This window comes from Centruroides vittatus, unplaced genomic scaffold (assembly GCF_030686945.1).
Source record: "Centruroides vittatus isolate TY-2023 unplaced genomic scaffold, ASM3068694v2 contig_1168, whole genome shotgun sequence".
In the NCBI taxonomy this organism is placed as follows: domain Eukaryota; kingdom Metazoa; phylum Arthropoda; class Arachnida; order Scorpiones; family Buthidae; genus Centruroides; species Centruroides vittatus.
The window spans coordinates 4,290,727-4,362,815 of record NW_027120749.1 but is presented as its reverse complement, the minus strand read 5'-3'; the positions used below and the strand labels follow the sequence as shown (position 1 = coordinate 4,362,815).

General features: G+C 26.2%; 1 protein-coding gene across 2 annotated transcripts; it reads right to left on the bottom strand.

Annotated features, from left to right (window-relative positions):
- Positions 1-17,796: 17,796 nt before the first annotated feature.
- LOC136981392 (T-cell leukemia homeobox protein 3-like) lies at positions 17,797-46,973 on the bottom strand. 2 transcript variants are annotated; one of them, XM_067277709.1, is made up of 3 exons: positions 46,393-46,973; positions 36,196-36,448; positions 17,797-18,325 (listed from the first exon to the last, which is right to left on the bottom strand). In XM_067277709.1, exons 1-3 carry the CDS (start codon positions 46,862-46,864, stop codon positions 18,052-18,054), a joined length of 999 nt encoding a protein of 332 aa, XP_067133810.1. In that variant the 5' UTR covers positions 46,865-46,973; the 3' UTR covers positions 17,797-18,051. The 2 variants fall into 2 exon arrangements, with proteins under 2 accessions (XP_067133810.1, XP_067133815.1); XM_067277714.1 differs by having other exon boundaries at positions 36,196-36,427.
- Between the last annotated feature and the right edge of the window lie 25,116 nt (positions 46,974-72,089).

The following is a 72,089-nucleotide window of genomic DNA, read 5'->3' as shown; positions in this document are numbered from 1 at the left end:
ACTTATATAGGACATAGAGAATTAAACTCAAGTTTACTTGTATGACTAGTTAAAAAACTCTCATATCATGACTAATATATTCATAACGTTAAAGTAATTAATGTTACATCGAGATCAATATAATTAAATCTCTTTTTTTATAAGATAAGTATAAGAGATTTTAATAACTATTTTGAATACAAGAATATGCTTAATTTTAAATCTAAATGTACTAATAAATAATACAAAATAATGTTATTTATATATTTATTCAAGTTAAATACTGCCTATACTTAATAAAACTAATGTAGGCCTGTGTTATATCTCAATTAATTTATTTTAAAATGTTCCTAAAAACATGTCATTATAATATAGAAAAAATAACATTTTTTTAATGATTAACTTGAGTGACAAGAGCTTCCGAATCTTTTAACACAGTTAGGTAATAAAATAATGACTATATCAATGATTTACAGAGAGAAGCGATGACAGACAACTTGACAGGCTCAATTTTCGTATAGACCGAAAACTAAGTTTATTTCAATCAACTCCTATTTATTCTCTTATAAAAATGTTTGTTTATATTAGAGTTATATACGTTTACATAATTTTTTTTCCCTCTTTAGTTTTTTACTTATTACATTTAAATAACACTTTAGCACCCCCGAAACATAATTATGTCTTTTTGGAACGTTCAAAGAAGGACTTCTGAAGATGATATATGGCGGTAACATAAACCCAGTCTCGCTACCACTGCTCGAGGTTAATGACATAAGTCTAATTAGTCCTGTGTAGTATTATATCGGTAAAACCATCAGTAAACTCGACACTTTTTCTTTTACTTTAGCTCAAATGTCTTCTTTTCTCCATTGCTCTTCAACGAAATCTTAACGCTATCACATCCACATACATAAATGAAGATATATGATATCTTAGAGATAATTAGTAGCAAAATTATGATGCTAAAATGGTGTTACATATTATTTTTGCTCATTTTTTTTTTCCTTGCACAATGTCCGTTTGTGATTATAGAAGCAATATGGAGTATTATGACTACCAGTTATTTAAAAAAAAGGAAAAAATATTTAAAAATTTCGCTAAAATTCTCAATTACTGTTAAAATTAATTTGCCATGTTCTAGGAATGTTTCCATAAAAATATATTTTGTAATTGTTTAATATTTAAAAAGATATTTGAAATTTTAAATGGGTAATATCAAGAATATCAATTTTCAATTGAAATATCTAAATAATAATAATTGTAATAATTAATATTTTTAAAAATTAACTTATAAAATTAATTATAATTATTAATTTAAAATATTAAAACATTTATATATTATAAAACTTTTTTCTTTACTTTTAATTTTAATTTTAATTTTTCTTATTTCAGTGTTTTACTGTTCCTTTTGTAACAGATATTCTGCCATCTGTCGAGCTAAGTTAGAAACAAATATTTTGATATTTTTATTTTATTATAAATAAATAAATAATAAATTTGTTTCATATTTAAATATTTGTCGTGATAATAAAAGAAAATTATTTTAATATAAATCTAGATTAATTATAAATTATATCAACTTACTGCTTTATAATTTAATTTTAATTAGTTCCATTTCATTTGTGCTAATAATAATTTAAACAAATTATAAGTTTAAATAATTTTAAATTGATTACTTAAATAAATTTTTTATAATTATAAATAAAATTGACAAAAAAATAATATTGACTTATAGCGTCATCTGGTAGACAAAATATTAATTAAATTTACAAAAAAAAGGAAGTGTATAAATTAATTGGTTCTTTTTATTTTTAAAAAGCAAAAAATGTGAAAACCTCATTATTACATTTAAATATGACTTAAAAATTAATTTATTTCATTTTATTTTTATAAGATATATATATATATATATATATATATATTTTATAACACGGAAAAGAATTCATACTTACTATTTAGGTCAAAAGATGGCAGCACATAAACGCCAAATTCTTATTTTTAATTTTTCAAATATCTTATAATAAACATTACTACGTATTAAACAAAAGTTAAATCATATGTATGTATATATATATATGTATATAAGTAACGTATATAAAAGATAATTAAAAGATTTTATAAATTTGAAAATATTAATTCATTTTAATAAAAGAAAAAAATATTATCAAATATAATATAATGTAAAAAAAATTCACGAATATGAATTTTAAAAAAAATTAAGCAAAACTTTAAAATTACTAATTTTATTCTTACAAAAATTTCATTAGTAATTTCTTCGTGGCGCCATCTGTTGACGAAATTATTAAACTTCTTCTTTGTATTTTATCAAATTAATTCTGTCAATACATTACATAACTTTTGATTTTTAAGCAAGAAAATAAGAAAATTTTAATCATTAAATTAATATACAAAAACATTAAAAACTCTTTGATATTGTATCTTCAGATATGTATACAGTATATATATTTTTTACCTTTTCATAATCGTTTCCATTTGCCCAAGGCTTATTTATAATCACGATGATGCCAAGTCAAGTCACGTTTTTCTCAATATGACATTCTATGTCGTCAAATGTCAATGTTTCTTATCCAACTCGTAAAGGAAAGCTATTTTCGATATGCTAATTAATACTTAGATAAGAACCTGAAGCCATTTAACAGAAAGAAAAAATATATATATGTATGTATATATATATATATATATATATGATTATTTATTTATTTATAGATGATTAAAATAGCTCTCAATATTTTATCTTAAATGCTCACTAAATTTAAACAAGTGTAAAGATAAGTATTGATGACATTAGCATATTAAACAGTCGTAAAAAAATTTAGCACTTTAATAGGCAATTTAAACATTGAATAATTGAGTTTTTGGATATTTAAAATATAATCGACGTTATACATTTAGTTATATTTTAGTTGGAATGCTCATTCTCTATCTGAAGTTTGGGTCGTGTAGACTTGGTTTTCCTTTTAACAGGTACCTCAACCTGCTCTTATCATCTTCCCACAGAAGCTTAATTTATTCTTTAAGGGACGTGATAAATTGGATAAATCGTATCATATACATTAGCAAAATTATCCGTCCTTAATTCTGACAGTTTTGCATTTAAATATAGGCTTGAGATGGTTTATTAAGGGATCTTATCCTTCTGATAGTGATAGTTTATAAGTGTTTTGGATGAATTTAAATGGCTTTCTTCGGGTTTTTAGATTAGAAAACATTCGCAGGTTTGAGTTCTCTAAGAGTGCCTAAAGTTAAACGTGAATTTGGCTTTATGGAACTCGTTCAATTTGTTAAATGTGAACTCGTTCAATTTGGCTCAAATTATAAAAAAAACTGTTCAACAGAACTAGATTCTTACTAAACAAATGAAACTTATAATCAAACTAGACTCATAAATTCATCTAAATTGAAAATTAAATCGTAAGCTTAACAAAATTTATATATGTATGTATTTATGTATGTTTATATGTATGTATGTTTATATATGTATGTTTATATATGTATTTAGACTCATCTAGAGTTATAATAGACTCATGTCCTAAACGCCAATTAAATTAGAACCAATAAGACGTAATTAAATCCTGCAAAGATCTAGACTTACACTAGATTCTCAGGCTAGACTAAGATAAACTAAAGTGTTACTAGACTCAACAAGACTTAACTGAATTTATATCAACTCGGTAAATTTGTACTAGACTCAATTAAACTCATGCTAGACTCATAGTACGCTCTAGACTCATGCTAAGTTCGGCAAGACTTAACTAGATATTGATAGTAGAATACGACTTAATTACGTCTAATTATATCGTATAGACTATGACTTAATTGAAGACAAGCTACATTTACATAAAGCCGCGATTCGACTAGATTTATAAATTACAAGAAGTCATTGAATTAAGTTTAAAAAATGCTTTTTAAAAACGTAATTATCATCTTTAAAATCTACAATTACTCGATATCGATTTATGTTCGAAGACGAAGCCAATTTGTGAGTGTATCCTGCACAAACTCATTCAACTAGACAGGCAGCAGTGCTTTGCTGTAGTCCATGTGATATTTGGTGAAGAATACCCACTCGTTAATCAGGTCATTTATCATCCTTTATAAAATTAATTCACAATTAGTGCAGATGGAGAATTAAGATTACGAATTAAAACGCCATGCAGCAAACATTTCCGACCCAAGATGTCCGCTTAAGTTAATGTACTGCTAGGAAAGGTTTTAATTAATGAGTGATTTTAATTACCGCTTTATATATTAAACTGGTATGAGCCATGTATTGATATAGCCGCTAGACTTGACCAGATTCTCTTCGATTCTCCTGAGATTTAACGTTACCAAATCTTGATTCGTGAGAAGAATAGGTCCTACAAGGTTCTGCATATTTCCAAATTTGTATTCTGATAAACCTTTCTAGTTTATTTTATATTAAATTGCTATCGATTGAATTTAAATAGTTTTATTTAATGAGTCTACTTAGGCTTTAACTAATAATACTAAATGCGTGTTTGTAACTTCTAACTTCTATTTCGTTGAGTTTATTCCTGCAAATTTCTAATTTATTTGCCTCAAAATTATACATTTAAATGATTAATTGAAGATTTTCTTCTTAAATATCTTCATTAATTTTAGCAAAATTTTCTAAATTCTTCCTATAATCTGAGATCGGAATAGGCATTCCGATGTCGTTTTAACATTTATTTCTCTCAATTAATTAGCCTAACGACGTGATTAATTTTTTTAAAAATGAATAATCTACAATTAATAAATTATAAATTTGTTATTCCAATTTCCGTATAAATAGTAATTAAATTTATTTTTAAAATTTTGACATAAATTTTTTGCATGTTATCTATAAGCCTATTTTATATGACAAATATATTAATTAATACAATATTTATTTAAAATGTTAGGAATAAAATGAAAATGGTTATATTGTACTTAAAAGAAAGAAAGAAAAATGGTTCATTCTTAGAAATCGCGAATAAAATGATCGTTACTTAAGAGCTCCAGGTACTGTGCGTACCAATCCCGAGTGTTCAGGATGAAAGATTTGCTTCTGATAGAAGCCGACAGATGACATAATGAACTGTACCAAGAACTTAAACATGTCACTAATCCCTCGTCACTCCTGCTACACATAATGCACTACATTGGAAGAAAGCATTTGTGTGGTCAACCACTGAATTCGAGGTATATTTTCTTCCCCCAAACTTTCCAAACAACTCACAAATTGACTCGTTCTTCTCTCCTCCGTCTGCATCACTATTTTATCCTTTTCTATACTTTTTAATCAAAATATTTTTCTACTCTTTTCTTAAACAAATTGTTATACTTTTCTAATAATTTGAAGGGGTTTATTTCCCCCTCCTTTTCTTCTTTTTTTAATCATATAAGAAATTACTTTTTCTGCTATCATTCTACATTTTGGGTTATTTAGACTTATTTTTTGTTAGTTTTATAAGGGATTATTTTAATGAATTTTGAATGATTTACTTAGTATTTTCGTGTTTAAAAATGATTAAAAATTATCTAAATTTTAAAAAAATCTACACGTTTTTAATTATTTTCATTTTATTTAATAAAATGTAGAAAAGTGATTTTAGATAAATTCGCTAAATATATTAAAATATTTGACCAAATTTTTGATGTTTTCTGATCTAGAATATTCTATTTTTTCTAATTTTCTGTGCTAGAATATGCACTTAAAATTGCACCAGAATTACGCATTAAACCCTGTAATTTTTCTAATTTTCTACACAAAAATATACGCATTAAATGTGTCAGAATATTGGCACGAATTCTGCACTTTTTCTGCTTTTATACATCAAAATTAATTAGAGATAAATCGATTATTTTAGCATGTGATCTCTGTATTAAGTATAGATAAATGTTATTCATTAATATTGATCAGATTATAAGTCGATGCGTTTTAATATAACAAATGAGGTTCATTCGAATTAATCAAAGATTAATGAATAAATTAAATGTCGTTTCAAAATTTAATCTATTGAAATAATTAAATTTTTAATAATCAATCAATTAATTTATAGGCCTATCCATTTATAATGTTAGATAAGCCATCAAAAATTATAGAAAAAGTTATTTCTTATTATTTTATTAAATTCAATATATTAAAAAACAACGCTTTAAAAGATTAAAGATTAATTAATTTTTTTAGTACATATATTTAATAAATCGATTAATTTGAATTTTTTCTCTTCTAAAGTCGACGAATGTTGACGATATTCTCATAAACTTTAGGTTAAAAATTAGTTTTATGAATTATTATGATGTGAAAATTCTATAAAATTTTCATTTTAATAAATATTAGATAATTTAATTATAATTTTAATTTTAAAAAGCATACATTTTATAGTTTACAATTTGTCAAAACGCGAATGGATTTGAAAGGAGTGTATGAAGTTGTAATGCAATCGAACGTTCAATAATGGCCACCTCTCAACAACGGCCACCTCTAAACAGGGGGACATTTTTTTAGGAAATTTTCTTTTTAACAAAAAATGCACACGAAATATTCACCAATCAAAGGCCACCTCCGAACAACGGCCATTTTTATGTTTTTGTTAGCAACCGCTGTTTGGAGGTTTGACTGTATTTTACCGTTGAAAATACAGTCAAACCTTCCGTTGAGTCTATTTTTCCGTTGAAAATATGTTTAAAATGCTGTTTAAGCGTTGGCTATAATATCATTTTTATGATATAATTTTAAAAAATTTCCCATTTAAATTTCATTAAGTAATGATTAGCTTAAATTAATTGTTTATGAAGAAAATCGAATGCGGAATCTTATGGAATTTTTTTAATTTCGCAATTGTTTAACACGTAAGACAATTCAAGTAAGCAATTAACAAATTCGAGGAAGTAAGTAATTCATTTTCACGAGTTCGGGAAGAAAAGCAATGAATAAAATAAGTTTTTTTTATTTACAGTAAATTAAAAAATAATTACAATTATACAAACAAATATAATTAATACAAATAAAATTAATTAAAAAAATTAATTAATTTAAAATTTAACCCATTTAACTCTACGTTTAAAACAATATTTGTTAATTAAAATTTTATTTTATTTTTTTAACAGGAATTATTATTGGTTATTAATAATTAAATCGTCTTTAGTAATAATTAATTAATCTTTGCGCTTAATTAAGATTTTTGAAATTATTTTATATTTTAATTTATAAAATAAACTAAAGTATTATTCTATATTTTTAAAGCTTTATTTTCTATTAAGACAGTAGGCCTTGTGTGTTTTTGTACGTAACTTTCATACAAAAGTAGAGATTTTAAATTAATATAGAAAAAAAATGAGTTTCGAGATTTTTTAATACTTCTAAAAAAAATAAAAGTCCTTGAAGGAAGAACAGAGATTTTACATTTATTTTCAATTCCAAGTAAGTGTGTAGAGATCCCACCCAAGAGGCCTCCAAAGTTAAAATTTATCATTTTCTGAAGCAATTCCGTCACATTTTTCTATAAGGATTTTTAAGGGGAAAAAATGGCAAAAATTGTGATATTTTTTTACGATTTCAATCAATACAATTAAGGTAAATATATACATAAAAAAAGCTAATCTCCCGAGCAAAAGTTAAAAAGAAATGGAGAAAACAAACATGAATTTTCTACAGAAGTCGGTAACTTTACTGAGCTACAGTATAATTTTACGCGGGAAAAACTGCGTTAACTACACCCCCGATTGTCGCCCGAAGCTATGCTACAAGCATTTGAAACTACTAACTGCAACACTTCGACATGTATTTAGTTTCAATCAGCACAGATGACACCGCAGCTCTGTAATTATCAGGACATTTGCCGCTGCTTAACTGCCTCAAGTCGACAGGTGAGTTGTAGGAAATTGGGCTATTTTTTCTACTTTCTGACTTTATTTTATATTTACTGCTGACATTAAGGTGTTAGTAATGAAGACGTGAATTACTTCAAACGTAAGTAATGAAACAGAATAAAGCTTTTTCCGTTTTTAAAAAGAAACAAAAAAACACATTTTTCTAATCTTAAAACTCAATAGTTTACCTTTAAAGTATGTAAATACTTTCAAAGATTTTTCATAAATTACACTCTTAAAATATAAATAAGTGGGGCCTTGGCCTTATTTAAAAACCTTAAACTTAGTTCGGGAAGTTGTCTGGATTTTCTAAATTAACACTATATTTTTAAACGCTGTAAGGCTTTAGTTTATATTTCCTTAAGCTTTTTACAGTCTTGAAAGCTTGAATTTTAAACTAATTATGCTTAAATTATTTATGCATTCAAACTGTATAATAATTCTTAAAATTCAAATTAAAAAACATAATAATTTATGCCTAGTTAAGTGGGCATAACGAGATGCACTTCGCTGATTAACATAATCTTCCAAACCGTTAATTTTCTGTATTGATTTTTAACTTTATAATAAAGCATTGAATTAATGTAGCCTACAGGCTGTTTTTTTTCTTCTTTCTTACATTTGTTATCAAGCAAAACTATGTTAATTCTGGGGTCATGTTTCTTAATTTCTCTGCCCCAAGGGAGTCAAACTTGACCTGAGTGTCTTCTTGCAAACACGTCAACGAGCTATCAGGTTTTAAGATAGTCGTTAAAGCAAGACTGTTTACAGACGTTTTACCGTCTGTTATTCTCTCTTCTGCTATGTTGTAAACCGCTTCCTACAACAAATTTAACGGGAAACGTTCGTTTTTTTAATGTCATAGATCGTAAAGTAACTATTGTTTACAATAAAATGTACAATTTCTCACAATAATGAAACGAATTTAAGCTGGAAATATTTGAATTTTAGGAGTTCATAATTAAAATTCTAAATAAAATTTACAATTTATTGGCGTAAAATAAGCGTAAATACACACTATAGACAAGTTTTGTCTTGAAAATATTAAGAGAAAAAGAAAAAATTTACATGAAACAATACGAATCTTTCAGTTTCATTGTGCTAGAAATGAACTAAAAAGGGCATGAAATGCACAAATTCTATTGATTCTGTTCAATTTCAACTGTTTCCTTGAAAAATCTGGAGGGAAATTTATCCAAAAAACCCGCTTTTTTGAAGAAATTTCAAAAAAGAGTATGGTTTTTTATGTGCTATTTTCTATTAAGCGAGATTAACTTATCGACAGATTTGAATGAAATTTAAGGCCTATTGGCCATATATAACAATCGAATTGATGCGGAACCGTTAGAGATGATCGTGATAATCTTTTATGAGCAAATGGCGACAATCAATGAACGAGACACCGTGCAAATGAATCACCTGGTTAATTAGATGAGGTGACACTGTTTTATATCATGTGGCACAGTTGATGGGAGGTTTGAGTGTACACTAAATTATTGCAAATTTCTTGGTCTACCGACCATACAGAAAGTTCGTGACAACTGTTTGATCATTTACTTTTTGAGAAAGTCAAAATAAAAATAAAAAATAAAAAAAATGGAACTGTTTTGGATTAATCGTAGTAGCATTTCGTCGATGATTGATCGCAGCAGAAACGCCTCGATGTAGGTTATTTGATGTAGTTCTACGTTTAAAGTTCTCATAATTCTATCACAGTTTACAGGAATAAAGATTCTTCTAGAAAAATAACGTCTAGATTTTTAGATTATATAGAATTGTATTATATTACATACCCACAAATTAGCCTTACTTTTTAAGAATTTTTATATAAAAGCATATATAGAGAATGGCTTTATAAATTTTAAATTAATTAAAAAGCATAAAAATTTAATGTTTAATTTATCGACATAATTATTACTCAAATCTTAAGATGCTACTCAAAATTTATATGCATTTAAGCAATTTATCTTGAAAAAATCTTAATATGTCTTGGAAAAAAATATAAAAATGTCTTAAAATATAATATATAATTTATATTTTTTAAAAAAGAAAGTCATATTTTATAGAATTTTTCAAAAAATATCCATTCAAACTTTCAAGAAAATGATGGTTGTCGATAAATACAAAAACTAGCTTAAGGCTAAATGCCTAAAGGCTTACTTCTGTACATCGATATGCCTATTTTTAGAAAGACTTTCTAGGTGTGGTCCCGACAGTACACAGACGAATTTAACGACAATTATACGTCTGCATTTACTCTGACAATTTCCGTAGTAGAGTGCCGGAGGTTACTGAACTGTCTCATTATTGGGACTACCTCTTCGGTTGGGCATGCACCTTATAGTTATAAGTGACTGTCGGTAAAAGTACAAACTACAGACAGTATATATCTACAGTAGGGATGACAGGTTACAAGCCGCATGTAGGTAAATTTCAACCGGCACGTTTTTCCTTGCTTTCTTTTCTTTAATATAACAATATTCTTCACCAGTTGCTAATCGCAATTTAACTTTTTCATCACACTTTCGGATCTATTTTAAAATTTAAAACCTATATAACTCCATATCTTGTGTAAAATGTCGTCGGACCCTACACTTATACACACAATTATTCATTACGACGCCCTATAAATATACACAAAATTAATTAAGTAAGTAAAGAATTAACTTTAATTTTCAGTAATTAAGATATACGTTTAATTTCGATTAAAAACATTAATTTTTCTGTCAAAATTTTAATTTCTGATGCACGGAACCGATATAAATTGATGAATTGGTGTTAAAAAGAGGGGATAAACTGCTTATATTACACATAATTATGAAGCATTGAAACGTTTTAATCAATTAAATTGAAGAATTGATAATTTATCTGACATATTTCATTCATAATTTAGATGTTTTTCTAATATTAAAATGATATCAGATTCGATTATCATCATTAGAAATTTAAGGTCATATCTATTGCGAGTGATTTCGATATCTTTTTCCGTCTGTCACCATCATCATCTTTAATTATTATTATTGTTTGAGCGATTATGATATGTAAACATGTCTATAAATTAATTATACGTCTATAGAGAACATTAAAAGATTAATTTCGAAACTCGTGTGAATGGAGAAAGATCATTTTTCACATCGAAGCTAATTTGTTATCTTTTTAAATGACGTCAAATTTTAGGATAAGAAAAATAAACATAGAAAACGTTAATCATAGTCGTTGTAATTATATTTCAGCAATGTGTTATGTTGAAAACTTATTACTTCATTTAGGACAATAATATCCTTTAGGCAAATGGGACATTAGGCGTTAATGGAACAGTATGCTTTATATGTTATTCCTGAGCTTAAACAGGACAATTTAACACATTAAATGTTAAAATATAGCTTAATATAAGTTATAGAGACGTCACATTTATGAAAATATATAATAATACGTCAGAAAATAGAAGAAATTATGTGTTATAAGTATGCAATTGAGCGTTAATAAGCGTTCAAAAAATGATGATAATATCTCAACATAAACAACTCCAAGTTAGAAAAAAGAGGAAAACTCATCGATTCTAACACCTTTCTTATCAGAGATCTCTTTGACCCATCAACACCCCTGCGGCTTGTGTGGTCTAAAGGCTTCAGGATTGGACAACAGGCGGTGTGTTTTGCTCTACCGCAGCTAGATGTGGGTGGCCTAACTTAGGTCTTTTATATATATACCGTTGTCTAAACATGGCAACTTCTTCAGCACATTTAATAGCGAATATCGACGATCGATCGGCCTCTAAAAATCGATAAAGTCCCTTTCTGGATGTCGTAAATAATGGTCAAGGTTGATAACTAATACCTATAGGCCAAGTGAGTTGCTGCAGGAAGATAAAAAGTCTTTTAAAGCTCTAACATCACTTAGCTTTCAACGTCCCATAAGATGGAAAAAGTTTGCCTCAAATTGTTTATAAATAATGATTAGACCACGTCTTTTTTGTCTAACAATTTGATATATCCACGTGCCCAATGTCTAAATATTTTCAAATGGCATATAATTACTTCCTGATATCCAGTCAATTAAACGATACTTATAATTACAAGTTACAAATTTCCTATCGATATTTTTAAGGTTTTTAAGTTCAAAGTTCAATTATTAATCTATAAATTTTTGAATTATTTTTTAAAACATTTATTTTGAATAATTTTACTTACAAATCTTACATTTCTAATATCTATCAGTTCAAATTTTATCTACGCATTAAACTATCATTTTTATATAATTTTATTGACAATTTTTAAATTTAATTTTCAATTCATATCCATAAATTCAATTTACACCTTTAATTCTATTTTTTATGAATATTTTACACGTTAAAATGTGTAAATTTTCGTCTGTAACTCGCTAATCAAGCTAAACAATTAGCTATGAGCCATATGAGAAGAAATTACAAATTAATCCTCCTCACTTCTTCCCATGATTTCCATAGGGAGATAGTTTTTTTATGATGATAATCCGTTGTGTAACGATCAAATAACACCTGGTGTTACGTACGTATCGGTTTTATTTTTTTAATTTCTGTTCAAGCTAAACAATGAAGCATTGTTTTTTGTCCACCCTCCCTTAGCTTATCGATGCAATTATTTTGATTGCCACAAACTATAGGTTGACTTTTTGGAGCAATGGTGCAGAAAATTGACAAGGGCATAATTATAGACCATCTGACGATTATTATTTAGTGACTTTTGCTGACTTTTGACTGTAAACACTTCTCTTTCTCGCTACAATGTTCGTGCAATTATTTTATAAATAATTAAAGTGTTTCACGAACCGACTTCACTACTAGACTATGCGTTTTATTATTTAATGAGCTCATAAATATGCGCTTTATTCCGCATATTTATTATGTTTTAAACGTGTAGAAACCAAATATATCAATTAAATTTATGGTATGTTTAGTATATAAATAACTATTATATAGCCTATATATGTAGTTGTTATGGTGAGTTACATGTTCTAGTAGCACAATTATTAATAAACATTTTAAAATATAAACGAAATAATAATAAAATAACTAATTTAATAATTTTAAGTAATATTTTTATATATTTTACTTAAAACATTTTTAAAAAACTTCATTTCTTATGAGATAATAAAGCCTTTTATTTAAAAAATTGATTTTTTTTATTTATTTATTATGAAATGAAATGTTGAAATGAATAAAATTAGAAAATTTTTAATGAAAAAATAACTTAATTAAAAGCTGGCGTGTTTATATTGATTTTTAAGTTATCAGGAAACATGATAAGAAAAGTGTACACGAAATATTATATGATGTGTAATTTAATTTTAAATAATTAAAACTTTTTATAATTATTATATATATTTATGTGCAAATTTTTACTTTATAATAAATATAAACGCTCGCAAGATTGGAAAAGTAGTTGAAATATTTCCATTGCCGCTATAAGCTAAACAACGTTGAAAGATTAACCTTTAATTGTTTTTATGTAGACAGTCAAAGAAAAGTCCTTACTTGCATGAGACAGATATTAAACGGAATTATTGCCTTTAGTAAACATTGTCATCTTTACTATGCCGTTGTTGGACAAATTACAAACGTCACAGAGCAGATTTCTTCTGACAAATACTATGTTTATCCTTTTATACAATTTAAATATGCAGTTTTCGACATTAATTACCGTGACTTCTCTAAGGGGACCGTCAAACATCGTAGACCTAATAATAGTAATCCCTGCTCACCAAAATGGCGCCTTATGCTCAGACAAAAGTTGGCGTCTGACATTGTACCTGTTGTTACTATCTTTCCTTTAATGACAATGCACAGCACAGACTTAAGTACCCCCTGCCTATGTCTTTCTACATCTGTTCCTATTTAGATTTGTATTTAAAAAAGTGCTTTAAAATGCCGTAAATTAGTACTTTCGCATGCATAAAGTTTAATATTAAACAATGTTAAAATTTAATTCGTGAATGCCTACTTTGTGCGTTAGAAAAGTGTAATTTTGCAGCGTTTTCTCTAATATGATTTTAATTTATGTGATAAACATTAAATTTTTAATAAATTCCTATAATTTTAAAGCATATTTTGTAATAAATAAGAAAAAAAAGCCGAAATTACACCAGTTTTTACACAGCTTCAATAGTGTAAGTTAGCACTAACGAAACATATTTCTCATTAAAAATAATCAAAATTATTTTATTTATTTAAAAAAATATACGACATAAAATGTTTTTCAGACTTCTTTTTTTATATTAAGAAATCAAAAAATCTTTAAATCTACTTTAAGTTGATTTATGAATTGCATATGGCATCTTTATAAATGGTAAAACTCTACGCTTTAATCCTGACTAACTGCCTTTATACCAGAGAATAGTCATTAAATTGAATAACCACTATCTAAAGAAACAACTTATGTCTAAATCTTATCTAGAAATAGCAATCATGATATTTCATATTTGGATTTTTCCAAAAAATACTTCTTTAGTTTTCGAAGCCTGGAGTTTGTTTCCTCTTTAACAACACACACATAAATATAACACATAAAATACAATTTATGAACAAATGTCTTTGATTTATTAGTTTTTAAAGCAAACTGCATTGAAACTTCTATAATTATTTTGTATATTTTTCGTTAAAATATCAGAAAATCGTGTATAAACTTTGTAACTTGCTCCTCTTTATTCCTGTTTAACGTACGGTCAATCAGCTGTATATACAACAGTTAAAATTTGTCTTTATCACTTAAAGAATCGCAATTGAACCTCGAGTCTTATCTATCATTAAAATATGAATTTATAAACATAGTATTTATAACCAATGAAAAATTTGTAAGGTATAGAAAGTGCGATGAACTAAGATCTCATAACAGGTACTACACCGTTTCAACTAGTCGCAGCTATAAGAGAAGTTTTTATCTATCTTCAAATCTCAAATGTGTTTTTATATTATTAGAGGACCCGCTTTGGCAAATGTAACATGTAATTATATTTATTAAGGATATCAAATCTATTCGGAGAAAAGAACATTAGATATTCAAAATGTATCCACGAGTTGTACAACTGGTTTTGCTTTCACTTTTGTTGTCATTTCACTTTCTGTATCACATGTTTGATTTCAATCTTTCCTAATTTTTCTATCCATTGTTTTCGCCAATTTAAACTAATTAATCCTTAAATATTTAAGAAAAACGATTAATTAATTTTATAAAATATTTAAATTCTAATTACTGTGGGACATCATCGACATTAATCCTCACTTCTATTTTAATTATTGTAAAAATATTTATTATGAATCTTAAAAAAGTTAAGGCAAATTTTAATTAAATTTATTTAATGTCTTGTTATCCTTCTTTATATTTATGTTAAGCAAACATTCCAAATGTATCACTTTAAATCACTCTTTTTAATTAAATTAACTAATTAAAAATAAAATTTTAAGAATAAAAATCTAATAAATTTCTATTAATTATTGATTTATTATCCAAATTATTACATATTTAAGTCTTGTAGAATTTTAAGTAGACATGCGCTACATGAAAGATATTAATCAAAATAATTCCGAAATTTTATTAAAGACGATCTTTAGCTAAGAAAAATTAAGATTTTTCTTACTGAGTAAGAGTGAAATTATTACAGCCACGCCATAGTTAACGGCTGGCTTAATTACTCTGCATATCTTACTTGACCTTTGACGTCTAATGGAGCACGACCTTCATAAGTTACTCGGGAGATGCAGCATTTGGTAAAGTTGCTATGACAACGATACAGAATCGTTCCCAGACAAAATATAGAAGAGACAACCGCATGACATGGAATGTACTTTGATATTATTAATATTAATTAAAATAATTAATTAGTTATTAAGTAAAGATCGATGTATTATTATTAAAATAATTTTAAGGTAATTAATTTATGAAAATATTATTAAAAATTTTGTACTATTATTATTATTATTTTTTTTGTTAATAAAAGAAATGACAAAAATCATTTGAGTTCTTCCTCCTCTTTTAGAAAAAGTCTGGATAACAATACAATAAAGATAAGTTATTTTTTATTGTTGACAAAAAGGAAAATAAGTCATTTAATAGTAGGAAGTCAAATTAGATAATATCATTAATAGATAGCCTTTCTGAACATTGTAAAGAGAAAAAGCTCTGTACTTATCTGGAGAGATGCCACTACAAAAACATTAGAAAAGATGTCTTTTTTTAATATATTTTTTTTCTATCGAATCTTTTTTTTATTTCTACGTCTGACTCAAAATTATAAAAATTAAAGCATTAATAGACATTTGCTCGGAACATTATCCTTAATGACCCGGGCCGTATGCCATGTTAGATAAGGTCTAATTGACATAACATTTGAGTGTTGGTTATTGTCAAAATTACATCTGTTATACGTGATTCATTATGTCCTAATGATTCCTACAATTATTCTATTGAAAATAACGTCGTCTTACATCAATTTTATCTTTTTTCTCCTATAAAATAAACACATGTAAAAAAAATGTTCATGTTTTCAAAGTGTATTTTAGAATCGTTATAATTTGCTTTATATCAAAATATTTCTTAATAAAACCCGTTAACACGTATAAATTTAGGTACTAAAATAAATTCAAATGTAAAAATCCTAAATTTAATATATTTTTTAACGAAAATTTGATTATATTTAGCTTAAATTTGATTTTATCAACGAAATTGCTAATTAATTGAACGAATACTCTATTTTAGCATCAATTCGTGTTCAATTTAAACATAAAAACTCAAAAATCTATTCTAAAAAAGTAATAATTAGTAAATTTAAAAACCATTCTTAATTAAAATTCATTAATTAAACGTAATTAAAACTTTTTAAATTATTTAAAACACGTGTAAATTAATAATAGTAGTATACTCGAGTTAAAAAATTTATCTTTAATAAACTCTTACAACATTATCTAACTGAAGAAAACATTTATGATTTATTAAATAAAACCTTTATATCTAATAAAGGTTGAAGTGAGTAAAAAATTCCTTACAAAAAAAAAATTTAAATCTTATAAACATCACAGCAAACTTTACAATCAACAAAGACTTTATGAGATTTTGAAAGTTTAAGTAATAAACTTTTTTTTTAGTGTGTTAGAATTTTTTTTTTTAAGAAAAAAAGCCCCCAACGAGTGGAGAAAATTTTGTATAAATAACTCAATTTAAACATGTAAAAGAATGACGAAACAGGTCTAAACTAATTTACAATAATTTCTTGTGGATTTAATCAAGAAAAAAGAAGCGATTCGAGTGACAATGCGATCATAGGCCTATGTCACTCCTATCTTCATTGATTTTAATGACGTAATGTAAAAATAGCTGTGTCTTAATCCACTTATGTTGTTGTACTTTAACAAAGAGGAGAGTTTTCTTTGCTTTGAGCTGCTAAACTCACTTAAGATATCTGTCGATGTTATCTTTCTAATGAATGTTTAATGAACCTTCAAAGCTTGGATGCCTATTAAGTATCATAGTGCTTTTTCTATTGACTTTTTTTCTTCTTCCTCTTCTTCTTTACTTAAAAATAGTAAGAAAAATTAATCCTCTCGATTTGATTTATTAAAAAGACAATAAAATGATTTATTATAGTTTTAAGATGATTATTATTTGTTAAATATTATTTTTTTTTTTTTCATTTATAAGTTATCATTACGACGTTGTCGAAGATAAGTTAGCTATTTCTTTTTAAACTTTAATTAATTTTGATTTGTTTTTAAGACTTTAATACATAATTCTATCTTGTTTCTAGATCGAGTTAATATTTTAATTTGTTTATAAATTAAGTTATTAATTTAAAATTTATATAATTTATTGCTGAAAAAACATTGTTACGAATCGTTTTGTAAGGTGCGTAAAATATATTCCTGTTACTTAATAATTATATTTAAAATTTTTTAAATAAAAATAAAAAAAACTCGTTCGAAAAATTTTTTATTGCAAAAATCTTCATAGCTGGCAATAATTTACAGCATTTCGGTGGTAGTTTTTTTATTTTATTTTTTTTGCTTTTTTTGTTTTTTTTAGCTTTATAACTCTTCGGAAGTCACCTCATTATGAACTATTCTTCAACAATCCTAAATTAATCGGACTCCATTCGTAAAGAATCCTTTCAAGTCCTCTATTCATCTAAGTCCTACAGTCTATATAATATATGTACATTAAAAAGGAATCAACAAATAGGGGATGTGAGTGACGGTGGAGGAAGATAAGTTCCCGATCTCTCCTGATGATGAGAATTAACTGATGCAGCAGCAGCAGCCGCAGCAGCACTGTCATTAGCCCACGGTTGAAGATTCTGCAGGGCATGAAGAGAAGCGTTGCTGATGCACAATGGATCCCTAGTGGAATCGTAGATGGATTTGCTGACTACTTCTGCCTGAAGAGACATCATCAGTCGATTGGCCGCTTGTCTTTCAGCTTCCCTCTCCTCTGCAGTTTGTCTCCTAAACATAAAAAATAATAAAAAAAAATTCAAAAAATCATTTCAGAAGTGTCACTTGTCTATCAAATGACAGCCAAGTTTTGTCAACCTGAAAATTACCGTTTCCTAACCGATTACGTGGCCCTGGTATACGTCACATCTCATTTACTCTTCGTATCCATGGTAACTTATCGAGATTACATGAATTTTTTTTCCCCTCCACTTTCCTTTTTCCCGTCGCGGCAATTAAATTAAATCCAATCAAGTGGATTGGCGACCGATGCAGAAATTGGGCAGTGGGTGGTTTAAATAGATTAACGGGCCGAAACATTGGCGTCCATTCGTCCCGGATTGTCGTTTCCCTATACTGTTTTACTAGTCGACTGCATTAAATTTAAAAATTTTCATCTCTTGGGATGTAAGACGTTACTTCTCTCTAGATTTGTTTGAATGTACACGTCAGCAACCATTCCCTATTATGTGTGATGCTTCTAACGTTTGATAAATGAATGCAGTCGACGAATTAGCACCTAACTATTTTACAATGCTTTGCTTAATTCGATCGTGAATAAAAACTAGCGGTTTTGAAATTATATTTTAAGAAAATTCTCATGTTTTTATAGCTCGAATTTCTTATTAAACTACTCATGTTATTCCAAGAAAAAATCGGGAATCTTCATATAATAAACACTTAACTCTGATTATAATTCAAAAATATAGATTGTATTTATCATTTATTTTGGCGGAAATTAATTTTTACAGCAATATAATCTAAATTAAATCCGTGATATCTGATTAAAAAAGTTATTTTATAACAAAATTTGAACGAAACTGTAACAAATAATTTAGATTTTTACACATATAATTCTCTTATAAATACCAAAGACATATGTTTCTCTTCTTATTAGACTAATAATGATTAAAATATGAGCTTAAATATCTTAATTTTTCGATTAAAATGGATTAGACCGCTATTGAAAACATCCTTTCTCACTAGATCATAAAATAAAAAATAATTAATAATTTAAAATATTATATACCAATTCTTTAATTTTAATAATTAAACCTTTAAAATCAAAAACCTTTCTTAATATTAAATTTAATTGTTTTTGCTTTTAATTTATGACGACTTAACAAATAGGCCTAGTCTACTGTTCAGTTCTGCTAACGCGTAAGATTAAATTTAAAATATAAAAATATTTTAGCATATTAAATGACCCAAACAAAATGATAAAATAAAAATATAATTAATGAAAATTAAACTAAAAATATTGGACAAATTCAAACATAATGAATCATTATATCCCGCGGGATAGAGGTAAAATCGTTATTGTAGGCCTATGTGTTGTATGCGATTCAGTAAATGCAAAATAGCTAGAAAATATGAGATTTATTTAAAGTTTAAGTTAGTCTAGTTTAAGTTGTTATCTATGTAGCTGATATAATTGACATTTTAACATAATTGCAATGGTCCTATTGGACATTTGTCCTATTAAAGTTATTTTGTTAATGATAGATTCTGGGCGGAGTCGACTGACATAAACCTTCGGCGTGCCAAGTGTACCTAATCTATCCATTCAAGGTCGGCCACACCTTTCATTAAATAACGTGAAATTCTATCCAATTACAACATATTGTGCTCTACACTCTATAGGATAGGTTAATACCGTTCCACTTTGTTTTAAGTCCCAAGTTGACGGTTTTGAACATCATTAACTGAATACATCAAAAACCACTAGATTAATGGGGTAACTTATGATATTCTATGAGACATAACGTTCTCATATGTGATTTGCATATATGATTAAAGCCTACACTTATTCGTGTGGTTTTTGCCAGGATTTTGTTTAATTTTGTATTAGTCTCTAGTCTATATTTTTATTTTGACACTATTTAGTTAGCATATCTATCGGAATTTTTTAAACTAATTTCTTTAGATAAACTTATAAAATAGTAATTTGCATTATTTTAACACATTTTAGAATGTTCAAAAGCGTAAAATTTCGCATGTTTCGACGGAAAAAATTAAAAATTTCTGTTTACTTCCCCATATATAAACTTCCGATCTTCGTTTTCTCAACATTTCTTACATTCTTTAACTCATATTTATAATTTTAACATTAAATTTAATCTTCGATAATAATATAAATCAAATTTACTTGTGCCTACGAAACAATGTAACTCATATTTATAGTTTTAACATTAAATTTAATCTTCGATAATAATGTAAATCAAACTTACTTGTGCCTACGAAACAATGTAACTTATGTTTATAGAGATACAATTTTATAAAAAATAAATTTTAGAACTTATAAGAAAATTTTCAGCAAGTTTTATTAAAAATAATCAAAAATCTTACAAATGTTTCAAGTCTCAAATTCTATCCCTTAAGGCGATATAGTGTTAATAATTAAGTAGGTAGAGACCATACAGTAGTTAAAAGATGTATCAACACACTGGAAATTATTGAATATCAATATCTTATTATGATATTAAAAAAAACAGACTCTTAACAAGTATCGTAAAAAATGCTATTTAGGAATATTAATCTGAAATAGCTATAATTATAAGAGAGAAAGTCACATTCGTGCAAAGATACATCAATAGAGATCTAAGATGAAGTCTTTCATCTTTTTAAGAAAAGAAAAAAGCTCGATAATGATGGTATTTGGCATTATATTGTTATCTACAGACTGTCTATCTTTTTAGTCAAAGGAATGTGGCTTGTTCTCTTTGTAAAAGGTAACAATTTACTCTACCTTATGATTATTACCTATAAAACGTCTTCCTGACACAGCTTAAAACTTACTTCTTTAACGTTAAAACAGCAATAAAACTTATTACCAAATATCTGTCTGACATTTATTAGTTAAAAACTAATTAATATATTTATTTTACTTCGATGAAAAAACACTACGCTTGTTAACAATTAGAAACAATTTCTTTACTTTGTTATTCGTCTATGTGTGTTATGTTAAGAAATTTTACGAACATTTTTGATGTTAAAAAATTATTTCTATACTTTTATAAATAAGGATGAGAAGTGTAAGAATGTCTCTTCAGCGACAGGGCGGAAGATAGCGAAGATTAGACAATAACCCTGGCGCCTACTGATTACAACCCTGAGTCTGTCAAACGAGCCAAGAGGCACTACAGGTTGTGTAAAGGTGTCGTTCTGACGTTATACCAAAACTATCTGCTAACAATGACAGCTTTTATGGCTTCGGTCATCTCCATAAACTTATAAATTATGATTTTCACAATAAAAAATTGCAATTTTTTGATCACAAAAACAACGGAATTTCCCAATGTTTCGACTTTCTCAAACATATATTCGAGTATAAAATATCCATTCGATTATAATCCTTACTTTAATAAATGTACAATTTATTCTAGTCAAAAATGGAATAATATTTTTTTCTATTCACGTAAGATAGTGTAGAGATTTTACTTTTCCTTTAATAGAAATAAAGGCGTAGACTTAAAAGTCCGACACTAATCTGACAAGATTATAAAAGCCTGTTTAAAAACGAAATGAGGCTAATATCTTACAACAATTTATATGTTCAAACCTATAATATTTATTAAATTAGATTAATCATAGCATAATAATTAACCTCTTTTTACATTTGGACAATATTTTTGCAATGCTTTAGCTGCTTAGCACATTTAAAACAATTTGATGTGGCCTAATTGTTTACTACAGAAAAATTATAGAATAAAATTCTACAGATAATCAGTTTAAAATATCCAATATAATTTGAATTTCTAATTGATGGAAAGTAGAAATTGTGTACAATTTTAAGTATTTTCAATTAAATTTAAAATATATCAAATTATTTTCTTATTACCGAATATAAAATTTTAGGAGTGTAAGCCTATTGATAGGGATTATTGAATAAAATTCATCTATAAATACATTAAAATGTAAATTTTAATTTATAACACTCATATTTTTGACATTTATATTTTATAAAACTATAAAGTTAATTAACTCAATTCCTATATTAGAATAAATATGAGATAAATTCCTCTGAAGGAAGGCCTATAGGTATATTTATAGAAGTTAGAAGAAATGTATTGATTATACTTTCTAAAGGAAAAGAAAATAGGATTCATATAATAATAATAATAATAATAATACGCCTATTTCGTATGTTAATATTAAAATTTTCGTAAAATTTAGACATAAATCTATAACTAAAATATATTTTCATTACATATCACACGAGTTTAGATATCATCGACATTCAACACAGCACGCGTTAAAAATCAAGAACAGAAAAAATCTTTGTTAACCTACTTTTTTGTCGACTTTATATATTTTAAATATCAAAAAATAGGTGTGCCTATTATAAATTTTCAGAATTATGCTATTTTATCACGATAAAAAATATTTACATAACATAGGTAAGTCATTCATCAAGTGACAAGCATGCTACTTCGACACCGCCTAATGTATTGACAGTTGTGCGGTGGTGTGAGATCCACCTTATGAAGTCAGGGCGGTTGTCGAGGTCGACAAAGACACGACCGAATGGGTGGAGTGGCACAAAAGTCACGAGCCTCTTACTTGATATTCGAATTGTATTGTATGAAAGAAGTAAAAGTCGTGTAGACAGAAATGATTATGCGGTATTCTCTTTCTCACCTCGCTCTTTCATCCTTCCGATTGCTGTTTTTTTTATAAACAATTTTGTACTGTAAATCTACTAAAATATTTAGGTTTACATTTTCTAAAGTTTCAAAACTTTAACATATAAAAATTAAAATTATGGTATAGAATTAGGGAGTGTAGATTATAAACGAGTGACATATTTGCAATAAAAATATAACTGCTTACGGAAATAAAAGTTAAAGTGCTAATCTTTAGAATAAACTTTAATTTGTTTTTTAAATAAAAGTTGTAAAAATTAAAAATTTTAATTAATTTAAACATTTAATTTTTGACAAATTAGCTTTGGTTTAATTAAGAATATGTAAGTAATGGGCTACATTAAACTCAAGGATTGGAAATTTCATAGTCGAAAAGTATATTTTATCGACATTATCGAAAGCGATAATGTATGTTATTTATCAGTTTACTAAAAAAACTAGAAATGGAATAATTATTTCTTAAAGGAAATTTATTGCAACTCCAACTAAAAATGTGCTAATTTGAGACAATAAAATTATAATAAATGGAAATTACATATGTATTCGCTGTAAGCAGAATTAATAATGCACGATTATTAAATCGCTTCATCGAAGGCACATGGTAGCCAATGGCTGCAACGATGCGAATGATACTGTCATTCCTGGACTTGGCAAAAGCTAGTTGTTAAACAGATTTCCACGACTACCATGCAGATTAGTAATTGCCATTGGGGAGCAGGTGCTTCCGTGAATAATGAGTTGTAATATGCAATAATATTTGAGTTCTGTAGAACCATTTCCACACTTGCTTTCTCGGAGAATGTGATGAGTGCTCATACCTATATCATCAATGTAATAATATTCTATCACAAAATCCAATTACTTAGCACAAAATGATACCCATTGGTACCAGAGAACATTAACTTCTGGGCCTAATGTTCCATTCTTTATGAGTTGCCTCAATCTGGCCACAAAATGGTCCTTCGGGGAGTCCGGTCGAGGCCTTAACGAACAATTCGCGTGGGAGGTGCGATGCTCCCTCCCAACAGCAGAGTATGAGCCATTAAGATTGCGTGAGTCAATTTTGCTTCAACTAATCCTTTTGATATTTTTTATGAAGGAACCATTTCGGTCTTCTGTGATGTAAGTGGGGCGGACATTAAGATGGCGACTATGGACTTTCTCGTGCCTGACTCCACCTAGAACTAAATGATTGTCTGCTGAAATGTCACCGCCTCGTATGGGTTCGCGTGGCACTGCCGCCCTAATGCCTTCTAATCGTAGGGTGTCTAGAAATTTAGATGTTATACACGCCTCGAACGAAGAATATTAACCATACTAGATCACTTTTATAATTAAAAATCTAACAGAAAACTTTTGAAGATCAAATTAAATCGAACAGAAATCCACTAACCTAGTTTCCTAGTTCAGGAGATGAAGTCCATATGCAACGTTAAGATTCTGGTTGGCAGAATTCTCTTTTCTAAATTGGCAAAAGGAAAAAACACCCACTTAGACAGTGAGACATACTCTGAAACAATTGAACACCTGAGTAGCACAGCACCCTACACAATCATAAGTGAGAGTTATTCCTGGCCAATTCAGGTTTTCAATTAGTGCATATAAATCAGAATTTATATATAATACATATTTTAAAATCATAAACAACTTAGAATGCACGTAAGGTTCGAAAACTACATTTGAAAACAGAGGCGGAGCCTTGTTTAGTGATATAAAGATAATGCGAATAAAAAGAAACGAGAAGGCAGAACCTAATGTATATAATGCGGTATAATAAATTAGAAGGCTACTGTTCTGATTTATCAATTCATATCACGAATGAGTAGAACGGTAAATCTAGTTTTCAGGTGTAGTTTCAATACGCCCATCTGGAAAAGTTGCTAATGCTTGATTATCGCATCACTAAGTATTTTAGTCGTTTTACAAAATTTTAATTTATATATATTAGTAAAATGACTTAATTTTAATTACATCCAATAAAAGGTTTTATAAGTTTAATTAAACTAACGGGTTTTTCCCCTATTCGCTACGCATATATATGTGCCAATTTTGGTCTACTCGTGTTTAGGTGTAGGCTATTAATTCATATTTTAATTAAAACATAAATTATATCTCTCAGATTAAGTATTAAGGAGTTATAGACTTAAGGCCAAATCATCTTCCCTTAATAATTCCTTAATAAATCCATCAACCGTCGTTTAATTGAGCAATATATTTAGGCCTATTAACTACAATCTATTGAATTAATTATAATATATAGAATTACTATAAACTAAAGACAATTTTCTTAAACTAAATTATGAGTTATATCAGCCTTTATAATAATTTTTAACTTGCAAATCGACTAAGGTCGTTGCAATGAACGAAAATTTTTCCTTCAGTCTAGAATGAATAAAATTAATCCAGTTTTATGTTTATAAATATTAAATGTTTGAAATCTGTATGTGGTTTTCTATTTCTAATGTAAAATCTGTTTCTGTGTGAGATCTACATTAGAGAGAACGAAGTCTACTTTTTATAAGATAAAAAATACGATTCTTAGATACCAAATTTCAACTGCTTACTATACATCTTTCAGGATATTCAATTGGAGTTAGTAAAAATAGCTTAAAGGCTTAAATAGGTATTCATTAGTAATTTGCTTTTGCAGATGAATAAGGAATGAATGGCTTTAGGCAAATATGCGAGGCCACTCCTCATTTCCCTAGTGAGATCGATACGGGGCAACGATCCAATCGTCGATCTGATAGCCTAAAGACTTGCCTACAAGCCATATAAAATTCATTGCCGTTACTGCCTATTTAATACCATTTTCAGTTCATTTTGAAAATTTCGCTAAATCAGTTATATAAAACTAGATATAATGAAAAGAAATCTTATCACTTAATTTCAAGTATATATTGATAATTAAAGTAGGTAATCTGTATGTTTAAAGGTCCTATCTGATTTTAGAAATTGAGAGCACACAACTGTAGATCTAATGGTAAAAACTAATAAGATTTTGACCAATTTTAAGAATAGAGTTTATGTTTTTATTTAAATACATCCCAAATTTTGTCCCCTTTTTGCTATTTGAAATGTCGATGATTAAGAATCATTTATAATACATTATGTGACATCTTTAGAATCATTAATTAGAACTATGGAATTAAGCTTAAATGTTATTAGAATCATTTTACTCAAATCCAGCTAGTTTAGCTAAAGTTTACATTAAATAATAGATCTACTGTATAACAAAAGTATTTAATATACTGCAATTAAACATAATGTAATTACAGTTAAACGATAAAAGAATGATTTTTACAAATATAATAGCAATTAAATAAAATTTGTAGACTACAAGTTAAAAGACATTTTCATAAATTCCTTTCACGTAGACAGTAGTAAACCACCGCTTTAAAATCACCACCCAAGTACTGCTATAGCAACAATAGTTTACGAATAGCCAATCTGAGTGACCTTTGAGGTTGGTGCAAAGTAAACGATTCCTATGAGCATTTTTTTTTATTTTTTATTTTTTTGATGGGCTAGACACGTGAACGTTTCTCTTAAGTTCTTCCTGTATCTATTAAAATTCATCAAAGGTTTTCAACAACCTCTCTTAGATGGGTTGAAGAAAGATTTATGTAGACATATATGAATTTTGCATGGTTGTCGTTCACCATTCGAGATTTTTTCTGTTTACAGGTTCGCATATAGAAGTACTTTTAGAGATTATTGGAGCGCTTGGAGGGAGGTTCTTTTCCAGTAAAATTATACTGAAGTTAAATTATGTTGACAAGATAATAAATTTTATCTTTCTTGAAGATAGCGAAAATATATATGCATAATAATTTAACGGAAAAAAAGCAAAACATGATATGGGAATATAGTTAAGCTACTTATGCTACATATAGAAGTTCGTTGATTCTGTAGAGTTATTTTAATTTCATATTAATTAAATTGTTAAAAGTATTACATTCATATTTTGGCTCTTATAAAGGTACAGTACTTAAATTCTAAGGAGGTCTTATAATCTGTCGGACTGTCGTTCTTTGGTCTAATAATGCTACTGATACAACCTCACAAACAAAAAGTACTCAAAGTACAAATTATAATAACTAAACCACCCAAAAGAACTCAAAATCATGTCAAACTCCGGATGAGAACCGAACCCACGTCTTCCGGTTAGCTAGTTACATTACACAAGTAAAACAATAGACTAACGAATCCTTCTTGCTCAGAATTATCAGTTTGAACATTATAATATATAAATTAAATAAAGGTTTTAAGTAAAATAAGCTTATTACAAAGATCAAAACACATTCTTTTATTTTTTATTTATTTAAAGAAGAAAAATAGCCAATTTCCTTTAGAAAATGCAACAAAACTTTTCATTTATACAAAACATCTGTTAATAGGAAAAATAATATTTATAAAAATGATATACTGTATATAAGTTTAAATAAAGTAGTAAAAGAAATGATAGCATTCAACTTATTAGGCGTACAACAGGTTCTGTTGACCTTGAATGGCCTATGACAGGTAATGTGACAGGTCTACTGTGCGATCCTTTAAAAGCAAACATCGTTTCCCATATTAGATCTTCATGCTCCTTAATTATTACTCACTCTGTCATATATAAATATAGGGTTAAAAGACGGATTTATTAATATCGCCTATAGGTTTGAATGTTTGTTGAATCTATCATTTTTTTAAATTACACTTTTCTATTTTCTAGAATATCTTACATAAGGATATTAATCTACGTGTAAAGAGAGTAGAATCTACTCAATATAGAGTAACAAGTTGACGCTCGACAGTATAAATAAATAAATTACAGTATATGTTCTACTATTAGCTTACTTAAGCTTAATTATTCTTATGTTTTAAACGTCAGAAAAATAAAAATAATGAGATAGTTTAGTCTAAACTGTATTTCCTTATCTAATTTCCCATCAACTAAATTATGTAGGCCTCTTCTGCATCAAGAATTGGTCAAATCATCGCAGTTAACATGATATTTGGCTTGATGTTTATAAATAGCTGTCATCGTTCTACAAATTATGCGGGTGGTCTTATTAGCAATCGTATAAATACATAACACATCAAATAAACGGTGGCTTTGATAGTAAAGAATCAAGGCTGGGCCACACACAAAGCAATCTGTGTAGCCTTGACAGTAACTCGGTAGTAAGTTTAATGTTAACGCAATCTATTTGCAAATGTTTAGACTTATAATAAAGATCGCGGTAAATGGCATATCGCTTGAACTTTAAAGATCTTTTAGAGTTAAATTTTTATCATTTCAATATAGGATTTGTTTCTTTACACATCAGAATTATATAGACTTAGCGGATACCTTAGTTCGGCAAAAAATAATGTTTACTATGGAAAACTGTAAGAATTTTTATCGTTAGACTCTTGTAAGCCGGGTTCATTACTAAAATATGATCCTTAGATCGTAAATAAAGTCACATGACATTTTTCTTAAATAATAAATCTTGATTCGAGAGGGGTGATCGCACCTCTTAAGAGTTCGATTGACGAAGAGTACGGTTTAAAAGTAGAAATAACTTTCTGTGTTTCTATGTTTAGGATGTTTTTAATATCGAAGAAGTAAAATAAAATGTTTTTAAAGCTATTTTATTTTAGAAAATATATATATCTACTTTTGTTCTGCCGTGAATTTTGAGAAAAAGATTTCGAAGTGCGGTTGAAGTAGTTTATGCTAAAAGACTTTTTTATATATAGAAGAAATAGTTGCATCGTTAAGCAATAAGAAGTTAAATAAAAAGGCAATAAAAAAGTCATTTAAGTTAAGAAATATATTCTATAATCTTATAATAAACTTATAGATTATTTTACTCGAAAATTTCTCAATTACAAGTTAGAACTTTATACAATTGTGAATAATTAATCAATATAATATATTGATTACATATATTTAATTTACGTTATAAAAATCTTTATACATATTGCTAAACAAAGGATAAAGGAAAGGAAATTTGACAATGATAAAGTGGACACGCGTCAAGAGCTACGTATGCTCTCTACAAAAGTTGCATGACAAGTTGAAAGAAAGGAAAAAGTAACAGTTAGAAGCGCGCAATTTGAAGTCGTAAACTTTTACAACCTGTAATGGGGTAGACGGCAGAGTGTTGCAAGCAATTAATGTCTCGACATGTAATGGCCATGATTAGTATCAAACTAGCCCGGGGTATCGATGATGTAGTATTGAGCGGCTATGTAAACAAAAGATTTTCTCGGAATTCCTCCCTTATTTTTTTTTTCTTTCTAACTAATTCGAGTTTTTCGTGAAGTTTTTTTATGAAGTAAATTTCTTAGAAAAAATATAAATTTTACATCTGTTCTAACTTAATATATCGTGACAAATGGTGAGCTTTATATGATACGTCCTTGTTGTAATACACGATAAGATTACCTTGAAGGATAATATCAGATAAAAGTACAATTCGATTGTATTCGTAATTTTTGATTTAACGCTTATAAAACTTGTAATATATAATTTATTATTATTGAAAATTTTAAAGATAATAAATGAATAAAATAGGTCAAATGTGAACGTATTAATTATACATTTATGTTCTTATTTATTGCTTTGTTTTCATAAGAATTTGACATACATATTTATTAATTTTGGTTTAAAAATAAATTACATTTTAATTCTGAATTATTGTTTAATTTTAATCTATTTTAGAACATAATCAAAATTTAATTTTATTTGAATGAATTTATGCTGTAAAAGTTAATATAAGTTACATTAATAAAAATTCTTTTATTAAATTATTTTACATAAATTTAAAAAAATTGTTCTAAAATATAATTTCGACCTAAATAATTCATTTAATATCTAAATTTTTATGTATTATTCATTTAAAAATCATATTTAAATGTATAAATAAAATATCTCATCGATTTTTCGTGATTGTAATTTTAAAAGATTATTAGGCCTAATTTTCAAACGTAAAGAATAGATTTTAAAAATTTATTTATGCTATTAAAGTGATAAAAATATAATAGTTTGTTAATTTTAATTTAATAAAAAGTTAAAATAAGTTATATTTATCAAAAAATATGTTAATTGAATTATTATATTTTCATGGCTACTTGAGGATGAATCTATCGAAAAGAATGATAAATTACATTATATAAAACGCAATATTGATCTTAATAACTTAAATAATATCTAAATTTTTAAAATTTTTTATTAAGAAAAAAAATATATAAAGATTTTTATAACACTATAAAAATTTCGAACAGAATAAACGATATAATTGTAAAATTGCCAGACTATAAAATAAACTTTTCAAATATAAATAAAAATAATTTTTAATATAAGTTACTCTAAATTGATTATATTAGTTCCGCTTTGCTTATTTCTATTGTAGCAGTAGCATCCCTTCTGTAATTGGACTAAATGTGATTTAGTTGATAACCAAAGTAACAATTATAAGATCGCAGGAGTTATTTTAAAGTGTTAAAGAGCTAATCTGTAAGTCACGTAGAACTTAAACTGCATTTCTGAAAGCTAATTTCTAAAAGCTTTATAATTATTAAAATTCTCACCTGTGAGAATTAAAATATGCAAAGAATATACGTAAATCTATAAATATATATAATTAATCAGCATTTTGAACAATCAATTTTATATTTAAAATACTCTTAAATGCTTATTCTTATGCATTATATTAAAATATATATATATATTTTTTTTTTAATTTTTAAAAATTATGTTTAGAATTCTATTTGATTATATTGAAGGGGAAAATGGCTTAAACTTGTAAATTTTTTATTTATCACAATTATTAAATTCTTTAATCTAATAACTTTTATTTTATAATTATTTTAAGAAAGACGAAGTAAATTTTTAAAAATGTATTCAGAATTTTTGACATTTTATGAGTATAATCTGTATTTTTCAGTTTTTATACAGGTCTAAATTTAGTTTAAAATAATAAACTGTAAATTTAATTTGTACATCAGGCGATATTTTATAAATTTGTTAATAAATTATACATAAATTCTAGAATATTTCTGTGAGTATCTTTAATGATGGTCAGATTTGAAACATCCTAAATGCAAGGTAGACAGATCTATTTTAAACCTCGTTTGTTAGACTGTTTGAACTATAATACAGTGGAAATTTAGTGTATACAGCATGAATCAAAAATAAGGCAGAAGTTTCCTGCGATAACGAAGTAAATACCTGTATTAAGCTTTAATATTGATATTGTAAAGGGTGTTAGACATATTGACTAGTTGCGGAAACTTGTGGTTTGTGTTAAAAACTAACAGTTTAACATCCGATACAAATCCTTTTGTAGTATAATATAATGTAGGATGAGAAAATCATTCTTCTGTATGTTTCCTTCGATGTTTACACCTTACTATTCTAAGAACTATTATTACTTTGTGCTCTAAACGTATTGCATCTCTTTAAAATAATAGGCCTAAGTAGAGATTATTTCCTTCTACTTAGAAAAATTTTCTATTTTAACATTATTTTCTCCAAAAATATATCGAAAAACAGCTTTCAAACTTAATAAATCATTAGCTAAACCGAGCTTGATTAGTGACAATATATTATAAATTCGAACAGAGATAATTAGATAGGCCTATAATGTTTAATTTAAACAGTAAAATATATAAAATACTAAGTAAATATTTTCCCACTTCGCCAATTCGCTAGAATATATCAGTAAAATTTGATATTTCTGACTTATTCAAGAAGGTGAATCATAACATGGATAACGTGACAATACGAAGGAAAAACTTTCTTGTATTTGATTGATCTTAGCCGGTAAATAAATAATATAAACTATGACACACGAAACATTTGGGGAAACTTCTAATAATATAATATAAATGTAATGAAATCTGCTAATGATATTTATTATATAAAGAATTTTAATGGAAATGTCGTGATGTCGTAACAACAGTTTAAAAGATATTTAGCCCAATCGAAATATGTACATAAAAACATTTTTAAAGTACTTCTTGGAGTGGTAGGAAGCAAGTATTTTTAGCGTGGGCAGACATCAAAAGGAACCGAATTTTTAACTTCGAAGTTCGTGACTTTATACCCAAACCAAGGATGCGGTCTCAACGCCTTTAGACATAAAGAAGTTGAGAGCACATCCTTGATTTTTATTGAGTGAATTTATTAACTCGGCCTTTTTACGTGTTAATTTTATTGTCTTTTTATATATTAATATAAAATTTTACAAATAAATTTCTGATTAAAATTAATTAAATTAGGCAAATCTTATAATTTACATTTATAAAAAATTTAAGAATGAATGACATTTAAAAAGTTTTCTTAATTACTTTTTTGTTTTAAAAATATTTAAAATTATCCTTTCTAAAAATATTAAAAAAGCTAATTATTTCAGTTAAGCCTTATTAACTTAATTATATTTAAAAACAATTGTTTAAAATGAAGAAATCGTGATATGTCTAATGCTCGTATTCATAGAATAATATAAATATAATACTCCTTTAGCACGCTATTTTGATAAAAATGAGACAAAATTAAAATTTTAAATTATAAAATATTCTTCATACTATTTAGACGAATCAAAACTTGAATATAAACTTTTAAAAATAAAAATAATGCCTTGTTTTCCAAGTATTATAATCATAAAGAAATGTCTGAACAAGATTAATTGTAAATTAAGTCTGCTTATTATAGGTTCCTATAAAAAAAAAGTACTTAAACAATCATTTAGAAAGTCTGTAGACAACAATTTAAATGATAATCAATATTTTTAACAATTAAATTAATAGTTCTATCATTAACGAGCTTCTAAAGAGCATGTCGTATATAAACCACACGATTTGTTAAAGATTAAGACTTTACAACTTAATAGAGTTCTAAATATCCATTTAAGATATAAGAAAGATTTTCGTATCTACAAATGTAGCAAAGAGAAAATACTATTTACTGTAAATCTCGATTACAGTTAAGGCAAAAAATATTTAGACTTAGAGGAAAACTCGGACTTGTTAGCTACACTAAATTCTGTTCACATGATCCAAATGGCCAACGTTTAATTTTATAGAATGGATCTCAAACACTTTTATAGATTAGAGTTTAGCAATTTTTTATCTTTAGATTTTCTAAATTGCTAAGAATTTTTCGTAAAAAATTTCGAATGTTGTTTTGTAGAATTTGTCAAGATAAATCTTAGCGAACAACACGTGCAATTCCCTATAGACTAAATATCAGAAGTAAGCTTTCTAAATAAAGGAATAAGTGACGACCAGTGGACACTTTAACGCTTTTTTACCAAATAATATCTCCTGAGAGGATGTAGGATCAAGAAGGTTACCGTTTTCTCCCTCCCTACATCAAATATTTAACCAAATAGAAGGTAGTTGTAAAGAAGGGCAGATTTTCGATCGTTTTTCACTGAAGACGTTTACAAGGGGAAAGGAAAAAATGAAAATAGGGACAGTAAGGGAGAGACCAAATCGAATCACATGATCCTAAATTGACCGAAAACCGCCTATAAATATTTAAAATGACTTTAAGGAGGGGAAGACAGAATATCAAAAATCTCCCAGAGCTATTCCATTAGTTGAAGAAGTGAAAGCAATTAGCTTAGCCGTAGCTATAATTAAAAAAACAGTACTTCGTGATACGTGAGATGCTTCTGCCTACGGAATTTAATATTAAAATGTATAGCTATTAGGAGATGTTAAGTAAATAAAGAGAGAATCCGTCGTAAATCGTGACTGCTCTTTTAAAAAAAAAAAAATTCTCCTGCCTCGTTTCTTCACTTTTTTTTTTAATTTACAAAAGAATATTTTTAGATAAGTATATTAATTTAGACGTGACTAGATTTGAAAATTATAATTTCATCTCGTAATAGGCCTGTAGGCTTTATTTTTAATAGTTTATTAATAAAGTTTTAAATATTTAATAGGTCTATGTCAGCTATAGAAAATTTTATGTTAGGCTGAGTTTAATTCCTGTATTTAGTTTTATTAGATTTAGAATAAATGTCGAACAAATTCAAGATTATAGACCTACTTAAATCATTTATTTTATATTCCTTCTTTTAATTTTTTTAATAAAATAATTTTAATCTTAAAGCGCGTTATCTTAAAAATGAACGATTTAGTATATCAAAAATCTTTAAAAATATTGTTATAAATTTCTAAATATTTTGAATGTATTTTTAAAATGCTTAGATATAAAATAATAATGTATTTTAATTTATTGTTAAAAGCTTTATTAAATTATTTTTCTTTGAAACGATCGCTGATTGCTGATTAGTTTTAGGCCTATAAAGATCTATTTGAGTTGTTTTATAACTTTAAACATAAAAGTAAGAAAATGTTAGAATCTATTTAAATTTTAAAAGCATCGTGGGTAGAATTTAAATGATTCAAAATAATAAAATAATAATAAATTTTAATTTGTAAGTTATACATTAACAGGCCTATAAGTTCGATCTGAGCAAACGTTTTCATGTAATTAAGATAAATCTACGCCTTTTCAGTCCAGTAATAAGCTGGATTTAAAAAGTTCAATCTGAATAATATATATGAAGATATATTAATTCATATCTAAAACTAGAACTTGTCACAAAATCAAAACATTTAAATGTTACGCATCAAGAGAACTCTAAATCGTTTTGCTCTTATTAACATCGCTGATCCCCAGACAACTCTAAAAATTAACTTTTCACCTAGCAAATGCTTTCCAAAATTAAAAATTTAAATAAAAAATAACGAAAAACCTTTAAAAAATTTAACTTTGATGCATTTAGAAAGCACAGAAATGAACAGCATGGGTTCAATGCCGCGGATGATATCAGGTTGAAGCTAGTATTGCTAGACACGATATAATTAGGCAATGTTTATGACTAACATAGGTTGCCGCTAATATGTGTTACATCTTATTAATTACAAGCCACTAATCAACGTCCAGATGAGCATATTAATTAATTATAAGCCGACTCAACGAGACCCAATGCACTAAAACATTGTTAAGTCCCGTATAAATCTAAAGGATTTTATTAATTAGAATGTAGCTCTTAAATCTCTTCCTACAACCACAAAACATTTCACGTATAATAAATTTGTAATACTTAACGAAAACAAAAGTCTGTTTTATGAATTATGAAAGGATTAGACTATTTTTCTTATGTGCCAAAAACCTTCGGACGGAATGGAATATACGGAAAATAACGGCTAATTATACATTTATAAATATTAAAATACACAATTTAGAATATAAATCTTTAGGAAAATAGATCTAAATTTGTTTTATCTTATTTAAAATGTAATTTACGGGAAAATTAGATTTTAATAAATCGCTTTGCTCTGTTTATAGTAGTTTTATATAGGCCTAAATTTAAAACTAGGTATATTATATAATTTAATTTATAATAATTTATTTTCAGACAGTTTTTAAACTTAAAACTTTTTAAATTGTACAATACATATACATTAGGCTACGATCTATCTAAATTTCTAACTCAAATAATTCAAAAGTAATCTAAAAATATGTAGTGAAAATAACAGAAATTTATCATTATAGATTATCTATGTATTTATCTTACTTATTATAGGAATAAGCTATATGATAGGTTAATTTATTATTTTTCTCCGTAAATACAGCAAGATGAGCTATCATCTCATGTTTCTTATCACATGTCCAACACTAATAATGTTTTGTAGACATCGGAGAAAAGACAGTTTGTGTTTGTGGACAGCATTACTATCGTTTCTGACAAACACAACTTGTAAACTTACATTCGATTGGAAACATTTCTGATTTAAAGATATAATCCAGTAAGAGGTGATCTTTCATCAACTTATTTTATTTAGCTTTGATAAACTTAGAAACTGCAATACTCTTTACTGTAATTTGATTTTCCTTTCGGATTCAAAATGTAATTGACTTATTTCAGTTCTTAATTGTTTTGTTTTATTTTATAGAATAATTAAACACTTTTAGCATAATTTTGGTTATCTTAAAATTTTGGTTTAATCCGATAAAATGAAAATTTAAAGTAACATTTAATTAATCTAGAATAGCCTGCACGCAATACGTTCTACGGTATTAGAATTGTATAAGAGAGCAACGTATAAAATCCATTTAAATCCCATGAAATAAACTTTCCGTATATTGATTTAATTTATTCTATTTTTAAATCTTAAAAAGATATTCTCTACTTAAAATTAAAGCAAAAAAGTAAATTATTTTAAGATAATACTAACCTCCATTTCGTTCTTCTATTTTGGAACCACGTCTTAACCTGAGCATCTGTCATTTTTAGCTGTTTCGCTAAAGCTGCTCTTTCTGCAGATGCTAAATATTTCTGTTTATGAAAACGTTTCTCCAATTCGCATATTTGCATTCTTGTGAACGACGTTCTGGGTTTCTTTCTTTTGGGAGGTGTCCTGTTTTGGTAAGGATGCCCGATCCTTCTGGGAGCGACGGGTGGAAGAGCTGTAGGTAAAGAAAACGGAACTGCGAGAATGTTATTGGATAGTTTTAATAAAATAAAATAATATAATTTTATATTAAAATTATAAATATATAAATATAAATCTTAAGTATTATATCTACTAATTTTTTTGCACTTCAAAACTAACAGATCTAATATCTTCCCGCTTTATGTAGCTCTTTCATTCTCATTATCAATTTATCTTAACCCGTTATTATGATAGTATAAATGTTTATTATGCTAAAGAAGTTGGGATATTTATATTAAAATTATTCATTTTATTCTTTAGAAACAATATACTTTCATCTATACCACTTTAAAAACTTGGCAAAGCAGCTCACAATTCATAAAAAAACAGTAAAAATAAAGCTTACTCTTTAACTGACAAGCCAAATCAAGACTTCAGATTGAAAATATTTTAATTATATAAATAGAAACAATTGAGTTTTAGAACAAAGAAACAACCAAGAAACAAACAAACCTATAATTTGTAACTAAATAAACATTACACAGGATATAAACCGAGATAAAAAGATCGAAAGATATAATATTAATGCAACTCTATACATTATCATTACAGAAGGAAAATCTATGTTCCGAGTCTAGGCTACTATATTCAATAGATATGCAAAATAGATAAACAATGAATATTCGTTGCGGCTAGAATTCATTTACATATTAATGCAATTAGAAAGACCTGAAGAAAGATTCAATACAACTTATCAAAATCTATACTGTAGGCTTCTATATAAACAAGTTAGGTTTAGATGAAAATAAATCAAAATTAGTTATATTCTAACTCGAATTTTAAATAAATCTCTTTAAGAATTTTTATGAAATTCATTTTATGTTTGATTTTTAATACAAATAAAATAGATAAAACTAAGTTAAGATTACGATAAATGTTAAGAGATAGAAATCTAAGAATTTGCTAAAAATAATAATAAAATATTACTTTATACTTAATTTCATAATTTAAATTATGATTTTTAGGATTATTATTAAGCTATTTTTATAAAAATTATTATAATTAAAAAAATAATAACAAATTTACAGCATAAATATCATTTCATGAGAGTACTGTTAAGAAAAATGTGTTGTTGTAGGTTATTCTGTTATAGTGACAAATAAGATTTCAACAATAACTTTCACTAATTTTCTAGATATTAACATACGCTAAATTTAAGTTTTCTAGAGTTATCTACATCAAATATACATTTTCTACTGTCTTAGAATTGAATATTTGATGACCGTTTTAATTCTTTCTACATAATTTTTTATTTAGCTATTCTATAACACTTAGGCCTGTTATAATCTCACTCTTAAACAATCTCAAGCTTTTCGTTCTAAAGCAACTCAATAAATTAATATGTAGACGTATATTTTTATATATTTTTTCAATGTTTTTAAATCATGAATTTCGCAATGAATAATAATATGTTCTATTAGAAAAATTATCATTGTTTTTACACCCTTAATTGAATAACCATTTAAATTAAATAGTTTCTGCTTTAATGTACAGTACATTTTTAAATTAAGTTTAAATATATTTAAATTATAAACAATAGTGTCATAAAAATTCTCAAAGGCCTATAATTTAATGGAGATTTTTTAGTTAATATATATTTAATGTTTTATTTACAATTTTTCTTTACGTTATACTCTTAATTAGATCTATTATAACTTGTATGACTGTAAGGAATACATTAGCATAGAGCAGTATAACGGAAAATTTTTTTAGTTATATTTTAATATTTCTTGAATTTTTAGAACATACTTTGGGCTTATAATTAAAAAAATTAAACAGTTATTTTTACAAAAATTTATCAGTGAATAGCTTTAAAAATTGAAATATAGGCCTAAGTTGTAAATATATAATAAGATTTATACTTTTTTAAAAGTAAATTTATTATAAATGATCTTTCTATTATTGTGAATAAAGTAACACTTTCTATAAAGAATTCAATAGTAAAATATGAACAATAATTCTTTATAAACTAATTAACGGCTACCTTATCTAAACTGTTGTGAACTTTATATTTTTGTAGAAACAATAAATTTTATCATTTTAATCTTTTTCTAAAATTAAACTGTTATTGTAATTCAAATCTAAAAGATTTCTCCGTTACATTGATCCATTATAATATATTTCTATAACAGATATATAAAAGTTATAACAGATTTATATTGAATAATATAGGTTACGGTTAGCATCTTAAATATTTCTTAAAAATTAGGAAATAATTGTAAATAAAATGTTAAAATATATGTTAAATTCAATTATTTAGCGTTAAAATTAATAGTGAAATTTTATCATTCAAGTTACAGACCATTGAATATTTTTCTTTTATATTATTGTTTATGGTTTACAGATCGTTAAACTTTCGGCTATTTAAAACAATGATATAAAGAAGAACAAAATTTAACATTGAACTATTTAAAATAATTTTAATAAACCTTCAAAACATTAATTATAGGTTTTCAAAATTTCATAAATATGGAAAAATAGTGACCTCATTTCTAAACGGCTATCATGCTAACATCTAATTAAGAATACTTGGCACCGATGGTGTCAAGATAGACAATAAGATAGATCGAAGGATAAATAAGGTGAGAAATAGGACAGTTCTGTATTAAAAAAATAAATAAATGAAAAAAAAATATCGCATAGCCTGAAGCTGAATGAATTCTTGAGAGACTTATAGGCCCTATTGATTTTGACTGTATGAACAATAATGTCATGGTCAATCTCGTTTTGGCTCAACCCCCAAAGTAAAGAATCTATGTAACCGTTTAAATAGAATGTCAGGTGAATAATTCAATGCTCTTTCAAGTAGAAAAACATGTCCGGTTTCTAAAAGGACCACTTATTGAATATGTTAAATATTTTCACCCCGATTTTCATTTTCATAAATGAAGGATCTATTTAGGTTTTTTTTTTTTCTTTTTTAAATTCTCACGATTGATTCGATTTTTTATTTTTTATACATATTAATTTAAATTTTTAAAAAATTATATTATTTAGCGATTAATCAATAACTGAATTCAATTGAATTTTAATTATTAGATTGTTTAAAGATAATGTTGTTTAATTTATCTTCGAATGTATTCAGTTATAAACCTTTAAGCTTACATAAAATAGATAAAACTGATAAAATTTAAATAAATGAACTAAAAAAATTAATTTATTAAAAAAACATTTATTTAATTTAAATAACTGATAGACGATGAAGAATTTTATAGATATTAAATCTTGTATAGAATTTTTTTAATTTAAACAAAAACAAATTATCTCACATTTGATTATTGCTTTTATCGTTTAGCTTTTTAAGAATTTTAAATATAATTTAATAAAATATAATTAATTAATTAAATAAAAATTAAATTCACCATTAAACGAAAGCAACAAATAAAATATTTTAAAATATTTTACTAAGAAATTATTAAGTATAAAACTAATTTTTTCGTGGAAAGTAATATTATCAATAATATATAGATAAATAGTTATATAAATTTAATATCTGATTCATTTATAAGGAATATTTTTCTTGTTTAAGAATTGCTACAATATATTTAACGCTTCTTTAATTCGTTTATTATATAAAAGGATTATTATTTCTATATAGAATAATTTCAAGCATTTGTACAGCAAAATTAAAGCTTTTTAAACTTATCTTGGCATACATCGTGTTAAAATTTATGAAAACATTATTCTAAATAAGCATAGATTATATTCATTGTTAATCTTTTAACCTTTATTAATTCGTTGTCTTTAAGATAAACCAACAAAAACATTTCGTTTAGCATTGCTCTCATCTGTATCAATTCTACAGGTACTGGATAGAATTAATATAGATTCGTTCATAATAAATCTCCACAATCAAGCAAGAAAATTAATTATGTCCATACCAGGAAATAATTCAACAATTAATTTATGATCAATGAGAAAGTAAAAGACCCATTTACAGAGGTTTGGTGGTAAATTAATACCTTAGCAATAGTAGGGCCTCTACAAAACCATCCGATGGACCCAGAGGCATATAAATCCCCTTCTCGTGTTTGTCACGAGACAATGTACTCATTGTCCCACAAGGTCACAGTTATGAGATGTTGTAAAATCTCAACTTTAGCCTTTTCTTAGATAAGTCCCTATTATAAGGTTATCTGCGAAAACCAAACTCATGCTTATTCAGTGTATACACACAACAATAAACGAGATTCCGTTGAAATTGCCTTGAAAAATTTTTACATATTAAGACCTTAATAAAAAGCTATTGTAAATAACTATTTTTCATCAAATATTACTATAATAATAGGCTCAAAGGAAAAAAAAAAGAATTACTAGAATATCAGTCCTTGAATAATTGGTTGTTTGTAAAACAATAAATCTAAAACAATTTTGTTGTCCAATAGAGCGAATCAAATCGTCTAAAGATTGAGCTTAAAGATACTTATTGTGGGTTATTGACCATGTGAAGTCCAAAAACTGCATTTTCTATTTTCTAACTCTCAATTAAATGGCGTCGACTGTCTTTGTTAAAATGTCTATTGTAAATCGTAAAATATACGATATATTTGAAAAAAATTAACTAATAAATATTTTTATTTAATAACCTTAAATTTCCTTTTTATTTACGTCAAAGATAATAAAATTATATATAGGATTCGACTGAATATAATGAATTTCAAAATATCTTAGATTAAAATGTATTTTATGGACCTTTGAAGATGTTCTTAATAATTTTCTTTAATTTATTTATGATTTTTGATAATTTTTCACCAAATAGTTAAAAGACAAAATAAATAATACTTTATTTTTTAATGAAAAATTACGAAATCAAAAACTTAAATTCTCTATTCCAATATTAAATATTTAAATCAAAATTTAAATCGATGAGTTGCAGTTAAATTTTAAATATTTATTTAATTAGTTTTAAAGTTATTAATTATTCAGTTTTTAAATTATTATTCTAATTTTTTTTTTCTGATATTTAACGTTCCGTTTACGTTTAATTATTTAAAAACGTCCGAAATTAAAATTATATTTTAAACTTTAATGGTATTTAAGTAAAGTGTAATCAAATTTATTAAAATATTTTAAAAAATAAAAATTTTACAAATCGCCTTTACATGAAAAAATCCTTTTATAAATATCTTTAATTATGTTCAAAGACTTAGACTTGCGCTTATAAGAATCATAATGAAACTAATTATCCACGAAGAACTCAATTAAATATCGTAGTCTGTAACCTTTTAATTATCGAAATCACCTTTTTTACTTTTATTATTTCTTTATTAGAATATTATCTTTAGGAATTTTTAACACGAAAGAAAATAAATTAAATGTAACTTAATCAACGAGAACAGCCAGAAAATGAAGCAATAATGAAATGTAAACAGCCATCGACGGGTGAAAAATTCTTGAATTTCAAATAGTATAATTTTTAATTATTACCAATAAAATTTTGTTCCTCACGGAAGCTCATGCGTAAAATGACAATAACGATAAAATAAAAAGCACAAAAACATCTGCTTGACTTTCGTTGTTATAGCTTTAGTTTAACTGCAATTAACTTACAAAATAATCTACAGAACTATTAGTAGCAAGAGACAGATGAATAATTTAAATCTGGGTATAAAATAAAATAAATTTCTCCATCATAAAGGTTTAAATAGAAGGATAAACTTAGAAAAAAATCTTAGAAATAACCATTATGTCTAGAAACAGGCATCAAAAAGCAGATAGTATAAAGTAAAACAGATTATCAGGTTATGTTATTAAGATATAGATCTACCCATTAAACAATTTTCATTTTTATGTATATATTAAGAAAAAAATAGAGAAAAATATTTTCAAGCTTACATAATTTTTCGAATTTTGCATCAAAAGCCGAATTCAATATAGATTTTATATAGATTGACTTTATACAGATTTCCAATTGGAAGCCATTTAAAATATCTCATCTAAAGATCAATCAGTAAAAGAAACATCCAGGCAACGCTAAGAATAAAAAAATATGTATAGAATATCTTAGAAATTTTGTAAGGAGGCAAAAAGAAAAACGAACAGCACATCCATCATTCGTTGAATGGGATATGTGAAGTAGAAAGAAGCGACGTAGGAGCGCAGTATTGCGAATCTGTTTCTCATCAGATCGTATAACATGGTTCTTCAAAAGGAAATCAACTTCCCATATATGTCTCATGATTCTTCATCTGGTGTGAAATAAACGATGTGTTTAAGAAAAATAACGGTTACTCTGCATTTCCAACGCCAATATTTTATCACATTCAGCAATTCGGTAATATTTTACGTGCTACCATTCTGTTAGATGAACCACTTAAATGCAAAGAAAGTGGATGGTTGCAGTCAATGCAAAATAACTCAGAGCTTCTTTCGCTGATCGTTGCCGATATAAAAAGACTGTAATATATAATGGTGTAGTAGAGTAATAAACTTCTGATGCATCCAAACTCTCGTAAACATCAAAATTGTATATGGTATGGCCAATCGATTATGGGGTCTGTATTATGCAGCGATTCGCCACTTACTTCAATTTTCTCTACTGCTCAATACAATAATGTAAATCTTGTAAATTAATTGTAAAAAAAAACTATAATTACAACATAAAATAGGATATAATAAAGACTATACGAACGGATCAAAAACATTTTATTAACTTATTAAGCATTCTTCATTTTTTACACTTTAATTCTAATGATAATCGTCAAAATATCTGATTTAAAATGTAGGATTTACACATTTTTAAAAATAATTTTCAAGTTTTTTTAAATATAATTTACGATTTGAAACTAGATTAAAATATGTAATTAAGAAGACCTGTTTCAGTTTAATTACGAGTATTTTATATAATTATTAATATAAATTAAAATATAGATAATAGGTAAATAAGGTGTTTTTATAATTATTTATATTAATTTTTTTAAAAAAATCATATATAATTTTATAAAAATATAGGTTAAATTCTACTTGTTTTATTAAGAAATTTTAAGTTTTGTATCCGGTCCATAATAACAAATCTATATAATTTTTTTAAAATAATTTTTTAAAACTTTTATTATATTCAGATAAGTTATTATTAATTATAAAAACATGTTTTAAAATAATATAATTTTCATAATTTGTAAGCGTTTTTTAGCAGGTCGACTAGGTGTGGTTGAAATTTATTAGAATTAGAACAGTAGTACACTAATTGAATTGTATATTGCATAAATTAAAACTTTTTTCTTGTTTATTGTAATAAATATTTTATTAATTTAAATAATAAAAAATAATAATTCATATTTAAATAATCGTCATGATTTCTGAATCGAATTCAATGCTAGTCAGGCTAATAGATATAAAGAATTTGAAACATGATTTATAATTATATTGATTTTAATATAAAAATTGATTTTATAAAATTTATTGGTATAAAATATAAACTAATTTCTTCTTTATTTAGAAAAATATTTTGCCGCCGAGACAGCAAGAGAGCACGAGAAATCATTACGTGTTGAGAAAGTGGATTAAGAGTGATGATGGGAAGACATTAATCACGTATTTTTTTAGTGTTTTAGGTGAAGTTTCACGAGATTGTTCGGCATTAATTTTTTTGATCGATATCTAAATAAAAAAAGTAGTAAAAAATCAGCTAAAATGTAGTGTAAAAATATAGAATCTTAGATAAAACGAATCTAAGACGATTTTTTAAAATCCAATTTGAACATCTATTATCTAGAAATTTATTTAGAAATTAATTCTTCAATTTTAGTATTAATAAATGTAAAAATATATGAAATTTGATATTTAATTAATAATTAATAATATATAAGGTTTATTTATAAAAGCTTTTAGATATTTGTAGAGTAATATTTAACCAGTAAGAAGCTTACTTTATGTAGACTATTTTGTTATAAGAAAAATTCTTAGTTTCTTTTGGATAAACTAAAGAAAATATTTTTAATATTATTTATATAATATTTTTTCCGATATTACAATATAATTGCTTCTTCAAAAAAGATGATTTATTTCAAAAATTTTAGATTTAAATCTGAGATTTTCAGGCATTAATACTTGAACGTTTAAATATTTTAGACTGTGCAATGACTATTTTTTAAAGCTAAATATTGAGAAATTTTAATGAAATCTGAAAAGAAAATATTATTACGAAGGAAAAATGTATATAAATAACATGTTTAAAACATACAAATTTGTCACGAAACTCGTAGGCATCCCTAGAATAATTGTATAAGCATTTATAAAAAATGCATTCGCATTTACAGATTTGTGTTTTTGTATAATTTCTTATCTAAAATTTACAAGAGATGCTTTTACAAGCAAATACTCGGAGGGGTGTAGAAGCATATCTTATCCAAGAAGATTTACTTTAGCAAATGGTGTTGTTAGTGTCACCACAGGTATCTGTTATATTTTATTTTATCCGTTAGTGAATCGATTATTCAAACATTCTCCCTCCCAGCTAAATAGGCATCTTCTAAAGCTAAGGCCAACTTGTCTGCAGTCAATATTTGAACAAAAATATTCTTAATAGTTTCTTAAATAATTTTAATGCTGAAATGATAAGATTATAGATTAAATCCTTAACAAATTAATAACAATTAACATAAATATGTTTACCCATTATTAATTTTTTTTATATTTAAAAGATGCGATTTATTATAAATTAATTAATAAAAACGTCTTAGAATATTATTTTTATAATCGATATGTAATTTGGCTAATAATTAAAGCAATTTTTTAAAGATTTTCTTCATTTATATCTTCAAAATTTTGACTTTTTAAGAAAAATATTATATATACATTATCTTTTAATGGTTCTTTCTCAACTCTTTAAGATATAAAACCTTTAAAAGCTTTATTGAAGTTCTTTAAAACTGTTCGACTAAAAAGAGAATATACAGTAAATACGCGTAATATATGCTTAAACATGAACTAAAATGTAAATGTTTTGTAAAAATGTTTACAAATAATTTAATATTTATATAGTCTAACACATTTAAAACTCAATATTCTTTCTCTAATTTTTATAAGATTAATTAATATTAATCTCTTCTATTATTTAATACTTTTATAATTTAAATTTAAATATTTTAAACAAAATATAAACCATTTAAAGTATTGTTTAAAATATAGGCTATATTTTATACTTGATTTATTCTACATAAAGCTACTTTATAAGTCTTCAATCATATATTTTGTCTATAATTATGAATTAAGCTTATAAAAAATAAACTAAAAGGTTTTACATCAAGGGGAATTATGAGTTACATAAGTATTTAATTTCTAATTTTATGTATCTTTAATGTAAATTAGAATTGAAAATTAAGCGAAAGTTTCTTCTTAACAAAATTATTATCGATAATAATTATTATAAGTTAATTAGCTGATAAAGATTTAAGTATTTTGTTGTTGAAAATGAGGATATTTTTCATACTAAAGAGAAAATTAATTCATATTATTTTTTTAATTGCTGGCAAAGATATGTTAATTGTATTCAAGCTGGTAATTAAAATATATTTAGCACCTTTAAGTGAATGGTGCTTTTTTTAATAGGACCTAAGTTCGGGAAATTAAACGCCTACACTTCATTTCTCTCTCTTAATTTGCTATTAGGATTAATATACATCGTGTTTTGCGTAAGGATGAGTTGATTTAGCTTTAATTAAACAGAAAAAAATGCGACTCTAATATTCATCATTGTAATCGTTTTTAAATGCTAATTGATAATTTTATTGCATCAACATTTCGGGAAAAATTCTATAAATCAAAATTCTATCAGGGACCCTATCAAGTTACACCTATAGGTCTAAATTAGATCCGATTAGTTAAGATATGCAGAAAATGAAAATATTACCCTGTTGAAAGTTAATATGAGAAAATTTACGAAAATCTTATATATTTAGAATAAATTTGACTTAAATTATCTTGAAAAATTAGACTTACCTGGAACTCTATCCTTTACCAGACCTTGAGTAGCGTGGCCCATCCATGGAAAAGCCGAAGCGTACGATAATGGAGTAGGCCTGTGGGCCGGCACGCGAATGACAGTCCCATTTCCACCACCTTGAAGAGGATCGTAGGTGGTCGCATTTAATACAAACTTGTCCCCCAAGTACGTTTGTCCCAATCTAGTAACTGGAGAAGAGGTGCTAGTAGTGATAGGAGGCGAAAGACCCCCGTAACAACCACCCCTATACGTTTCACATTGAGTACACGAATCGTCAAACGAAGAAGACGAAGAATCATCCTTCTTATCGTCTCTGTCTTTACCTAATAATCTACTAATGCTAAAAGAAAGCTTAGGTTTCGAACATTGTTGAGGCGAAGAAGGTGAAGAAGTGCCGTCGGGCGACTTACTACCAGTCAGATCGAGACTCGACGCCGACACGGGTCTCTGTTCAACAGTTTCGTCCATCGTCAGTGGTCCAACATCTCCGAAAGGACACACCAGAACTTCCTACACTTGCGACAAAAACAAAGTGGCGTAATATAATCCCGTCTACAGGCCGAACAACCTGACTTGCCGAACCTCTCCGTTGCTTTGGGATAGATCTGACGGATCTTTGCTGCTATTGGATGACACCGACTGAACTGGATCCGGTAAGCAATTACGGAGGAAGTAGTTGACTCCGCCCAAAATTGTGATTGTACAGCGGGAATACCGAGAATTCGTTGGCTTTACTCAATTGATTATTACAATAAGGAAAGAACCGTCTTTACTTGTATAACGTGGCATCGAAACTGGTCATGAAGTGACTACGACAAATTTGTTTGTCTCCTTTTTCTTTTTTCTTACTTTTTCCTGCGGCTACTCACACTTAGGTTAAGGGAAAAGATAATCGGTTCCTCTTAATCTAGGTAGGTAGGTCGGAATTTGTCAGGAAAATAAAATGAAAATTAATCATCAGCGTTTTAAAGTTAATTTGTTTGTTTATTTCATTTTTCTTGTAAATAAATAATTTTTTTATAATGTTTGTAGAATGTAAGAATGTAGTTTAACTTTTAATTAATAATTTTATAAATCAATTTATATTTTTAAATTTATTTTTATAATAAGACATTTTTTATTGTTGGTCTCAACTTTTCTATTTATCTTAATTGGTTAAAAGCAAAAAATATAATCGATGTTTATTTATTATTTATATAAATAACTTACTTTTTTAGTTAAGATATAAAATAAGCCGTATTAATATCACTAATATCATACTTTAAGAAATTTTAAGTTTAAGAAAAAAATCTAGTTTTAAGAATAAAAAATTAACTATTTTCATTTATTAAGAATTGCTCTTACTAAAAAACTCTACATTAATTAATATTGATTTTTGTTATATAATAATCATAATTAATAAGGGAATTATTATAAAAAATCGGAAATTTAGATTCGAGAGATGAATCAAGAAAAATATCCTTTTTCTAGTCAACTCTTCTCATCCATCAACTTCCATTTCTTATAAATATTTGAGAATGTACGACTAAAAATTGTTGAAAGATTTCAAACTGTCGTCCTGCTTTGCTGACGTAAATTTACATTTCAACTATCATAAATTATTAAAAGATGAGCGGAACGAATTATAAGATAGTACTTTATCCTAACTATTGTTTTAGTAAGAGCAAAAAACATATTATACAATCTTTTAATAGGGCTTACATATTTTAGAATTTTGTAAATAGCTTTAGTTATTAATTTTTTAAAATTAGATAAGTGCAGGAGTAAAATATTGTTCATGTAAAGTTTTTAAAAAATTAATTGGTTCGGTACTAGATGTGTTCCAGTAAAGAAAAATTTATAGATTGCAAGGAGAATAAAAATAAATAGCTTTATTTTAAAATTTAAAACGTGAATTGCAATTGCTTAGATAATTTATAGAATGCACTTTAAGGGTTAATAATGACGAAGTTACTGTTTAAATGTTGATCAGGTACTCAAAGAAGCAATTAGTGTCATCGTTATTGGTAGAGTACGCCGTTCACCCAAAACTGTCATGCTTTGTTTCATCCCTAATCCAACAACCAGGTGGAGGCGGGAGGATCCAGATGGTGCTTCTCCATCACGACACGTGCTGCACGTGGCTTATAATGGGGCACGATAGGACTTTTCGACGTTTCATGTGGCGACAACTCGGTGTACAAACATTATCTACCTCTCGTGAAAACAGCAGTTAATATTGTGTCGTGCTTTGATGATTTTTGTATTTGCTTCGGAGATTTTTAGGATTTATGAGCTTCTACGAGATTTAATGGTTTTTAGTGTTATTTTTTATTATTTATGTTATTTACTTTTTATTGTTTGTTGTGTAAATGTGTAATGTTTATATTTAAGCAAGTATATGTTGCGTGTTTGTACATAAATCATCGATTCGAACGACATGCTAATTTTTATTATTTATATATTAATTAATTTACTTTTTTTATCTTTAAAAAATCTTGCTTAAATGAGATAAGTTTTTAGCAAGCGATTAAATAGGGAAAGTTACGCGTAAGATTTGTTAACTGTTCTCTCTATTGTAGGCCCTATATGAAAATAATGGAAAAATTGGGTAATTAACTTTTGAATCCATTATCGAATCAATTTTAATGTAAATTCATTTTAAAAAGATTAGCCTATATATTCTAATTTTTCATTTTTTTTATGTGAAGTAAGAGGTGGATTTTAGGCTATTGCTTCGAAGAGGAGTGCCTAAAATGGATCTCGAATTTTGTTAGGTGCGGCTTGTGTAGGTTTAATCACTAAAGAGAAAAATGAACATGTAATTTTTATTTCATTTTATTTTATTTTTTAAAATCAAGTACAACATTACAACAATTTACAATTAATATTTAGACACTTTAATGAAAAAGTTGCATTTATCTGTTATTTTCTATACATTATGAGATAATAAACGAGTCAAAGAGTATTCATTCACTTCGTCTCGTTATCATCTAATAATGTAAGATGATGTTCTTTCGTTTAAGGTTGTCTATTTTATTTAACTTATTTAAAATGTATACAGATTATTATATAAAATTAAAAAGAAAATTGACTTTTTAAAATCTTTCAGGAGTCCATACAATAAAAAGTAAATCAATTTTCTTAATTTTTAAGATAAAAAAAAAATTTTTTTGATTGCGTTTCCTATAATATAATGGCATTTGATCGCTTATACTATATAAAAAATGATCATTTCCAAATCGTTCTATTAATCGATTATATAAAAATATCACAAGTCAGTAACTTAAGTTTAAAAAATTACAAAGGTGATAGACCAATTATTTATATATATCGATATAAAGAAAGTGCTTTTAATACTCGATCAAAACTGAATATTTCGATTATTTTCCATTAATATTATCTAAGTGACTGAGAAGTGCACAGGATTTGGGGACAGATTAAAGGGCGTGAATTAATTTTGTTGCAATGTCACTAGGGAGTAGCGTGATCAAGACTGGAACAGTCCCGCCCTCTGGTTGAAAGTCGTTCACTTAACACTTTGGTTGAGCAGTTTAGATCTAGGCAAGTTATAAATTGGCTTTTTCTTCCAATTTCTCTTATTTTATTATTATTTTTATTTTTTTCTCGTGAAATTTTTTTAAAATATATATTAATATATTATAATTATCAAATTATAATTGTTGTAAATTCGATAGAATTTATAAAACACTCCATTTAAATTCCTTAACATCTCATAAATCTATGAGACTTTATAGAATGAAGATTTGTTTCTTCTTATTATTCTCATCCTGATGTAACAGTTACAACATGTCCTCAATTAGTTCTCATCACTCTATTTTAGCGCATTTATCTAGGGAGCGAGCCCCTTGGCCATTTGTTTGTGTCTGAATCAAATTAATGATTGTTTCGTCTTCATACATCTCTCTTGATGATTCCAACTAGTATGAGCATCGAAGGACATGACAAGTTTACGGATGCATCAGATAACTGCTGTCATTAATGGAAAAAATAATGTTATCGTTAAAAGAATCGTTTTTCCAATTCACTACCTCTAATGCCAAAACTCTTTAACTCTATGATTTGATACCTTTCTAATTTTTTTTCTTTAAATATATTATGAAATATACTTTTTTTAAAGTTTAATTGACATATATGATTTTCGTTGATGCTCCGGGCAGTTTATTAATCGCTTATAATTATATGTTTCATTATTTATTGCTTCGTAGAATAATTTTTCGGTTAATTTTAAAGTTATAAATTCAGCTTTCGAAAGTTTTTATAATAATTTTAAATTAATTTATTCGTTTAAATTTCAGATTATTCACTGTTTGTACTGAAATAAAAAGGTTTTTTAAATTATTTTTTTAAACGAAAATTAAAATCTAAAATCTAACATCTGGAACTTTTAATAATTAGAAAATTGTGTGACTTGACTAAAAATATATTATTGATAAACAGATTTTAAAAACTAAAATATTTATTTAGCTATTTCTTACCTTAAAAAATATGAAACGAACCAAAAAACAACAACATCAACAACAAAAAATCTTAATGTTTCCAGAAAAACATTTTCGTTAAATTAATTAAAATTAGCATCACTGTAAAAACTATTTTCTAAATTATATACCTATAAAATTAAAAAGTCTTATTAATAAATTCCCTAAACTAAAACGTAATTTTTTTTTTTGTTCTCCAGATCGTCGATTCGAATCCTAGTTAAGGGTTCGAACCTGTACTTCAGTAAAAGTACTGTACACTACGTGTTAATTGATTTTTAGATTTTATTACAATCGAGAAAGCTAAACTTAAATAATAATTAATATAAAAATAAAATAATTATCCGCTAATTTACGGTTAAAAAGTAGCTTATATACCTATTCATTTATACAAAAACTTTATCTTATATTATCTTAATTTTAAAAAAATTTATGAGATTAGCAACATCTCAGTTAAAATATAATTCATTATTTATGTTTGTTGATTTCAATCTACAAGAAAAATTCTGATAAAGATTTGTATAGACTTAACTAGCAAGTCACGACAACGCCCTAGAAAAGTTTCATCCAAACAGAAACAAGAAGGAAAAAAAAAAAAAAAGAAATTATCTAAATTAGACTTTCAGATTATATCTTTATTTACTCTTGTTCCAAAACAATTTGAAGGGATGTAAATTATTTTGAATCCATTCATACCTCAACTTGTAAATCATTTAACATCTTACAAACTTGGAAATAATCATTTCTTGCCAGACTAATTTGTAAAGCTAAAAAAAGACATTTAAAAATTTATAATTCTCAAACGCCTATTTGCATTACTGTACAAAGAAGAGAAAAGTTCCGAAAAGAAAGTCATTAATCGTGAAAACTGCTGAGAAAACAACCAACCACGCTCGATGGAGCATATAAGTAGTCCATTGTAAAACAAATCCACTTGTACCACCTACAACTAACATTTATCTTGTGCAGTTGTCTCGGAGGTAATTTCCTTGCGGTTCTTTCTCTCTCCGCTTCGTTTCTGGACGGAGAACATTCGTTAAAAGAGCAGGAAGGGGGAAAAAACCATTGCCAGATTACAATGTTGTGTCAAAAGCATCGCCACAGATAATTTTTCCCAACCTAGTCATATTTTAAGGAGAAACGATATTCTGTCACCTTTATTGTGAAATATGTTAACATTTATGTAAAACGAGGAAAAAAGGGGGAGAAGGAATCGTAACTCGTCGAGAATACCGATTGGATACTCCGATAGAAAATAAACAGTAGATACGCTACCCCCGCATTCCTACAGTCTGTGATAATTAAATGAGGCGAAGAGAAAGAGTACTTCTAAGCCTGACGACCTGGACTGCCTGGCAACCACATTAATTCAGGCGTAAATATTTGATAGAAGGAATCGGTTTGCAGTCGAAGAGCTGTTGGTCTTAATTTGCCTTAATCTCTAGACTGCTGGGTACCATGACGGCCGACAAAGAAGAGTTTTGGCGAGCAAGACGTGGCCTACAGCAAGATGGGCGTAATTGAATGATGATGTAGGACCAGGAGAGCTGTAATCTGATTTGGAGCCATCAACATCCATTACATGGTACTCTCACGGTGTAAGTGTTCGAGAACTAACTTCTGCTAATGGATATTGCCCCACTGTAAGTCAGAGATGAGAAGATCGCTGATGTTCATTCCACTTCGCACAGAACAGTGAGTTGTTTATAACTGGATATATTCGGGACGGTATAAAGATAGAAGGATAATAGTCTCTCGACTACGTCGCAACTCGTTGATACTGTCGCATTTTTTAAACATTGCTTTTAAGTGGTTCGCCTATTCTCAAAGACAAAAAAGTCTCGCAGTTTAAGCTAAGATACATCCGTTTTCAAAAGCTTTACTCGATCAAAACAACTCTTAAGAGAATGGAAATTAAATCTACTCGAAGATTACTTTAGTTTCCCTTCTCTTTAATTAATCATTTTTATTTTAGCTATGTTAGATAAAAATCGATTTTTGCTGATTTGTAATAGCATTAATTAAATAATTTATTGGATTCGTTATTTTGTCTTTCCAGCTTTGTGCACGATAAATAAATTGAGGCATTTATATATAACAAATTAAATTATTCAGACTAAGTGGAATTAACTTAATTATTTTTTTTATTTTTAAATCGTAAAATATTTTCATTTAAAAACAAACACCAAACTTGAGATATTCAAGTTGTTATCATGACATTTACAAGAAAAAAATTATTTTCATTTATCTTACAATTAAGTTAAATTAGCTTCTTTTAAGAAATAATCGAAGCTTTTTCTATTCTTTACAAAAATAGCTATAAAAATTGAAATTTATAATAATACAATATCAAAAACTTGATTCTGTTTTTAAAAGTAAGTCATTAAAAGAAAGAGCATTCCAAAATTTTGACTTATAAATTCTAATTTTTACAAGGGCTTGTAGTGAAATGAAATAGGAACAATCCAACTTTTTGTCTTTTCTTTCTTTTAATAGGTATTTTAAAGAACGTTTCAAGTTCTTATCATTAAGCAATTCAAATTAAAAAACTAGACTGCTCTTAAGAATGCATCTCTGTCGTTTCATCATAGTCCATACCAATAATTATGTTTCAAACTATAAAAGACCAGTTCAACTTCAAAATAATTTAAATAGTTATACCTAAATGCAATAATCGAAACTAGTTTAGGCAATACATAAAATTAAGATTTAACATACAACACTGTAATTAATCAAATAAATTCAAAAACTTCATTCATGAAATGTTAAAGTGACTTATATACACACAACCATAAATAAAGAGTTATCATTTTAATAATAAATTATGTTATTGTCTAGAAAATTCAAGCTAATATTATATATTTTTTCCTTCTTTATATAGATCTATAATGATATGATTTAGAAAGGAGAAACATATATTTTACCTATTAGAATGCCAAATTAATTTGACAAGACATTTCATCCTTTCTAAATCACGCAAGTTAAATGTCTTGTATACAGTCGTATGAAGTAATAGCAAGTTGTAGCTTTGCTGAAAAACAGAGGTATGTCTTGAGTAAGACGTTATTGTAGCTAACCTATCATTTTCTTCTATCAAACAACATGGCTACACAGTACGATCAGTAGGCATATCATTAGAACTAAGTGTTTTAGAATAATTAGGCATTGCACACAACCGACAAATGGATTGTTTGCTTAAGTTAATATAGGTACAACAAAGGTTTGTTTAGTTTTTTCTATTCTCATTTCCCAGAAAGAAAAAAAAAACGTAATTGATATCTTTAGCGTTGACGACTTGTTCTCAAAACTAAGATTTAATTGTAAATTATCTTTCTTTTTTTTTGTTAGTTCTTTTGTACTTTTATTAGTAAAAGATAACTAAGTTTGATAATAACTTATAAACAGTTAAAGTTAACAAAGAAACATAAATCATAATTACAATTAAACTTTGAGAAGGCTAAAGTATATTTCTCTTCTATAATTTTAGTTTATTTTGATTAGAAGTATAGATTCTTTCTTTAATTTGAATTTAAACGCTTATCGATCTGTATAAAGACATCCATTGAATATCACTAAGTTAATTCTCAATTTATGTATCTTTTTTTATCTGAATTAGAAATCTAATTACATTATACTGATATAGAATGATTTTTCACTTATTATATCAGTAAAATTATATAAAAATTCTTATAAAGTGAAGCTAAAAGCGAACATATCCAGATATGATATTGATTAACGATAGAAAAAATTAAGAATTGTTAACAATGGTATAAAAAAATAAACGGTTTCAAACATTTCTATTTTTAGCATCTAATAATACTAAAATCCCTTTAAGTGTGCTTTTCTATGAAAAACATCCGTTTTGTGTTGAGTGTATCCTTAATGATCGTGTTGAGAGTGGCAATACAGAATGGTCTAAGTTATTTAATGTTGGTCTATACGTTTGCCAGATCACGAAGGGCGTCATTCAGTTCTTCGCATTCTCGTAATGGAGACATCAAAAATTGTTCTCTTTTTTATGTTCAATTCCATTAACTTAATACATTCTCTAGAATAAAAATATTCGTGAGAACTGTCGATTAGCTTTCTATTAAGATCCGTTTAAAATTTCCCGATTAAAAAAAAAAAAAAAAAAAAAAAAAATACGACTTTAAAATCGAAGTTTTGGTCCCTTGTTTTAGAATAAATTTTAAAATCTATTTTAATGATATATTCATGTCTAAATATCTTAATTAAAATTAATTAATTTTCATAAATTTTTTTTATAATATTGGATCAGAATATGACTTTCTGATGGAATTAATTTTTAAAGAATTGTATAAATTGTCAAATTAAAATTTCAAATATTTTTATTAAAATATATTTTATATTAAATGTAATTCATTATCTTGAGTGGTTTTTTATGTATTTCACTTTTTCTAATGTTAATCAGGTCATTCATTTATACTAAATCTGTTAAATTTAAATTTAAAAAATCAAAATTTAAAATTTTTATATAAATAATTTTATAGCTTTTTAATTCAAAAATCATTAAATAAACTGAATAAAATTAAATTTTTATGCGAATTTAAATAGTATAGATACGAGAAACGTGTATCGATTCGATTACGAATTAACGAAACCAGAACAAATTATATAATCAAGGTTAATATATATCCAAAACCGAAAATACATAGTCCATTTATTAAGATAGATTTTTTTCTTATCTTCTATTTCAGTAATCACGAGTTAATGATGCTAAATTCGTCGTTTCTACAATATGTCCGTGTTGTGAGAGAGATAAAGTGAATGATAAATCTTGTTTCGGTGATTGTTCTTTTGTGTAAGAGAATATAATGGAAGAGTAAAGAAAAATAATCACTAATTTTGTTTAGAACGATCTACTTCTTCTACATTAATATTTGCTACCCTTTCCCAACAGCATTAATAGGTTACTTCCTTTTATAATTATCGTTAAATTAGCAGACAATTACATTAATGGAACCTATTGTAAGAGTTTATATCAAAATCCATTAATATAGTCGTTCGAAATTTTTAATAATGAGGGATATTAGAGAATATATCTAAACTATAGAAAATGATAAATATTTTAACGCTTATATTCTTTTATTATTCGATTTTTCAACAATATTCGACATTTCTCATTAAGTTATAACGTTAATGTTCCTATACAACTTGTATAAAATGCAAACTATCCTGCTATGAAAATGTATAACGAATCTAGAAATGTGTTAAATTTAAATTGACAGTCAATTTAAATTTAAAGTATTTTTATTATTTTTAGAACGTTTTTAGAAGAAATATGGTAATACTGTGTAATTTTAAATTCATATTTAAATATGAATATTCTTTTACATTTTCTAAAAGTTCTTTTTATAAAAATAGGTTCTATAAGGTTTATATATTTCTATTTATAAATATTAATTATTTAAAAATTTTAAAATAAAATCAATTGCAATTTAATGTTAAAATTAAAATACTGATTATTTTATTAAGTTTATAGAGTTATAGAAAAAAAATTTAATTTAGTATTTAATTCCTGTTGGTTAGCCTTATTTGAAGGAAGAGAAATGATAAGGACAACCGGGAAGAATTAAACGCAAAATAATATTTCCTTTAAAGATCGAAAATATCGCTTTTTATTCTTTACCTATAGCAGTAAAAACTCTTAAAAATAGGTTTAAATTCGTAAACCCATTAAAGACCGAAGATCATCTTATAAAAACCCATAAACCCGATATCAACAGATATGGATAGAAGAGAGACATTCTCTTCCGCCCAATCACATATGATATTCGGCAGGTGGGTATGAATAAGTCCCAGTTACTAGCCATTGCATGGGGCAAACGAGAGGCTACCCAATACATCTTTATCAACGTCACTGAGTGTGCTACCGCTGGCCACCACAGCCCTATCCGTCATCGGCCATATTGACAGTAACGACTGGGCTCCCATCACAGCAAATCGTCTGTTATTGAGTTATCAATTTTCCTGCAGGAACTGGTGGCCGCTTTGTCGTTAAGTCGTTGTCCCAGATTGCTTTAGACATCGTCTAGGGAGACGGGTTCTCACGAGGTAACTATCCAGGGATTTTACACTCTTGAATTAATGATTGGAGGCGAGTGAACAGCCAGATGCGTAACTGTGAGAAGATAAACAATCTCTCATCATAACGGTACTGGGAAAATTATTTAAAAAAAGCTAAAGATTAATCCGGTGGGATGTATAATGGGATGATGAAAGAAATTTTATTAGAGACTACCTATTCTCGTATCTGTATCCATTACTTAGGTTTGTGTTGTGGGAAATCCTGCAACTGTAATTATTCTTCCTGCAGATAAAATATGGTTATTCTCTCCTACTCTCTCGCTTCTTTTATACTGCAAATTATTTCACTCTAACATTTTTACTATTTCTTCATCAATCTGATTTTTCTTTGTGAGAGAGGGGAAAAAAAAACATGATGGCTTACTAATAGAGTTATTCTAAGTATCTGGATAGTAATACATTTACTTCTCGAAACCTATCAACAATTTAGATTTGTCTAACAAGCATTAACAGATAAAATATTAACTTCTGCCTCCTGGATATATCGAACTGCTCATTAATAAAATGATAATTTCTGCTGATCATTTAAAATTAAACAATGTTATACAGTCTATTCATCTTTAATCTCCATTACTCTAAAACATATTACTATAAATCTCAAGATAAAATATTTATTTCTATATTTAATGCATCTTGTTATTAATTATTATTTCAAGAAATATACCCAAATAAAATTTGAAAATAAAAATATTAAATTAAATAAATGATTTGTATATTTTTGCTGACGTTTAATGTAATTTTGTACATAGATTTCGAGCTCGATTTCCTCTTCTAGTATTGTTATTTTTGCTTATTTTTATTCTTTTTTGGGTCATTTAATCATTAATAGAAGCTTTTTAGTAATCATAACTACAAAAATATTTTATTTATACAGAATATTTCTATTAAATTACAGTTTATTGTGATAATAGTAATGTATACTTTGTAGTAATCATAACAATAAAAAGATCCATACATACAAAATAAATTATTATTTAGCGCATAAAAATTCAATTAAATTTAAGCCATTATAAATTATTTATATTAATGAATGAAAACTAATTAAACATTAGTTCTCATTCTAAAACTATAATTAATAAAATCCCTTATTAATTTGTTTAATTTTACATTCAAATTTATAGCATGATAAGAATTCATCAATTATACTAATCGTAACAATAAAAGATAACTTATTACACATTTTAATAAACTCACGTATTACGAACTTCAATATAAATTACAGATATATATCTCATATGTTTATATAAACGAAGTATTAAGCTATTAAAGTCAATAATCGCCTGTAAACATGTAAGACTAAACTTAATAAATTAAACCATATTAAAATGCAATACAAATTTATTAAATTAAATGCAAATGATAATCTTTATAAGCTGTCGAAAATTCATCAAGAATTAGTAAATTATTTAGTTTATACATTAATAGAATAAAGTTGTATTTTTGAATCGAATTCATTTAACCATTCTTTTGTTCCTCTGGTAACAATCTTCAGTTAACGAATTTGATAACAGCACAGAGATATAACACAGATTCATTGTTTTCACTCTAGCTCTTTCGATAAATTCTCTTGATTGATTAAAGTGTCCAATAGTTATACTCCAGCTGGCAACGTTTCCGTCAAAATGTCTAGTGGCTGTTGGCACACCGTGACTGATGCAAATGGCCATCGACCAATGATTTTGATCGTTTCTCTACCCCTATGTTATTAAGGCAGGGAGATTGGGCGCCATGCCTCGTACCAAATAACTCCTAATGTCCCCTAATTTGAAGGAACATGGAACATTAAAAGAGAAGAAATTCTAACACGAGTTCTTTAAGATTAATTGTCTTTAGATATGCACGAATGGCAGCACCTCTACACTTTAAAGGTCATAAACCGTCGGTTAGAAAAAGGATAAGAATTTCGCCTACAGACTTAACGTTATTGTATTTTATTTAAGGACTGTAAATTTAACTGAATGATTTTTGATGTAATGATCTCGATTACTTTGTTTGTAAATAAAAAGGAGGCAATTATTTTGATTATTCTATATCATGTTAGTCTTGAATCTACAACGTGTGTATTCCTTTTAATATTTTCAACACACGTTGAAAATATTAAAGAATTATATAGTATAAATATGCAATGTTCTAAAGTATAATATTTACATTGAATGATACGCGTATAAAATTAAATAAAATAGTTCAAGTTTATTTTAATAATTTATTAAAAATTCTGTTTATTATTTTAGCATAAATAAAGAGAAACTCAGAAAATATAATAATTAATAGGAAAAACATGTAAATTTGAAAAAATTCCGTTTTATTGAATTAAAAATGAAATTACTTTTAAAAACAATAGCAAAATGACTCATGATGATGATAAATGAATACATAATAATAATAAAAACTTCAATAAAATATTTTATTATTTCTTATTAAATTTATATTCTATAGTAAAACATATATAATTAGTTTAATTAATAAGTATAATAATAAATTTGTAAGTTTAAATAAAATAATTATAATAATTACTTTATACAGAAGAAAGAGTTATGTAACTGATTTACTTTAAACAGTAAATTAATTAAGTTTAAATCATCAAAGTAGACATAAACAGAAATTTTACTATGGCTTAAAAGAATTAAAATTTAAATAAAATTTTATTAGGAACGATTTTTAAAATCACCTGACATTATTTATTGAAATAATAGCTCTTCCTGCAGAAACTGTAGGCGGATGTCAACGGAATTGTCTTGTTGACAACATTAATTGTGACAAGCTAATTGTACACTGTGGGAGACTTTCCCAGACATTGAAGGCTATTAGTATCTTAATAGACTTAGAAATGGGTGTGGTTCTTAGTTTTGGTAAATCATCTTATTAACTAATATTATAAGGTAGAGCTTATGCCTTATGCAGGATTCCCTTTGTTTCGATAACCTACAATTATTTATATTTTTCCAGATAAATTTATATCCTGTAATAATGGGTAATTATATTAGTGAGTTTATAAGCAATTCTCATTTTCTAATAACGAACAAGTTTCATTTCAATAATACATTTGATCTAGATCTAGATGCTTTTTAAAGTAAATTTTATTTCTGTAAATATTGTCAGGAAATTAAGATTTAAGGCACAAAAATAGCAAAAATTTAATTAAAATATTAAATTTATAAAATATTTTGAATTATATAGGCCTATATATATATATAAAATTCTTTACTAACATTGACCATATAAGCAGAAATATCAGCTATTTAAACTTATATAAAAGCTTTAAAGTAGAAGTTTTAGTAATGAAATTTTTAAATGATTATTATTATTTTACGAGAAATAATAACTATGATAAATTAAAACATCCTAATTAAATATATAATTTTTTTTTCTCGTAAAGTAGGCTATATAAAGCGCCTACGATACAACTTAATGCAGAAATGCTATAATTCAGCAGACTGTATCATGATGAGCGAATTTCAAACCTAATTTACAAAGAGAATAAAGCATATTGGTTACATCACCCATTCTATTTTCTGTGGTTGCCATTTTATCAAATAGCACCGTATTAGTTAGAAGATGGGGTGCCTTTAAACTTATATTGTATAGAATAATATTGGGTGTATTTACAAAACAAGTAAGAACGTTAGTTGGGGTTGGATTTTTCATTTAAATTGCCGCTTATGGCACACACGCCCAGCCACGGCATGGCTAAATCACATCAGTTCGCTATTAGGTCGAGATAGGCGGAGTTAAAACAGACTGGCTTACATCAAACGCCTATAGGCTAAATGATTCACCTTGTCGTCTCTAATTTGATTCTCAGGCGTGTTTTTTGTCGATCATTTCTTATTTATCATCTATATATATTTGGCTAAAAAATAGCAACGAGTATTATCAACGTTATAATGATACTAACACGACGTTAATTAATGACAATTTGACACTAATGTAATTAATTTTATTATAAGTTAGAATTCTAAAAATGGTCCTTGAAAAATGTGTATGCATTTTGAGGTCAGTATTATAAAATGTTCACCTTTCCCGTGACCCAGAGATTGTATGATTGCCTTCGTAGATTAAATAAAATTGGACAATTGAGATAGAGCAATTGAGAAGACTACGAGTTGATGTTTAGAGCGCAAAATTGTTGGTTGCACCACACCCGATAACACCTTTGAATGGCTAATGATGTCCATGGCCTATTTTTCTCATTCTCTAACATTCGAAACCCAACCTGAAAACATAAAACTGTACCGTACAGTACATTAAACATAATTTGTGATTAAACTGTTTATATTAGGTATTCTTCGTAAGAGAGAAACTAACATTACGGCATTACCATAATTAAAATTTTAATATTTTCTAATTAATTCTTAACCTAAAATATTTTTAAAAAATTTAGTATTTTATATGATTATTATTTTAATTAAATAATGTAAATCGTTAAAGTATCTAGAACTTTTATGAAATATTGTATATAAAATACGCAACAAATTTTAAATAAAAATTAAAATAGTACTCTAACTTGTTTACTTCTAAGCTTATTCACATAACATTTTACATTTTAACTTATATATTTTATCTCAAATATAATAAAGTTCACAATTTTACATCTGGACTTCAAAATTAATTAGGCTATAACCGAAAAAATTAAAACTTAGATTTTCAAATTATTTTTAAAATGTTATAAATAATAATATGAAAACTCTTAATTACTGCATTTGAATAAATAAAAATCAATCTGGGTAAAATTATATAAATTTATCTTAATATCATTAAGAGCAATAGGGAGTAAATTATCATTTACAGCACTAATGTATTACTTGATCATAAATAGGAACAATACCAGCAATTTTTTATTAAATAAAATTTAAGTAAATGCCCTTACTTTTATAATATTTCCATATTTTATGGAAATAATCATTTAATGTACTGTACTGTCCTAAACGCCTGTTTCACTGTATGTACAGTACAAGAGTACTAACACATTTCGAATCGCTTCAACTCAATTCAACATATAATAGATCCTTTTAGCGGTCATTAAAATAAAATATCTTTAGTTTATAACCAATATAAGTTTGTTTTTTAGTTAAAAGTATATGTATTTTTTATTTTATAATTCATTTAAATAAAAATTTTTCGTAACGTTTTAGGAATAGACAGGTTTTGCTAAAAGTCTGTCTAAGTGGTAAGTCCATTAAAGCACTCTGTTCGATTCTTTACTTTTGGCAGTAATTCTTAAATTTAATTTAGATCTTACGAATCAAAATTTCTTCCGACATCACGTAAGCATGGCAGGAAATATTTGTAAACTTATTTGAAGAGAGACATACGATACGTCATCGAGAATTACAACTTGCAATTTATTGTAACTTCATGTTTTTTTCTTGGAAAATTTTTGAAATTTTATTGTTATAAATTGTATTTTGGAATTTATTGTTGTTTTTTTGCTTTATTTCATTAATTAAAATAACGTTAAATTGTCATTTAAAAAAAGGCTATATATATTACCGTTTTGTCTTAAAATAAAGTATATTTATCAATTTTAAATCGTCGTAATTTTTAAAATTAAAAAGTTTGATGTTATTTTAATCCTATTGAAAATAAATTTATTATTAATTATATTAATTCATATAAATTACAAATATATTAAAATTGTAAAAATGAAAACAAAGTCAAATAAAGTATGAGAATGCTAATAAAGAAACTCTAAACTGTCTACAAATAATTTATTTGTTTTATTTTTTTAATTTATACAGATTAATTAAGTTTTTAAGTATATGTAAACATCTTATGTAACATGTTAAAAAAATCTTGTTCTTGCCCTTACAAAAAGGGCTATAAAAGACATGTCGTTGTGAATTTAAAGTAAAATCTCTTTATTAAATTAAGTATATAAAAGTAAAGCATATTGAAAAATCAACGTCTGTCTAAAATTATATAATTTAAGTTATTTTGGGGGATATTAATTTATCTACATATCATTAAGTAGACAAACTAATACATGACAAAATGAATCTAGTTCTTTTGAAATTTTAATGTGAATTTTCAGTATATTTATAACATAAAATCCATGCTTCTTTTTATACATTACTTTCTATATGATCAATATTCTTATTAACAAAAATAATTGTATAAAACTTGATCTACTTAATATTAACAACAAATTATTCATTTTTTAATATTAGCCCAAATTACTTGGAATTTAATAATAATAATAAATTTAAATATATTTAAATTCTACCTGTAACTTCTTAAATATAAAATCATTTAAGTTCTCTTTGGTTAGACATTAAAGAAAGTTATATTATCTGTATTTAAATATTAATTAGAATTTATAACATTCTGAAAAGTAGTACAGTTGTCAATGCATCCTATCATCCACATTATATTATTTGTCAGCATATTTTCTAGAAAAGTTTTGCTTGAAAATTAATTGTAAGATATGTTTTTTCTCTTGAGGAAATTTCAAATAAAACCTTTGATGTTCTCTTAACAATTTGTTATCATAAATATTACTTTTTCATAGTACGGTTATTATGTATCACGAATGTAGACCTATTTTGAATCACTTTTGTAGCCATTACCCATTTCCTTCTTATTGAAACTGAGAATAAATAGCATAAAATTACAGGGGTAGCAGTTCAAGTAGCTTATTTTTTCTATTAGTTATATTTTATCGCGTGTAAAAGATTGAACTTTAATTTACTGTAACGAAAAAACATGAAAAATCATATATCTACAGCCAACGATTAGAAAGGTGATTTCAAAATTCGTTCTATGTTAATATATGAAGAGAAGACTAAAATGTAAGAGGATTTTTCCTGTTTTTTTTTTTTTTTTTTTTTTTTTGCTGTAGCAAACTACAGCAAAAAAGTTTCATATTATAATGTAATACACTTTAGTATTATGTTATATACTTTGCTACTTTATTATCAATACAAAAGTATTTATTCAGTACATGAATTAACGCTATTACGATGTTGTATCCAAAATTAAGACGTTATTTCTATATTTATATGCATTATTTTTAAATATTTGCATAATAGTGAGTATGTTTCTTATATTTTAACAACAAAACGATGATTGCTACTACAGTACAGTATATTGAAATTTCATTTCTATAGCTAGTCTTGTAGCAGAACATATATGCTATTCTTATTAAATCATGAAGCATAATTAGTTGTTTCTACTAATTCTTTCAAAAATAATTTTACTTTTGCTTGTATTTATTTCAATTCAAAAATTCATATTTAATATTAAATCTATTTGTCGATTACTTCAGCATACTAATGAGAATTATCCACGTTTTAAGCTATGTAATAAATAGATAATTTTTCATTAGTATGTTTCTTTCATAATTGTTTAGACTTTGCTAAACAATTTAATGAAAATATTTTTTAAATTGCAACAATAAATTTAAAAAAATAATAATAATAACAATTTCATTAAAGAAATGTTCGTTCTACCAGAGTAATAATTATATGAATTTACGTTATTTTTCTAAAAATAATAAAGAATAATATTTTAAAAATAAGAGAGATTTATTTCAATTAATTCTAAAACTACACTTTTGATTTATCAAGAATTTTGTTTTTATGAATGTCTAGCCAATGTTAATAAAATAAAAGCCTAATTTTCGGGGAGAGAATAAATTTATTCTGTTTTTATCCCATAAACAAAAATAAAATTACAAAAATATCGTTTAATGAAAATTCGAAATTTTTCTTTCCTTTCCTTTTAAATTTGTTATTTTTTCATCAAACATCGTCTATTTTATCGTATAGATTTTTTTTACTTAGCTTATAAATGTTAATATAGCAAAAAGGTTTTAGATGAAAGACTAAATAACTTTCATTTATTTCTAAAGTCATACATGAAAAAATAAAATTTTAATTTTAATAACTTATTATTATTATTTATTAAAAATTTGATAATCTAACGAGTAACATTTATTTTACTTAATTTTATGAAAATGATTGGCTTTGCTTAGTTTTAATGTAATAAATCCAAATTCTTAAATTAATCTCGCTTGCCATATTTATTAATAATATTTTTAAAAATTTATTGTTTAAGCTATTTATGAATATACTTAATTTTCATAAAGTTTTCTATTTATTCATTGAAATAGGCCATCTCTGTAGTACATTGAAACTTCTGTCAATAATTAAGATTCGTTTTTGTATAAAATATTTGGATCTTTTTGTATTTGGATTTGTATAAAATATTTGGATAATTTGTCATTCAAATTTACCATTTTACCATTTTTATTTTCCATAGTTAATTAACAGTTAACCATTATTTAACTTAAAGCTTCTGATGGTAAAGATTATATGCTTATTATATTAATTAAATTTGTTGCATAAGTTTTTTAATTTAATTTAATTTAAATAAAAACGAATTATTTATTTATATTTTAAAAAATCCGTATTTTAAAATTTATTATTTTAATTAACCTTATAGACCTATATAAAACAGAACATCTTAACATATTTAAATATACTGAATCCATTTGCACTTAATTTATTATTTTTATATGAAAAATTAATTAAATATAATAAAATATTTTAAAATTCTACTATTCTACTAGACTATTCGATATATTTTCTTTAGCCAAGGAAGCCAATATCTGAATTTTTCTATTGTTAACTATAGGAATGTTTTAACTGTTTCTCTCAGTTTAGTTTATATTTCTTTTATAAAAAGTCAAAAATATATTCCTTTTCGAGTTTTTAACATCAAAATGTTTTAGTTTAATTTTCATTAACACCAAATAATATTAGTTGTACAGTACAGTACGAGGTCAAAAAGTCTTATTAGAAGTGCACCATGACTTTTTGAAATCCTATAGTGCATAAAACATACTGTAGGTTTAATTCCTATTTCATATTAAGAGATTTTTGTATTTGTTAAAGTATATATAGAAACAAATGAATATCCTCTGATGGACAGAGTTTTAATGCTAATTAAGGGTTAAATTCTAAAAGATGCCAAAAGCCACATTGAGAGAACACCTGTCAATCTAAATTTTTGTTAATGGGATTAAAAAAGTCAATGAGTGAAAAAAAATTATAGAAAAGATCGTTTATTCTAGATTGTATTTTGTGCTTTAATATGATATATCGACAAAAATAAAGCAAAATATATATCAGCAAACTTACAATTAAGAGTAATGAAAATACATGTGTTTTGACTCGCTTTAGCTACCTTTATTTAATAAAAATTCAGCAACGAGTTGCTTAACTTTCCCGGCAACACTTGGTGGCGCCATCTATCATCATATTTTATTTTAAAAACTTTTTATATTTTTAACTATTATAAAATGGCAAAAAGCTTAATTTTGAAGGTAGGGATGGGTTTTATAAAAAATTGTAAATGCCAATAACAAGTAAAATCATCATTAAATCTGACCCTACTAGAAATACACACGACCCCCTTTATCTTCCCATTCCCTCGACCTTGAATCATCAAAATTTAATCGCATCAATCCCCCCTAATAAACAAATCTCTCTGCAAAATTTCAAAGATTTTTGACAAAAAGCACATGAGTCATTAAGCTTCAAACAGGGTGAACAAAATAGTGCCCTCCCACACACTATCATCCATACATACAGAAATTATCCCCAAATTTCTTTTGTGCATTTCTCAACGTTTAAAGATGTTCTGAGTCCAAAAATGCAGAAACTCTAAATCTTGGAGAATCATTTTTTGACCGATCGCCATACTTTCCCTCTGTTAGGGCCTATATATAACAACCGATAAAGTAAAAATGAATACATTTAATATTAAATACACTTTCTGTATTGAATAATATGTAAATTAATCATTTTTCTTCAGAAAAAGGCTTAAATACTATATTTTCAATGTACTTTAAATTTTCGAGAAGCCCAAAAAATTATTAAAGTTAGCGATTCTTTATCTAATATAAATCAAAATTAGAAAAAAAAACATTGTAACCTCTATTCTAAATTTTTTAAAACATATTTCTCGTCATAGAAATAAAAAATGTGAACAATATTTTAAAAAGTTTTATGATATAATTTTTTAAAAAGCTAACTGCAGTTTTATTATACCTAAGATTATACTATAGATTTTGATATTCTTTTAGATATAAAAATTATTAAATATTAATCATTTTAAAGATTTTTTTTTGGTTATTTATAGTTGTTTAATTGATAAAGTTAGTATATTTATGTCCTCAATCTGACTTTTGATTAAAATGTCCATGTTTTAAGATTAACTTAAGATTTGCTATCAATATTCATAACAAATTGATATATAGCCTATACACTTAAAAATTCTTAAATTATAAATATATATAATTTTTATATATATTTATAATTATTAATTAATAGATAATATATTTTAGTGATTTATTTTACTCTTGAAAGGACTTAGCAACTTTCAACACTATAGTATGATATTATATAAAATATAGGCTATATTTTATATTTCCGTAGATTATAATTATTTTCACTTAAACAAAAATAGCTAAATTGTCTGTTTTAAATCCAGAAATTTAATTAGAAATTTAAAATTTATTCCTAAAACATTAATTTGGATGTAACTTTTCATTCTCAGGAATAATTATTGCTTATTATTGCATCGATTATGCCAAAAGCTGTTGATTTTGTTGGTTTTAGAAATAATCAAGATAATATTTACCCATTCATAATAGTGAGTTAATATAAAAATACATTTAAATAGTTTTATCAGACTGAGAATTATCACAACTCGTTATAAAACGGATTAAGTATTAAAAAACTTCAATTGCAATTGTTAAGTGTTATTTTCTTAACGACAACAAATATAATTTGGATTATTAAATGCATATTAATTTATAATAACATAGTCTCATCATTCTAGTTCATTTTTATACATTAAGCTTTCTTCGTTTAAAAATTTACAGTGAAAAGAGCAAGATGGAGAAGGATGAAAAGAATTTTTTAATCATAATACGTTTAGGATCTAATAATAAAATTATTGCAAGAAGTTGGTATTCAATTACAGTTGTTAGGCGTAAATTTTGTTTGAATTTAACTGTAATTTCTTCTAATTTATTGACTTCCACAGTCTTTTATCTTAGCTTCTACCTCCAAAGATTAATTGGCCAAATCAGTTTAGATTCCAGCTTGTACAACAGATTAGCTATCCTTACGTTTATTTTCTTTATTAGCTTTCCTGGTTAATCAACAATTTTCGTTTCTAGGTTTTAATGAAGTTCTATTTTATATTCCTTATTTTACTTAGTCATATATTCATTTATTTTATACTTTTGATTAGTAAGAAGCTCGATATATAAATTTATGCTTCTTAGTAATCATTATTCATTCTTTAATATTAGATTTATAGCCTTTATATTAACTTATTAACTAATTTAGCATTTAAAACAAATCAAATTATTTGTGTAATTTTGTGAAAATTATTAATTTATTACAAAACTTATTGAATACAAAATTAAATATTAAAATCCTAAAAACAAGTGAATATATCTGAAAATAAGAACTAAAATATTAGTTTCACGATTTAACAATTTAAATTTATTAAATATTTTAATGTATATCTAACCTTTATTTTAGTTTTTGAACATGTTTTTGTATAAATGATATCTCTAAATTAACTTTGTGGTGAGATAATTTAAAATACATTTCGATACATAAATAAAACAATTAATATAGTTTGTAAAATACTGAAATAAATATTATACACAAGGTTGTATAGTAAAACAATAGTTATTTCTATTTCAAGTTGTTTGAGTTCACTTTTCCAACATCATTCTAAGTCCCCGCTCAGTTGATACAAGTTACGTGATGGGTCACATTTTCGGTTTGTAACTAGCGTAAGGTGAAATTATTAGCATTTTTAATGTTTAATTAGGCCCAACTGAAATCATCTAAAGTGGTTAGGTCAAAAGAGATGTGTTAATTAAAGAAAATTAACTAAAACAACTTTTCCTTTTGGTCTGAATTTCTTTTAATTAAAGCGTATTCGAACCAATAATAAGTTTAAAACTGCTTCCTAAAAGCATGTCACAACTTTAAATTAGTTAAGTAACCAAGTAATTAAATGAAACATAAGTTATATCTTTTCTTAGAATAATAATTTTTATGAGTTTTATTTTATTATTTAATAAATAAAAATAGAATCTGTAAACTTTAAAAGCTGCTTAAAATACTTTCGTTTTATTCTGAATCTTTTAATGCAATTATCTATTGTAATTTTTGTGAAATCGTTCGTTGAAACGTGTCACAGGCCTACAGCTTACTTTGAGAAATTTGTTTGTAAAAAAGTCGAAAATTTGTTTCTAAGGCTTTTAAAACAAGAAATACGTAATTGGGTGTATCTCAATCAACATGAAAATTAGCTACGTTTGTTTAAAAAAAAGAACCAAGGGGCCAATAACAACGATTGTTCCATAGCATCTCCCTCATGAGAGATTAAACCATATTCATCTTCCACGAACTCAACTGATAAACTAGATTCATGAATAGGAGAAATATTTTTACGCCTTTATTAGGGAAGATTATGTAAAGATGATTACACTAGAAAGGATCAGTATGTTTCTTTTGTTCGTTTAAAAAATAATTAACATGAAAAGTATGTTCTGGATGAGAAGCGAAGCGTAAAATTGTCATTCACTTCTCCCTAAGGATTAGAGTTGTGGTAGTTCTATTTTGAATCAATTAACAAAAGTAGGGCCTGTATGTGTCTTCTATTCAACTAAGTCCCGTCTACTTCATAAATTACAACAAGCACACAAGAGAAATATTGTCACCGAGGGGATTAAACGTAACAGTGTTACGTACTCCGTCATGTTAAAATTGGCCATCTATATATGCATAACGTGGATCATGATATATTCATAATATTCGCCAATATTATTCCTCATTTTTCAATATTTAGAACCATCTTTAATAAATACTGATTATACTAAATTCATTTAGATATGAATTATTGATTTGTACAATAAAGGTTTAAATTAATGACAAAAATAATAACAAACATCTTGCGACAAACGCTTGACAGAAAATTGAATAAGTCCAAAAAAAATTTCGAAATTATTTAAATATTTTATTTTTAAAGCAATTCTACTCAAATAAATTTATTTAATATAAACTAAGAGAATTTTTAAACATAATAAACGATAAATTTATTCAATTTTACGACGCGAAAATCAGATAAATCAACACGTAATGCACGTATGAAGATGGAAAATGGTACCAAGCGACGACTTTAATCATACTTTTGGCAAATTGTATTTTTAAAAGATATAAAAATAATAAAAAATATTCATTCCGAATTAATGCCAAAGTGTATAAAGTAAAGCAACGTTTAATTTACAGCATGGAAGTGTAATTAAAACAGATTTTATTTTCCTCTCAATTCTCGGTAAGGAAGGGCGGAATAGTCCAGGGACAAAGAGAATGATGGAGCACCATAAACGTTATGGTTGTCATGGGAACCATTTGCTTGGGTGGAGTATGAATATAGTTAAGCGACTGCTATTATTTGTGATAATTGAAATATAGTGGTTATGTTGGATTCTTTTTGTTCAATTGAATTTGCTAAGTGGAAGCTTCGTCATGTAATGATGCAATATTGCTGATATAACATATTTATTTCTCCTTTCTTGTCTATTAGGTTATATTGCTACATCTAAAATCGTGTATTTTATCCAAAACTTTTATGTTATTAAATTATTTAAACTATATTATTCCATTATTTTGCTTTAAATGTTTTGAAAGTATTTACAAACGCATCTTAATTAAAATAGCATCGTTTTTAAAATTACAAAATTATTTTTTAATTAATTAATTATACAATAATAATCAATCGTTAAAAATTAATTATAATTTATTTACTTTTTGCTATAATTTTATAGTGGATCATTTATGTAAAGATTAATATTTAACAACTTAAGATTTTTTTATTAATAAAATTCTTTGAAGCGACTATTTTGTTTACAAGAAACAGAAAAAAAAAACTTGCTACATTTTAAGCAAAAAATAGTTTAAAATTATTAATTTTTAATTCATCTATAAACAATTTTTTAAATAATTTTTCTGAGCTTAAAACAGCGTTTCTTACGTAGAAAAAATAAAAATAAAGTCACTTTCCATCATCGTTATCTAATTTTTCTATTATTGTTATCTCATTAAATATTTATTATCACATTTCCTTCACTTAAATTTGTCTTTAGTATAAAGACAAACCTATGTTATGAAAATATATTTACTGCTAAAAAGCCTAGAGGTCGATTCGTGAAGTATATATTCACTTAAAAAAATTAATTTATTTAAACGAACTCTGTGATTTGAAAAAATATAACTAATTTGATTTAAAGAATGTCTATTGTTATTATTATAATAGTTTATTTGAGAACTCCTGCTGTGCCCGGAGCTGATAGTCAGTCTGTTAGAGATTGGTCTTTCAGATAAAGCCTATTAAACTTACAGTGCTGGCCTCATGTTGTCATTCAGGCTTAATGGAGTGTGTAAATTAGCCAGCTGTTGGCCCACTCTCAATTCCACTCCAGCAATAACACGTTAGTATATAAACGGTACGATAATTCTAAAATGTCTGTTTGTATAACATTTCAAGTAAATTTTATGTATGCTTTTGTTAATACTTAATTAGTTTAAATATCGTTCGATTCGGAAATAACTTTTGTTACTTGATAATAATAAAATTTATTTATCTTTCTCTCTATTATGAACTTGTAATGAACGATTAAAACGATGCTAAAACTTTAATAACTATTCAACTTAATTAATTAATTTATTATTGTTATTATTATTGTAGCATTACAATTTACAATAGCATCTAACATTCAACTCGAATAGGATCTTATAGAAGCCACATACGTTACAAAGACCAATTAAAAGAAAAAAAAATAAAAGTTAAGAAGTGATGCTTTAGGGAAAAGGTCAAGTCACCTATCTAACTGGACTTGTGAGAAGTCATTTGGTCACCTACTTGTCCTGTTTGGAAAGTCAGGATAAAGTAGAGCCACGTGAGGTGCCGAAAGTTATCTCGGGTCCCATTCCAACAATCTTAGACCGATAAGAGTAATAGGAATCAAATGGCTGGGTATTGTCGCTTTAGACGTGCGTTGGATAGAAATGGCT

Coding starts and splice junctions, on each gene's coding strand:
- LOC136981392 (XM_067277709.1), bottom strand. CDS start 46,864: ATGGACGAAACTGTTGAACAGAGACCCGTGTCGGCGTCGAGTCTCGAT. Junction 36,449..46,392: donor GGTAAAGGATAGAGTTCCAG/GTAAGTCTAATT, acceptor ACATTCTCGCAG/TTCCGTTTTCTTTACCTACA. Junction 18,326..36,195: donor AATAGAAGAACGAAATGGAG/GTTAGTATTATC, acceptor TTTTATGTTTAG/GAGACAAACTGCAGAGGAGA.